The sequence below is a fragment of the Folsomia candida genome, unplaced genomic scaffold (genome assembly GCF_002217175.1).
Source record: "Folsomia candida strain VU population unplaced genomic scaffold, ASM221717v1 Fcan01_Sc029, whole genome shotgun sequence".
NCBI lineage: Eukaryota > Metazoa > Arthropoda > Collembola > Entomobryomorpha > Isotomidae > Folsomia > Folsomia candida.
Genome location: NW_019091221.1, coordinates 337,271 through 388,310, shown reverse-complemented (window position 1 = coordinate 388,310; position 51,040 = coordinate 337,271). Strand labels below are relative to the sequence as shown.

General features: G+C 37.9%; 6 protein-coding genes and 1 long non-coding RNA gene across 7 annotated transcripts in view; 4 read left to right on the top strand and 3 right to left on the bottom strand.

The window, feature by feature from the left end:
* Positions 1-296: 296 nt before the first annotated feature.
* On the top strand, positions 297-1,371 carry LOC110860127. Its single transcript, XM_022109191.2, has 2 exons — positions 297-441; positions 742-1,371. Exons 1-2 carry the CDS (start codon positions 436-438, stop codon positions 1,279-1,281), a joined length of 546 nt encoding a protein of 181 aa, XP_021964883.1. The 5' UTR covers positions 297-435; the 3' UTR covers positions 1,282-1,371.
* Positions 1,372-1,746: 375 nt separating this feature from the next.
* On the top strand, positions 1,747-5,204 carry LOC110860138. The gene is made up of 3 exons (XM_022109200.2): positions 1,747-4,092; positions 4,613-4,786; positions 4,885-5,204. The coding sequence occupies exons 1-3, from the start codon at positions 3,631-3,633 to the stop codon at positions 4,942-4,944; spliced, it is 696 nt and encodes a 231-aa protein (XP_021964892.1). The 5' UTR covers positions 1,747-3,630; the 3' UTR covers positions 4,945-5,204.
* Positions 5,205-5,636: 432 nt separating this feature from the next.
* On the bottom strand, positions 5,637-10,844 carry LOC118439035. Its single transcript, XM_035860050.1, has 2 exons — positions 10,720-10,844; positions 5,637-10,651 (listed from the first exon to the last, which is right to left on the bottom strand). Exon 2 carries the CDS (start codon positions 8,362-8,364, stop codon positions 6,544-6,546), a length of 1,821 nt encoding a protein of 606 aa, XP_035715943.1. The 5' UTR covers positions 8,365-10,651; positions 10,720-10,844; the 3' UTR covers positions 5,637-6,543.
* Positions 10,845-12,818: 1,974 nt separating this feature from the next.
* Positions 12,819-15,263, top strand: LOC118439023. Its single transcript, XR_004837196.1, has 3 exons — positions 12,819-13,011; positions 14,889-15,088; positions 15,187-15,263. It is a non-coding gene; the product is annotated as an uncharacterized LOC118439023 (long non-coding RNA).
* Positions 15,264-30,917: 15,654 nt separating this feature from the next.
* Positions 30,918-35,953, top strand: LOC110860113 (oxygen-dependent choline dehydrogenase). The gene is made up of 8 exons (XM_022109176.2): positions 30,918-31,175; positions 31,472-31,653; positions 32,237-32,438; positions 32,506-32,631; positions 32,723-32,847; positions 33,138-33,308; positions 33,831-34,281; positions 34,843-35,953. The coding sequence occupies exons 1-8, from the start codon at positions 31,025-31,027 to the stop codon at positions 35,295-35,297; spliced, it is 1,863 nt and encodes a 620-aa protein (XP_021964868.1). The 5' UTR covers positions 30,918-31,024; the 3' UTR covers positions 35,298-35,953.
* A 4,271-nt stretch (positions 35,954-40,224) lies between these two features.
* Positions 40,225-44,050, bottom strand: LOC118438970 (zinc finger protein 69-like). The gene is made up of 5 exons (XM_035859951.1): positions 43,955-44,050; positions 43,639-43,887; positions 42,946-43,107; positions 41,919-42,150; positions 40,225-40,281 (listed from the first exon to the last, which is right to left on the bottom strand). The coding sequence occupies exons 2-5, from the start codon at positions 43,767-43,769 to the stop codon at positions 40,225-40,227; spliced, it is 582 nt and encodes a 193-aa protein (XP_035715844.1). The 5' UTR covers positions 43,770-43,887; positions 43,955-44,050.
* A 6,254-nt stretch (positions 44,051-50,304) lies between these two features.
* LOC118438963 overlaps positions 50,305-51,040 on the bottom strand; it is a 3,077-nt gene continuing 2,341 nt past the window's right edge. Inside the window, exons 6-7 of the mRNA XM_035859941.1 lie at positions 50,747-50,794; positions 50,305-50,653 (exon numbers count right to left, since the gene is read on the bottom strand). Coding sequence (XP_035715834.1) covers positions 50,647-50,653; positions 50,747-50,794 — 55 coding nt within the window. The 3' untranslated portion in view covers positions 50,305-50,646. The remainder of the gene's footprint in view (positions 50,654-50,746; positions 50,795-51,040) is intronic.

Here is a 51,040-nt window from a genome sequence, read left to right as displayed (position 1 = left end):
CAAGCCATACTCACCGAAGCCAATTGAAACCCATGTCGTCTCATCAGCTTTGACTCATCTGACTGCAAATTCGTATAAATTCACATGAAGTGCAACGTTATTGTACGAATTTTTCCATAAGTGAAGTATGTGTAAAGTGAATTAATTTCTGGTCGGTAAATTTCGCTTTATGACAAAGCTCCAGCAGCCTTAATCACTCTATGTATTTTTTGATAAAAACGTTGTGCGCAGATAAGTATATTACTTGGTACTCACGTAGATACATACGGTCGACACTAACTTTAGGAATTTGCTGACGTAGACTATGCAAAGTCCAGGTGATAATTATTTACAGCTCTGTTATAAAAACCGGTGGGGACGGACGAATATTCATTTAGTCTTCGTTGTCTACCGCAACCTTTAAACATATCCAATTTCTCTAGAAAATATCCAAACATGCCGGTAATTTAAGATATATACAGGGTGGATAAAATTTTACGCTACAATGAAAAATTTTTCGATGGGAAAAGTGCCTAAATTTCCATTAGTTACCGAAATTTCGTCTCTGAACTGAAATTCAACATTTTAAGAATTCTGTCATCAGTTTTGATAATGATTATAAAAATCTCAATCCCAAATCTTGATTTAGGGACTTTTCCCATTGAAAAATTAATTATTGTAGCGTGACATTTAAACCACCCTGTAGGTTAAAATTTTGTCGAACATTTTAAGCTAATCCATCCGTTTTTGTTTTCTTTCTAGGGTTGCAACTGTATCGGATTTTGCAATAGTTCCTCCTGTTTTTGCCAGAACAACCACAGATATTGCAACTCTACGTGTAGATGCTGCAGCGGAACCAGAACGACCTGCAAAAATGGGGGGGTCGCGGCACCAAAAAAGGTCCCGGGTGAAAATCGTGTGTCGAATCGGGTGCAAAAAGAAATCTCGTCCTCCTCGGAGGATGAACGGGAATACAGCCCAGAAGAGAAAGCAGAGGGGATGAAAATGGCAAAAAACTTTATTGGGGGGATTGGAGGTGGACTCTCCGGAATGATGGCGGGTTTAAGTACTGGATTCGCAATGGGCGAATCTCCCAGTTCAGGCAAGAGTTCTTCTACTCGAAAGGAAAAATTAGAGAAAAGCAATTCGGCCACGAGTTGTTGCGACTGTGACACGTGTCATCCTGCGAAATGTGTTTGTATCAGTTCGGGGCTACAATGCGAGGCGTCATGTGATTCTGTGCAATGTGGGAAATTGAGAAAGAAACAGAAAGAACTGTTTCGGGAATTTTTTAATATATAGTTTTACATTTGGAGGTCAGGCGGGCTTGCGGAAAATTAATAAATTGCATGCTTAAATATATAAGAAATAAACCGTTGCAAACGAAATGTAGCAATAGGGTGAAACCACATGAGATAACTTTTTATAAGAGAAATATTTTACGTAAATACCATCCCCACGGTCATCGTACGTCAAAACCATGTCGATTTTTGAAATCCCCGCCCCAAAATACGTCTAGAACGTTTGAAAAGACAAAATTCGACATTTTTTGTCCGTCTACACGGTCACACGGTCATCGCACGTCAAAACCATGTCGATTTTTGAAATCCCCGCCCCAAAATACGTCTAGAACGTTTGAAAAGACAAAATTCGACATTTTTTGTCCGTCTACACGGTCACACGGTCATCGCACGTCAAAACCATGTCGATTTTTGAAATCCCCGCCCAAAAATACGTCTAAAACGGTCGAAACCACAAATTTCGACATTTTCGACATTTTTTGTCGTCTACACGGTCACACGGTCATCGCACGTCAAAACCATGTCGATTTTTGAAATCCCCGCCCCAAAATACGTCTAAACGGTCGAAACAAAAAATTCGACACCTTTGAACGTTGGCGTCGTCGCCGTGGCGACGTGACCTTACGACCTACAATGCCCATCTTCGAACTTGTCCGTACTTTTAAAATTAGAAACACGATGGCGAAAACCGCATATCGAATTTCGAATCCGTTCAATAGTTAGAGCGCGAACGGACAGACAGACGGACGGACGGACAGACGGACAAGGCACATCCATAATAGGGTTTCACCCTATAATAATTATATGTAATCAAATAGTCATTTTATAAGGTATTTGGCATAATCAACTTGGATGAGTGTACTTGTGAATAGCATCAAGATGCATAAATAAAGTAATTATACTCACAGATATACGATTACTTGTGCATCCCAGCAGAGCAGAAGTGCTTGCAAAAGAGCCCACCAACATTTTAAGTAATTGGGAAAACTGCATAACTTATTACTTAAGTTTTTACATACATATATATCTCTCCGAAATCATTGTCGATAGTAATATGATCGAACGACACATCTGCGTTTAATTCTCTAATAGCCAAGTTAGTATCTAGTCAAATTATGTTCGTCATGGCACAACTGTGAACTATGTATGTACGTACGTGCAAATTTAGGCAATGTATCTTACATTATGTTTGGATATATATATGTATGTAGATGTTGCCATGATGACATGGTACATGTGTAAGCGAGATATTGGTGATAGATACGTACATGCATAAGTACTGTGTTAAGGCTTCGTGGTGCTGCTGAGTTGTTGAATCCCATCAAAACCCAGATCCAATTCATAAGTACGCCATATCTTGCATTAGATCTCACACAAACTCAGGCAATCTTTTAGTTACAGCGAGAATGAAAAACATTAACATAAAATTTTAGATATGCACGCATGCTTGTACTTAATATACAATTACTAGTGTAGAAGCCCGTCAATCGACGTGCAAAATAGGCCCGTCGATAAACCCGTTACCCAAACATTACTGAAGTTAGCCCCTCTTGCTCTCTGCAGAGTGTAGAGAGGAAAGGAGAGCTCCATAAATACTGCAGCAGTTGTGACTCTACAAAGGCTGTTACTCATGCAAAAAATTCATGTAACGTCAGGAATGTTTGATACATGATTTTTTGTTTTATTTCCCGTCGGTTACAAAACGTCTAATCATTACCCAAAAATAGTGCACCGTCAAATCGTCACTCCGTGAGTGACGATTTGTCTCCAGATTATTTATAGTGTGTAGCAAAAAGAGAATGGACTTCTGTGCATACTTATGTAGTAACACGGGAAAGGTTACAGTTTCATGAATTTAGTCATTTGGAGGTAATAATCACCTTGTTTAATCTGTGCTTCTGCGGTCAATGTTTATCATGATGTCAAACTACTACCTGTTTACATACGGATGATGAACACGTGCCTGGCTGCATTTACATTTATGTATAGTAGGCAGAGTAGTTTGTAACTGCAGTTTCTCTACTCGTTTGACGTCATTGGAGTGTGTATTCTTGTTCGTAAATAAGTAGTTGCATACTGAGAAGATACATAGTTAGACAGACATACAAACTCGCGTACACACATTATGCATATGTATGTAGACCGGTACTTTTACATACATTTGACTCCATTGAACCTGAATTGCTTACGTGAGTTGGCCCCCGTTTTATTTGCATGAAATTCTGCCTTTTAACCGGATATAAAACGATGCAAGTCTTCATTTCATTTTGATCAAGGCTACAAATCCATTTTGTGCACAGTTAAAGAATCTTAGTCGATTTTTTTAAATTTCTTTAAATATTTTGTTACCATGAAAACAATAATTTCAATTCTTTCCGTAACCTTCATCCTGCGGGATCATTTGTCTTCTTCGACCTTTGTCAATCCCGACGTTTTTCTCAACTCTCGACTCACAAAGGGTTTATGGGTGTCTGGGAAGGATTCTCACTTTTCCCACGGGCTTCTCGAAGGCGGCTGGGTGTGGGGCAGGTCTGGGAAATTGCAAGTGACGCACGTCTGTCGGGCCAAGTCGGGCGGGAGTTTGGACGATGTGAGCATCACCCCGGGAGAATTGGTGAATGGGACGTGTTATATTTCGAGAAATCCGAAATGGGCGACAGGGACGGGGGTGAGTGCGTTCAAGGAAGGGTATGAAGTTCTGCTGAAGGCGGGGGATGTGGATTTTGACTGGGTAGAATTTGACAAGGATGAAGGCACAGTGGCTCATGGGGCACTTACCGGGGGCATTGGGTCACATTATGAGCCCGTCTTGGTAAGTTCGCGGTCCCAAAGCGGGGCAGAATTTAGTTACACAATTGTCTTGTTTATTTTTAATTTCGTACCCAGTGGGCTTGGGAACGTCCATATATTACGTCATAATTTTAGTGGGTGGGTGGTTTAGGTGTCCCTATCTTTCCCATGTTAAAATTTCATATCCCTTAATGTATACGTTGGGTGGGTTGAAGCTAAAATCGAGGATTTTTAGTTACGTAATATTTGGATGGTCCCCTTGTTTTTAGTTGGAGAATGTGTTAGGGAAATATGTAGATGGGGCAAAATATAGTTAGGAAATATTATTGGGAAGTAAATATTTTGCGATATTATAACAAGAATATTATTGTGGCAAAATATTGGAAGAAAATAATTGGGAAAATGGAGCGTAAAATGATAACGATAATCCGAACTTTATAAATTTTTCAGAAATGTGTTCAGATAGTTAAGAATTTTATGGTTACAAGAAAATATTTAAAACATGAACAATTAAATATCAAGGTTAATTTATTTTATTTTAGGTTTGTCGCAAGTACTTTAACAATACGGGGGGAATCGTTCCCAAAACGATGGCAGTCTTGGGAAACTTTTCCCCGAAAGAAGGAAAGTGTTTTTACGAAATGGAAGTCAGAGCGGATTTTCTAAAATGGGATGTTAGTTTTGCAACGGAAAAATTTGAGCTGCTTGTGTTGAAGGTATGTGAAATTGAAGGAATTGATGGAATTTTAATAATTCTGAAGTCAAAGAGCATAAAAAACTGACAATTGTTTGTTCAACTATTTTTGTATTTCAGCCCAGAGGAAAGCAACAATGTGCTGATGAATCAAGCAGTAAACGATCCAAAAGTTCGTAGTTGAACCACTTATTTATTTATATCAAGTTATCAAATTAGCTTAGTTTATTTACACATTTTTAATGTAAGCCTGAAGGTAAAACTTGTATGTAATTTATTGCAATTAATTACATAATTAATAATAATAATAATGTGTTCTTATTGCCTTTCGAGGCCTTGTGCCCATAAAGCACAAATTTTACATAATGTGATTTATAGATTACTTAATTAAAGTAATTAATAAATTAAGTACGTATGAACCTAAGTACGTATGAACGTAACAACTGCGTATCCATTTCTCCAACAGAGTCAGACTTACATAAATATGTACATACGCAATGAGGTTTCGGTATAAATAGCAACCCGGGCATCGCTTAATTAATCAGTAAACTACTTAACCGAATAAATAAAAACTTGTCATCATGTTGCTTCGACTATTTTCCTTCGTGTCCAGCTTCTACTTTGTGGTCGCCTTTCTGCAGGAGGTGACATTCTACACGGAATATGACTTTGGAGGGAATGCTTTTCGCCTCCGAAGTAAAAACCTACTCCAAGCAACTTTGCGGGGCCTTTTAAGATGGCATTAATGCCATCTTGGTAGTTAATGGCAACACATTTGGGTGGAAATGACACCCACCGGCCAACCACTTGACCGATCATGCCCATCTCCGAACTCATCCTTACTTATTACCCGAAGATGAAGCATGCAAAATTTCAACTCGATAGGTTTGGTTTAAAGAGAGTTATCGTGCGCACAGACGGACGCACAGACGGACAGACAGACATCTTGGTAAATCTATAAGGCCATCTTAAAAGGCCTAAAAACCGGATCTAACGGAACACCAGTTTTTCTTGAGAGATGTAAAATCTTCAAGGAAAGTAAGCATTACATATTTAACAGCATGAATGTTTTTTCGAGGAAACTGTTGATTTGTTATTAAAAATATGTACATCATTAGACATAAATTCATAGAAACCTATTTGAGATGGAGACATTAAATTATGTAAATATATTTATATACATAATTTAATGTCTCTATTTCTTAGAGAGATGAAACTCTACAATGTTAGAAATTATTTACATAGTCTCCAAAATAAATGATCTCCAATTTCGAGACCAGTCAGGAGCCGAATTCACTATGCGATTCCAACATAGTCATTTTGGTTAGGATAAGCTTAAAACAAAATCATATTTTTTTAATTTTTGGTGGAATTTCTCTGAGGTGGAAAGCGAACGAATTCTTGCCAAGGTACATTTTTTTAAATTCTAACTTAGCATTCTTATGTAAGAAGTCATATCACTTCTATCCTTCTATTAACAAGCGTTTTCTACACTTATTTATGATAATGTGGTTTACAATAAACCAATCTGGTATAACATTTTACGAAATGTGAATACTTTTTTCACTAAAGTTTAAATTGATACATACATTAATTATATAGTGCCATATCTTCAACGTCCTTTTGAATTTTTACATCCCTGCATTTTGTATATAATCCAGTTATTTACTGTTTGCAAAAATTGGAAACGTTGTTCACGTATTTTTGGTTCATACCACAAACTACGGAATTAGAAGAAAAGTGCGTACATATGCACCTAAATAAGTAAATCCAATTCAGTTAGCAAGAAACACTTTCTTCATTAATTCCAGTATTGCAATGGGAAAGGAAAGAAAAGTTGATGTTTATAACCCTGCGCCCTTCACGAATTTGAATCGTCACCACTGACCACAACATACCAGCAGTTCGTTTACATTTGCAAGCTACAAGTTTAAAGGGCTGATTGCTCAAAATTTCTCGAACGAACGCTAGCACAGCGACAGCTAATATCCCTCCACACAACCCGAGCACTCCGACCAATGCAGACAGCGGGACTTGCTTCGCCTCTTCAAACACGACTTCTTTCTTTGCCCCAAAAAATCTCGTAGCAATCACTTTTCGAGGCAGCACTTTATCCGATCCAGCTTTGACGTTTCCAATCAAAATGTCTAAAACGTCTAAGTCATGCCACCACTGATACAACCCAGATTGCGCTAACTGACCACAACTTTCAAATATGAAAGAAGTCATGCAACCTCGAGTAACAAATATGGGCGAATTAAAAAAAAATATTGGCGATTCTGTGTGCTTAACAATATACGGGTCTCTCTTTGCCCCAACACCAACCAATACTTCGTCTAATTCGAAATCCACATTGGTAATTGCGAATGTATCCTTAACTCGCTTAAAGGCGCCATCTTCAAATTCAACCTTATTTCCTTCAGAAATATTAAGCCCAATCTCAAACATGTAATAGGCAAAGATGAAATTTATCCTGGATTTGAGATTTGTCAAAGTTCTAAATAACTTTCTAGACTGATTCATCTCACCAATTACGTCGTCATCCATGATGAACCTTAAGAGAGTGGTTGGCTTGCGAGTACCCGCCTCAATTCTGCTAGTCGTAATAATTTGAATTTCTGAATCGACAACATATTCCAGGGTTGACGGGACACCAAGTGGGGTATGGGCGATTAGAGAGGAAAACATTGACCCTTGATAAAACACAGTCCCCAAGAGAAAAAAGGACAAGAGGCAAATTATAATTAACATTGGAAAATGCGGTACTGCTTTCAAAATGGCTGAAGTCCCATGGTATTGGGCGGATAGAGATGACAGAATCCACCGCCATGATTGAATGAAAAACGTTATTCCCTTCTTAAATGAACCACCATCCTTCAATGAGACTGTGGTCAGAAGGACTGCCAAGAGGGTTAACGATATCCCCGATGCTGCCCAGGTATAGCCGTCTAGAGGCATCACGAGAGCCCTTAATCCTTCCAAGTGACGATTTCCGAAGGAGACTGTTGCCATTTTAAATTCTTCTCTATGCCCACAATGCGGCACCCAGGAATATATTGCGTATACAGGATACAAAAATCCCTGCTCTATTGCAGCCTTGGTCACAGCAGCGTTATAATTGATAACATCGTTAAAAACGCTTGCATTTGTTTCCCCAGTTGAAAGGATACAGGTAAAGTTGAGCTTCCTCTCAAGCACTGAATGGGTACAGATTCCACGCCCAGAAAATATTTTGCCTCCACGTCGAATCCCGCTACATGTGTGTACTCCTGGATCAAACTTGGTCGCAATACTTGATTCAAGCGATAACCCTTTTACGTCGGAATTGTACCTTTTCCATGACGACTCAAGTACTGTAGGGTGATCGTTTAGTATTGATGGTTTAAGTTCAACTAAAGAATTTGGACCGTAAGGAAGACAGACTACAAATCGTTGGAGTAATTCATCACCATTCCGACTACCATGGAGTACAAACATTTTAGACGTTGACACTGCCAGTGGAACAACATTAAACATTCTGTGGTTCATCACACTTAAAATGTGAAATATATGGTTTGGATTTTCCCCACAGTAACTTAATCGCTCCCGGGTATCCAGCATGTTTTCTTTTTCAAAATCCGTTTCCAATTTATGCAGAAATATGAAATACAGTTGGGTAACAGAATGTCCAAAATATTTGGAGAAGATGTACTCATTTAGTTGACAAGACTCGTAATACTGATTTCCTGTGCTGCTCTCATTTGCCGCAAGACCTTGGGAAAGTTTTGGCTACGCAATAGAAATTTGAATAGCCCTTGTTCCCAAACTGGTTCACGGGTCGGTGTGAAGTCGCTTATTAAGTGGAGGATTGACCTCGCCGGGATTAGAGTTTCAATATCTTGAATAGTAAAATCGAGGAGCATAGGAATGGCTCTAATTATCAGTAGGAAAGTACAAAAATAAAAATGATGTATCATTTTAGCTTGCTGAAAAATTTGTGCAAGTGGAAAAAGTAGAAATCGTGGAGCTGGTTGGTATCAAGATATATGAATATGTTCTTAATAATCGTACAATTATTACCATTTTGTGATTACATGTTCAACTTTTCCGTCATTTTAACAATTTTTTTTACCGAGATATAAAAAAACTTATTACAAGGTGGTAATGTCGGCTACCTCGGTATAATAACCATCATCACGAACTGTATTTACTATACATAACAAGCAGATTCGTCGTCACAGCGAGGCCATAGAGTAACGCAGGTCGCAGTCTTGCAAATAATTATTACAAACAAATAGCTATTACCTTTGGTATCTAATAGCAGTTATTCTCGGATTATATATTTATAGTGCAATTTTAACCGTATCCGTAACCTGTCCCGCTCTTGTCGCTCGAGTCCCAAGGTTATTTTGTCCATATTTAATTCGTATGATGACAATCCAAAATCTCCCAGCTTAATTGGCAAAGAATAAGTTTCCGGACCCACTGAGAAGAAAATGTTATCTGGCTTGATGTCCATGTGTAGAAGTCCACGATAATGTATGTGGTTAACTACCGATACCAAGTCATTGATAATGGAAAGCTGTGTATCATAGTTGTCAGGCCTATCTTCATCTTCTAGCCACTCCCTTAAAGATGGTCCGCAAAGTTCCATTTGAATCATAGGTATCTCCAGGCCGCCAAGGAATTGTCGATTTTGCAGATAAAGCGTAACCCTTTCAGACTGTAGTGACAGGAATTGAGCTCGGGAGAGAAATACGTCCTTATAATGGTGCACTTTAACTAGATTTTCGTGTTGGTCAACTTTATGCAAATTGGCAAATTCGGAGAAGGATTCGCTAGTAGAGAGACATGAGTCATCTTCCCGGTCCATGCCAAATCTCAGGAGAAATTTTATGGCGCATGGTATTTTCTTATTATTATCGTAGGCTGACATTACTGTGCTATAAGCTCCCTCGCCCAACATTCTCCCCAGGGTAATATTGCTCAACCCTTTGTCACCTACCGCTGAATGACTAAGGCAAGGAAGCATGGCGGAATCACGACACCGAAACCGAGTCGTCGAGATATTCTTGGTTCTTTTCTTTAGGTCGTAATGAGTCACCCCATAAATTACTTCTTTCGCGTTGGCAAACAATGGATGGCTATCCAGCTCCATGTATACGGGATTTGGTAGAATGTCTCTAGTAGGGTCATTGAATGGAGACAATCGTACAAATATTTCCATGAGAACTATTTGTTGCATTACTTGACCAAGTGCAAATATGTCTCCTGCAAGGGTTGACGGATTGCGGCCATGCTTCAGTTGTGGTGACAAATATTCGATGTCGGGCGAATAAATGTAACCAAGACGGACAATGGGGGGGACTGGGTTTTATCACTTAGCAAAATATTTTGAGGACTTATACTTCCATGGATGACGTGATGTGAATGAAGGTAGGATAATCCTTCGAGTAGGCTGTTGCAAATTTCCAGTTGAACGGAGTAAATTGTATTTGGTAGGGTGGACGTGACGTATTGTTCGCTGTGATTGAATAACCAATTACGTAAGTTTTTTTTAAGTGGCTCCGTTAAAATTTTTGTTACAAAGCACTTGTCTTTCTGTAGTGATGTAACCAATTCTTGTATCAATGTTTCTGGTTAGTAAGCGTCGTATTTCTTGTAGGTTCATATATCCCAATTCCTCGAAATGTTTAATTTCAATTACATTTCCGTGAGAAAATCCCGTTTGTTTCAAGGCCCAGAGTTTATGGTAATAATCGAATGCTAATTTTCCTAATTGTGTGGTTGACTTGGATACTACTTGACGTTCGAGTCTGAGAAGAAATTCAACCCCGGGGGACGGTTTTTCAAGATGATAGGAGTACACTGATCTTAACATCGGGGTGGATAGAAAGGTGAAGAGTTTCTGAAATTAGACAAAGAAATTCAACTCACAAATTCACTTTTAACAATGATTATTTGTGAAACTCATACTTGTAAAATTGGACAAATTTATTGGTCTTTAAGAAAGTATATTGAATGTTGTCAAGTAATAAAGCACCAGAATGATACTAAATTTAAAACTAAACTTATCTCGTAATTCAACCACTGAAAATAAGTATATACTTAATATGATTGTGCACAGAAGAGTATGTATTACTCATCCGAACAAATTTAGTAACGTATTCGTTCCAACAGGACAGGAAGTGATAACTAGGTTTACATATCTTATCAGGAGAATGTAACAATTCATAACGCTGACTGAATCTGACTCATTAAAGTAAAACAAGTCTGAAATCATTGCACCACGTTTCAATTGCCAAACGCATATTTACAATTCAATTCTAACTAACTCCTGCTTATTGAGCTACATGGCACTCACATATATTTTTTTCATAAGTGAATACATATGTCACTGCAGGATGCATAAGGTTCCAGTTAAATGTTATGCAGTTTGCAATGAATAATTAACTAACCGTGGAAAATGTAGTGACGTGTTTTGGTATTTTCATGGTCTAGAAGAGAGAAGAGAGGTATGAATACAATCTCATTTACATAATAATATTAGAGAAAGGCCGAAATGATGTGAAATTACACGTGCACAAATAAAAATATTGTTTTGAGTATTACTGCCATTGAAAGTTATTACTTACCGGTTGAGATCTTCATATGTATGTATGATTTTGGCAGTTTTAATGATAACTCAAATTAGTAATTTATTTAATTAGTAATTAATTTTCGATGCAGTAAATTTAATTTTAATGACCCGAAATATAATGCATTGCTGTCAGATGTTTGACAAATTCAGTAAAGAAATAATGCAGCATGGAACGAAGCCTTTTGCATATATTTTCATTCTCATGAGACTAGTTTATTCGATGGAGTATACACACATACAGATGATTACGCAAGTATTTACTTTTATACATATTAACTATGCACACAAATGCATTCGGTTGACGTATGTGTGTTACAAAAGAGTTTGCTTTGCCAGTTTTTTTTTGTATATTATCGGTCAAAGTAAGAAAAATGTGGAAGAAGTTCCGTCGAAATTTGTGAGACGCTTATTTAATCATCATCAGGTGGCAACCAAATTTTTCGTTTTGTCTCAAACACACCCAAATTTGCTTTACACTTGACTGGAAATAATTTTAAAAATTATTTTGGACTAGAATTTGGCCGCTGCCTTGATTTCTGACCCAAGGTTTTCAATATTTTGAATTTAGCAAAATCATTGCATTTGCCCTATAGAGCGTCCATAAATCACGTGATCGATTAGAGGGGGGGAGGGGGTCTGAAATTTGTCACCAATTATCACGGGGGGGGGGGGGGTAGATGGTCAGATGTCACGTGACATGAGTATAGTTTTTAGCCCGAACCAGGGCTTATGTAATTGTCATGTCCGTCCGTCTGTCCGTCTGTCTTTCGATAACTCTCGAACGAGTTGACCGATTTGGACCAAATTTGGTACAAACATGTATCTGGGCAATGCAACGACCGAGTTCGAAGATGGGTTCGATCAGAAAAGTTTTGGACGGGTGGGGGTCATATAAGTGGGTGGGGTATTATGCACCAAAATTTCAAAATTGTGATAGAGAGCTGAAATTTGGCATGGAGCGTGCTAATAGCTCCTAAGGAAAGAATATGAAGTGAAATTAGAAAATTTTTCAACCGGAGGGACCCGAGGGGGTGACCCATACCGATTTTTTCAAAATCATCCAATCGAGCTGAAATTTGGCATTGACCCAGTAAACATTTCTCTAAGGTTCGGTCAACGAATTCTCTACGATCTTGTTCGAAATCTAACCGATCTCGAATTCTTCAGTGACTCTTAGTGATTTCTGTATTCCGAGAAATCTGTAAGATTCTCACAGAATTCGCTACAATCATTCGGTAACAAATTGTGAACGATTTTTTCTACAAATTCTGTGAGATTTCGTAGAGAAATTGAGACAAATATTGGACTTGCCAAAATCACTACAAATTTTCACCGAATTCGTTGAGTCCTAGAGATACTAAAGCCTGCGCCTTGTGCTAAATTTAAGAGAGCAACGAGGTGATTGAAATCACGCCAGTTAGTCCACAACCACAGCCATGAGCAGGCTGGGTGTCTTTTTCCTCTCGAATCGACAGAAAAGAAGACTTACTAAAAATCTTGGTGACGACAAAATTTTTACAGACAATTCAAGTAAATTATTAAAAGTAGTAGAAGGAGTAAGTTCATCATCAGCCAACATTTCATCAGCCGCTGGAAGTTCATCTCAAATTATTAGTGACACAGTAACCGTAAGTGAACTTTGTGATGTCACACCCCCAACTTTTCCCCTTGAATTTGAAAGCAACAACGTGATAGATTGTGATTTGGCAGATAGTCTATGTGATTTTGATTATGAACTAGATGACAACGTATAAATTAGACTCATCGGAGTCTGATCAAGAATATTTTAATTCTTCAGATTTCGAAATTGACTTTAAGTATAAATTGCAAAAGTGGAGTTTAGATAATAATATTAGTCACTCAGCGACGTCAGACCTGTTAAAATTACTTAAAACTCATTCATGTCTATCGTACCTTCCATCTGACGCTAGGACGTTACTTCATACCCCTACCAAAACTGTATTGCGAGAAGTGCTACCCGGTAATTATTGCCATTTTGGACTAGAAGTCGGAATTCAGAGGATTTTAGTGAGGAGAAAATGGGAAGGGAAAGTATGTGTGCAAATAAATATTGATGGACTCCCAATTTCCACAAGCGATAAGAAAGAGTGGTGGCCAATTCTTGCTCATATTAGGGGAACGTCGACATCGAACATTATTGTGGTTGGAATATACAAAGGGAAAACTAAGCCTATAAATTTAAATAATTATATTGGTGAATTTGTAGAAGAAGCTTTACGTTTATATAGGGATGGTGTTGATTTAAATACTGTGAAATTTCCGTTTGAAATAGAAGCGTTTGTTTGTGATGCGCCGGCCAGGGCATTTGTGTGTCAAATAAAAAATCATACGGGCTACTATGGATGTGGAAAGTGCACCTTAAAGGGAAAGTATGTAGAAAATAGAGTTGTGTTTATCAAAACCGACGCGAGTGTAAGAACAGATCAAAGTTTTAGAGATAAATTACATCCAAAACATCATAATGGTGATAGTGCAGTGGAGAAATTGCCAATCGACATCATCAAATCATTTCCTTATGAGTATATGCATCTTGTGTGTCTGGGAGTTACTAAAAAACTGATTAAATTGTGGACAGTTGGAAAAATTAGGGTGTTTAGGCTGGCTCCCCGAGTAGCTGCAAAGATTTCTAAAAAATTAGTCAAATTAGGTTCTTGTTTACCATTGGAATTTAACCGAAAGCAACGGCCACTTGAAGAAATAGATCGCTGGAAGGCTACGGAACTCAGAACATTCCTACTATACACTGGTTCAATTGCACTGAAGAAATATTTGCCAGAAAATCACTATCAACTATTTATGAGCCTCTCGGTAGCAATTAATATATTAGTAAATCCTAAAATTCAAGACGAGTTGTTATCATATGCTGACTCCCTACTGCGGTATTTTGTGGACCAGTTTAAAAAAATTTATGGACGAGTTAACATGTCATATAATATTCATGGTTTAATTCATCTCGCGGATGATGTGAGAGCATTTGGATCATTAGACAAATTCAGTGCCTTCAAGTTTGAGAACAAATTGGGTCAGATAAAAAAATTAATTCGGAAACCATCTTCGTCACTAGTGCAGGTTCATCACCGCTTGGCTGAACAAAATTTGCTAGACTTGACGATGAAAAGTTAAAAAATCACGAATACCCGGTTTTTTCCCGATCCGCAGCTGACGGGAGTTACAAACTTGCAGAATTTGAAACCTACTCTCTTAAGTGCGATATAAAAGACGGCATAGTATTTTTGAATTCTCTACAAATTGCTATCATAACTTCTATTTGTTCGGACAAGAAATCTTTTATATGTAGGAAGTTTGGTTCAATTAGAAAAAATTTTACTTGTCCATGTGATTCAACACTTCTCTCGGTTTACGAAGTTAATTTGGAGTCTTTACAAGAAGCGACAACCCTTTCATTTACTGAAATAAAACACAAGTGTGTTTGTTTATCTGAAACTGAATTAAAATTTGTCATCTTTCCATTACTTCACACCAGGTGAGAGATGGACGAGTTTTGTGTTGTGAAGTTTCCGGATGAAAGTGATGCTGTGGCGGTAGTCTGGAAGGGATGGATTCTTGGTGACAAGTGCTATTGGCCAAAATTTTCGAAATACATTACGAAGTTGGTAAAAAATAAAACTGAGGTGGATGTCGAATCTTGGGAGCCTTGTAAAGTAAAGTTAATACATTCGTTTCGTAAGTCAAATAATATTTCTTTTCAAATATATCTTAACTTCACACTCTGTTATTAATAATAAATATTTGTGTCTCTAATATCTGCATACTTCTTTCAGCAACGTATAAGGAGGCTCGAGCTCATCTTAAGCGTGCCGAGTATACATCAGATATTGGTGGAGGCGACAAATCCGAAAGACTGGGAAGGTCCGGACAGGAGGCAGCCGTCCCTCCCACTCTACCACCCTTCCCGATCATGCCTGATAGCCAGCGAGCAGATGAAGAAGCCTATTCGTCGTCAACCAATTTAAGTGCTGCACAAGTAGTTCCTGAGCAGATTTCCTCTATTGGCTTGCCGACTGACGACATTGTTGAAGTGTTTTTCATCGAGAAAGAAGATAAAGCGATTCAAACTGATTCAAACTGAAGTAACAAAGAGTAAGTACTGTCAAATTTAAGTTTTGAAGTACAAATTTTATTCGTAGTTCGTTAAACAATTGGTATTGTTTCACCTTCAGTTATGAGACTTTTGCATTCCATTAAATTGGAACTTCAAGGACACGGACAGGCGTTACGCACCATTCTGGGAAGGGAGTTGTCCAACGGGAGCCCTGCTGTAGTCGCTACGTTATCAGACGAGCTCAACGACTTGGGTTTCCCATTAACGAGAATGGAAGGCATAATTGATTTGGATGATCGTGTCAAGAAGTCAAAAGTAGCGAAATCGGACTTGGTATGTAAAAATACATTTGAAAATGAGAATTTAATTCTGTCTACCAATATTAACCGGGTTGAACAATTTTAGGCCATTATTATGGCAACTTGTAAGGGAACGGACGTCAACACCGTGGTATTACAAATCATGTCGAAGCTTATTGCAGATGATCTCATGGCACAGTTCAGCTTAAAAGGAAAGCGCAAGAAGCGGTGTTTTAACGCGTTGGTCAATTTTCGAGAAGCTATTAATGGTAACATACTCCATTTAAAATTTCATGTTATTCTATGGAGTAAAACCTGCAGTTTTTTTTTAATTTCGAATTTATTCCTCAGATGCAGTTCAGGCCCATCCAAACACTGGTCCAAATGTCGGCATCGACGAGATTGACGTGGCAATAGCAGATTCGCTCAAAAAGGCTTCAGATCGTGAATATCAAAGAAAGAAGTGAGCTTGCATAAATGATTAAATCCAATTTTTAATTATTTTTTATTAACTCGCATTACATATTTCTCTAATTACAGAAAGGGTGTGCCAACGGTGAACTTGGGACAAGCTGTTTGAGTAAAATAAAATAATGAAGTTATTCTATGTTAGCTACGCAAAATTGTACTATAATTTGAATTATTGCAATTTATGTGGTTGAACTAAATAAAACGTTTCTACCAAATTATTGCTGAAATCTACTTAATTTTTCACGAATTCACGGAGAATTCTTTAGTTAGTACACCAAATTAGTGAAGAATTCGCTGAGATTTCTCAACGATTTCGCCGAGTTTTCTCCTTTTCTAATCGTAGAGAATCTCCGAGAATTAGCCTCGATTCGGCGGTCACATCTCAGCGATATCTCAGAGAATTCACGCAGAATCTTCACGAATTTGTTAACGATTATAGCCAAAATTTTGCCCAAATTAACAAAGAATCTCTAGGGAAATGTTTTCTGGGGAACGTGCTGATGGCTCCTAATGGAAGAATATGAAGTGAAATTGATAAAATTTTTGTATAGAGGGACCCTAAGGGGTGACCCATACCGAATTTTAGAAATGGTCGTAAAAAGCTGAAATTCGGCACGGTGATCACTAATGGCTTGGTATGAAATAATATGAAGTCAAAAATGAACAAAAAGTAACCAGAGGGGCACTAGGGGTGACCCATACCGATTTCCATAGAATTTAGGAGGATTGAATTTCTAAATTTTAAGAAACCTATAAGAATAGTAGCAAAATAGTAGCACATGAACATAATTTTATAGAAAATTCTGACAAACGTGAGTTTACTAAACATTCCTGGTTCGGGCTAAGCAAAGCTGTACTGATAGGTTTTTAACTTTTGTCTATGCCAATAAATGTCATGAGAGTTATATATAAACTCTATTGGCATACCTTACGCACGTTATATAAATTTCATTTTCATTTTGCATATTTAGAAACTTGCTTCGACTTAAATTCTTATGTCTGACTGGCGTACTAAATAGTTATTTACACATGTGTGTAATGTAGCTCTAATTTGATTAATGATTTAAAAAATATTGTTATTCCGGACAACATGATTTAATTTGAGCATCATCTCCTGTCACGTGACCGGTGGGGGGGGGGGCTAGCGAAATTATCACCATCGGTCACCAAGGGGGGGGAGGGGGTCAAAATTGTCCAAAAATCGATCACGTGATTTATGGACGCTCCCCCATTAGTCGTTAGTTTTCCGTCGTTAGTAATATGGAATTTTTATTAGCGTTTTATGACAGCGGATAAGTTCCAACGATTAAGCGGATTTATCTCTTAGTTATTTCAATTTTTATAAACAGCACGAAGTTTTGTTGATTATATGGAATTTTGTTAATTACGCGCCGGCTTGTTAAATATTAACAATCACGCCTTATATAAATTACTTATCCAGGAAACGTTCAATCTATGACGAACGTAAAAATTAAAAATTGCTTGTTTCATGTCATTACTACGGATATTTATTTCAGTTTCTTCGCATATATTAATTATTAGGTTTGGAAGCTTTAAATGAGTTTTACTAACATGCTGGTTTCGTCAAACATGCCAAAACTGATTCACTGTTTTTTTACTTTTATAAAATCACATAGATTTCGAGTCTTTTCTGATTACTTAATATATTTTTATAAAATTTTAACCATTTTTAATAAAAACTCATGCCGGTTTCAGGCATAGACTTGAACATCTTACTTCGTATTTGAGAGTCTTACATATGTATAAAATATACCACTTTGTAAAGCCTGATGCAAGATTATTAAAACGGGTGGCCACTTCAAAATTATTCCAATAAACAAATCTTTCCATTAATTTGAAGTGTTTCATTTAATTCAAAAACTATTAAGCATTATGCATTAAGTTAAAAATGAATGATGAAAAAAATGTTGATCCATTATTCATTCAGACAATTTGAATAGAGATATTCGCTCAATCTTCATTTATTCAAAAATCGGAACAAAATATTCATCCTATATTCATTCAAATTTTGAATATTGAATGAATAATTTATTGATTCATCATTAAATGAATGAATGTGAACATGTATGAATACATATGTTAATTATTAAATACGGAAGCTTAAAACGAGTTTTAGTAACATGCTGGTTTCGTCAAACACGCCAAAACTAATGCAAACCTTTAAAAAGTTATCTTCCCATAAACTTGTCGACATCATACTGCTCGCTCTCATATTTAGCGGCACATCCTTGCACGAAGGACTTTACCACTCGGCAAAAAGTCGGTGTCCCCGTCCTTAGCGCGGAGGTTGAGAAACAAGTCTCCGGTGAAATTTTCGTTAAAGAAGCCAGTCCAACTCGATCTTCCCGTTAAAACCATATAATCAGGACGAAACCCAAAATTATTCACACTTAAGGAAGTAAAAGTCGATTCGATCCCACCCACCGCACTGGCTGAGGACCCGCTATAAATTGAGATGGAAGGTGTAGTAGTGTCCAAGGGTCCAAGATATTTCAGAGACAGGGTCGATGGAAGTGTTCCGTTTACGCAGAGTAGTTCCCCAGTTAAAGAAGAATCATAGAATGACTCCGATACAAGGTAATTTGTTTCATTGAAACCACGCCAACTAGAGAAATATACAATTTAGTGGTGTACTTTCTTCTTGGAAATGGACTATTTTTTGTTATCAAAACTTCAGAGAGCAGGGTATGCAACCCCGAGTTTTCGGGGTATTGGTCTTTAGAGGGTTTTGATGGGTTCTGGGGTAGAAAATTTGAAATATACCCACGGGAACACGGGGTAGTCGAGGTCTTCAAATTTAAAAAATTGCACAATATATTAAAACAACATGTTACTGATAATTTTGTAAATTAATTAGAGCTAACAAGGGACACTCACGACCTGTCGTTTGAGTCCAGGGTGGCCACCATGTTTTTTAGAATCTACTTGGACCCCAGATGAACGATTCTTTCATATTTCCATGTAGAACTCATATTTGGCGTCGTGCCGTGGCGCCAAACTTAAAAATTTGCATTTTCGACCAATTTCAAACCCCCATAACTTTTGCAATTTATGTCGGATTTTCAAAATTTTATATTTAAAATGATCACAAAAGTCTAAATTTAAAAAAATAAATAAATAAAAAATTTCTAATTTTTGAAATATTTTTAGAATTTTTTCGACGAACCCCCATTTCTAAGAAAATTACGAAATTTGGCGAAAAGTTAAAAGCGATAATTTTGGAAAAAATTTCATGGGATAAGAAAGTTGAACTGCTTGTGATGATTTTTGCCAAAAATTTTGAAATTCCGTCCAGGATTTCAAAACTTATGGCGGCTTTAAAATTATTTAAAGTTAAATTTGGCGACTGCAGAGCCACGGCACGACGCCAAATATGAGTTTTACACGGAAATATGAAAGAATCCTTCATCTGGGGTCCTAGTAGATTCTAAAAAACATGGTGGCCACCCTGGACTCAAACGACAGGTCGTGAGTGTCCCTTGTAAGTTTGCACTAATAAACTGTGTTACCAAATAGTTGAAATAGTACATGTATTATGTTTTGATAACATAATACATGAGGTACTGACTCAGTTTGACCCAAAACCCCGAGTACCCGAAATACCCCGACTAACCGCAAAACTCAGGTAAAACCTATGGGTATGGGTTGCCAATTGAAAATCCCCGGGGTTTTTCTCACCCTGCTTGAGAGCGTTAAACTAAAATTGTCGATGTCTTGAAATCAATCCAGTTCTGTTTAAAGAATCCTTACAATCCCTTGAGACACCATGATTTTACGTCCCTCAGTAATGGCGAGTAATACGTGAGATCTGGCTCTTTGCTTCGGAATCGAAATGCATTCCCACCTTGGTCAACTTCCGTGTAGAATGTCACCTCCTGGATGAAACCGAGAGAGAGGGCGATGCAGGTCGCAAAGAGAATTAAGCGGAGCAACATTGTGACAAAAATTGGACAGAAGAGTGCGCGATATGATGGGCTTTGCTAGGATCGATGGTACTCGAAATCTTGTAATCTTGCTGTCATGGAGAATTTTACACGGTTTTACCAGTATGTTGTGCTGGTAATGATGCAATGCTTCTGACGCACGCGAATCTAGGGTTCGCTATCCCGGGTTTTTGTGGGTTTTGGAGGTATTAAGTTTCCGGAAAAATTCTAATGCTTAATGAGGTTTTTGAAGGTTTTTGTCGGGTTTTGTGGGTTTTTGCGGGTTTTTTGTAAGATTTTGGGGCAAATTGAAATGAAACTCTTTAAACTACAACTTGAATTAAGGAGAATTTTATTTTCGGATTTAGCATGAAAGTTTGAGCATGTTATGAGCGACTTCAATTTCCAGGTATTGAATTAGTTTTATTCTAATATATAACGTTAGGAATTTGGTCTCAACCCCGGCCATAATCTACAAACACCAACAAAAACCCAAAAACACACAAAAATCCCAAAAACCACGGAAAACCCCACGTTGTAGGAAGATATCTTCTAGAAAAATCCCGGATTTTTTCGAACCCTGCGTTAATCCATCATTTATGTTACAAGGTTTATATTTATATGTATGTATGATTTGTTTTTAAATGTAGTCGTTGAGGATTGATAAACAAATTTAATTGATTTATGTATAACAAGGTAATTTATTATCAGTTGTCTCCAACCTTATGTGTAATTCATTCGCATATTATCACCCAACAGTGATTGAGCTGCTACATAATAGATAATTTATTTACGGGTGAAAATGTGGGATAGGTTGTTGAAAACTTGGGGGATTGAGGATGTAGTAGAAATATTAAATTTTGGTAACATAATTCACGCACAGATTGCAAATTTTGGAGCCCAAATTTATTAAGATGGGTCAACCATTTCTGCATTGCACGTGATAAATGTTACTTCGTAGGAAAAATTTGTGTTCTCAAATTAAAGATGCACCCTACGTAATACAATGCGGTTTTGTTAAAGAGCATCCACTAAGGTTTTTGACTGACGCAATAAAATGCTCAGAACTTTTTACACAGTTAATGTAATTTCAAAAAAATTGCACATGTTTATTACCAAAGGGTCTGGATTGCCATACAGTTCAAATTTTAATGATTCAATTCTGCTGTCTGCTACAGATTGCATTGTCTTCTTGCGATTTCGCGTCAAATTCCGCCCATAGACTGCACCTACTTTCGAGCTGATTTTCTTCCATCTGTTCTTAAATTTTCGTAAGGTGTCTGGCGTTTCTGAAAGCTTAGAATATTTGAAGTTAGTCAGCGCTCAGAATTTCTCAATTGGTCGGAGTTGAGGAAAATGTGGTGGGTTTCCATTTTTTGGCACAAATTCAATTTTTTTCAGATGTCGGTACTCCGTGACCTTTTAGGCGTCATGGGAAGTTGCGAGATCAGGCCAAAGCAAAACTTCATTTCGTTATGATCCTTGGTAATAAACGATTCCAATCCCCCTTTAATTCATGATTTAAGATAAACCCCCTGGGGCCACTCTCAGAGCCCCGCTTAAACCAAAAAAAATAGTCTTAAACATAATCTGATTTTTTCCCGTCCCAGAAAAAAGTTTAAACTTTTTCCATTGTTAAAATCCGCTTAAAATCTAATCTGATCCGAAATTGAGCCGGGGCACTGGACACGGATTGAAATGGTGTCCAGAGAAAAACTTACGACCAAAACTAAGCCAAAAATGCTGCGACTGCTATTTAGTAGTCGTAAGTCCAAATCTCTCTCTTTCTCTCACCTGTTAGTTCGCAAGTAAACACGTACCACTTTCAGTTTTACTAGTAATTTATTTTTTCTAATGTTGGTTGCGTATGTGTATAAATTGCAAGTTAATTATCTCCGAGTGACGAACAAGTGCTTAATCCTTGAGTCTCCACCGGGCCTTGACTTGCAAATTATTGCAGTCGTGACTCCTTTGTATGGCGGTGCCTTTATTTATACCCGGTGCAATTAGAAGAAAAGATATATAAAACAAGACAAACATTTGAGAAATTAAGTGAAAGTGAAATAAGGGAACATTGTGGAGTGCCAGCTTGGGGTGCAAGAGACCTTATCGAACTTTATGATCAGCTTGAAGGACAAATAAGTACCGCCGTCCCAGTCGATACAAAAGTCTTAGTGTTTCTTAGCCAATTAAGGTCAGGGTCGTTTCAGAGAATTGTGGGAGGGGTTTGTGGTGTGTCGCGATCAACAGTGAGTCGGATTATTGAGGAATGCGCTAATTTCACATTAAACAGTTTCGCCAAAACATCTATTAATTTTCCAACTTCAGTCGCTGGTATAAATAAGATAAAACAGGATTACTACGAAGTAGCTCATCTACCTAATATTGTTGGGGTTGTGGACGGTACGCATGTCCCAATAATTGCCCCCCCCCGTTCACGAGCCAGTGTTTGTTAATCGGAAACAATATCATTCAATTAACTGCCAAGTAGTGACAAGTAGAGACTACCAAATATTAGACGTAGTTGCAAAGTGGCCGGGGAGTACACACGACTCATTTATTTGGAGAAATAGTAGTGTCAAAGATAGATTATATAGCGGTGAATTTGGTAACGCATATTTTTTAGGTTAGTAAATTGATGGATTGGTCTTGACTCGTATAACCGTCGTGACCCAATCCTTTTTATTTTTAGCTGATAGCGGCTACGCTGCCGAATCAAAGCTTTTGGTGCCTTTTAGAGATACCACAACTGTACCACAACAACAACAATTTAATAGAGCACTGAAAAAAACAAGGAGTGGGGTTGAAAGAACAATCGGTAATTGGAAGTGTAGATTCCGGTCTATGGACAAGTAAGTTGAGTTATAACCAACTATAGTTGAGTTAGAACCAATTAAATTTTATTTTATTTTTGTAAGTTTTGTTTATTGTGATTTGTTTACTAGGACTGGTGGCTACAGCTGTTACCGTCCCTCAAAAGTTTGCAAATTAATAGTAAGCAGCGTCGCCTTGCACAATATATGCGTCACTCATCAAATTCCAATTCTTGAGGAGGACGAGTATTATCGAGACTTTGCTATAATTCCTAATCTACAAGATCACCCACAAGTTCCACCGCCACAGGGCCCATTCAATTCTACTGCTGCAACAACAAGAGACGAAATCGCAGCTTCTTTGCAAAGGTAAATATTCGAGTCGCAACCATTTTATAAATTATTGTATGACCGCAATTTATGAGTTAAGGCCGTTTTTACCTAGATGAGCCATGTAGTTCCAGAAAAAACAGGGCGACGACCAAATTTCTCGGAAGATGAGCTCGTTGCGCTTGCTACAGCCGTGAAGGATAGAGACAATATTATTACTGGACAATTTAAAGGTGCTAAAATCTCAAAAACCACTAAGAACAAGGCATGGGCGGAAGTGACGGTTGCAGTAAATGCTGTTGGAGGCAAAAGTCGAACTTTGTCGGAGATACAGACCAAGCATAAAAATCTAAGAACTTCTACAAAAAAGATCGAATCGGAAAACAAAAGAGAAATTCTTAAAACTGGAGGCGGGAAATCTACTTTGAAATCGCTGTCGGAGAGTCAGCTTATTATACTCGAAATGCTGCCAAGCACTTTGCTAAATGGCATTCCCGGTGGAATTGATCTACACGACCCTTCTTTCATATTGCCGACAGGTTAGACATAGTGGTCTTGACTCTAAATTTGGCCTTGACTCACTATATTTTTGTTTCTAGTTCCTGAGCCAACTTCTCGAGATGAGGACAGTATGGATTTACTTCACGAATATGAGACACACGACGTACCTCAATCATTGGTCACACAAGAACAGCCCACTGGACCAGACTTGGTACTTGCGGCAGCAGCTGTCGCAGATGGCTCATTACTCAAAGGCACCCCCAGGTTCCACCATTAATTTCGAAACTCCAAAAAGATAGCATCGGAGGTTGGAAGTGTCACCCACTGAACAGCTATTACGAGAGCAGGTTGGTTTAATGAAAAAACAAGTTGACATTATGTCAAGTATTAAAGAATTAATGATGGAACGAAATCGAATCGAACAAGAGAAGTTGAAGCTCAAGAAACGTAAGTTAGCCGATAATTTATCTGTGCTTATGAGTAACGACTAGATTTATCTAAGTCAATGCCATGTTTAAGTTCATGTTGTTTCGAAGAATTAACTAAGGAAAGGTTGTAACTCAAATACGTATGGTTGTAACACTTTATCCACTGTTTAATATGTTTAATAAATTACAATTTATTTATGATATTCTAATACATTTTCTCGCAATACTCACACTGACACCCGACTCTAAACTCATTACTTGGCTTACAATACCGTTTTTGCAATTTATCCATATTCTTTAATTTGATGGCATCACTAAAATCTACCTCCCCCATGTTATGCCTCACACCAACCAATCCAGACTTTTCTTTTAATGGGATATATCCTTCCAGAAAAATTCTCATTGTGCAAATGGCGTCGGTAACTGCATTATGTGGCTTTTGAAACTGACAGTCTTCCTTGAAGTGATAGAAATATATGTCACGGAGGCTCATTGGCTGGGTTTCATCTGATACATCGGGATTGGGTCGCCGATAATAACATTGGACATCAAAGAGTTCACCACAGTCGTCACGTTCTATGTCCATACATGATAAGTCCCCTTGCCCAGCTACCGTAATAACTAATTTCTTATCGATAACTTTCTTCACTTTACTCTTAACTGTCATCCACTCAGGTGCTTTCTCTAAGGAGTATCTGGTGATGCCACTAACTGCCGAGTCCTTTTTCCCATCGAGGAACGTACCGGGACGATGGTAAACATCACTTTCGAAGATGGTCCCGTAATTGCAATCAACGATGCCGATTTTCCCGGGCTTTACACGAGCCACGCCCTTGACACTACGTAAATTAACTTTTTCGACATCCAGTGCCACCACCTCGCTCTTCGGAAACGTAGTCCACCAAGCCTTCTCACCCCCAGGCCTTAACTCACATTGTGGCTGGGACTCTAGGGGTGAGGCCTGTCCCAGCTTGGACTTTTTATAATCCTCCCACGTCTGTCCCACCCATTGCCGTTTCTTCGTACCACCATTCCTTGCTCGATGTCCAAGAAGATTTTTAAGGTGGTGAATCTCTTCAGAGTTTAGCGTCTGGGAGAATTTTTTTAGGAAGTCAAGCTTTTGAACCGACTCCCCATAGCTAGGCCAATTGAGAACAGCATCCTAACCAAATGAGTCGCCACCATTAATAATGAGTGAAGACCATTTAGAAAATAATTAAACTGACTCACCTGTTCAGCAATGAACGAGGGATTCATTTTAATGGATGGTATTAGTTGGATAACCGCAAAGTCACGAGATGGAACGTGGAGGCTGTCGAAACAAAAACACAAATTATTATGAGCGAGAGAGAGAGAGAGTTTATTAATTAATTACAATCGTTGTTGGATAACCGCAAAGTCACGAGATGGAACGTGGAGGCTGTCGAAACAAAAAAAACAAGTTATTATGGGCGAGAGAGAGAGAGAGAGTTTATTAATTAATTACAATCGTAGTTGGATATCCGCAAAGTCACGAGATGGAGGTGGAGGCTGTCGAAACAAAAACACAAATTATTATGGGCGAGAGAGAGAGAGAGAGTTTATTAATTAATTACAATCGTAGTTGGATATCCGCAAAGTCACGAGTTGGAGGTGGAGGCTGTCGAAACAAAAACACAAATTATTATGGGCGAGAGAGAGAGAGAGAGTTTATTAATTAATTACAATCGTAGTTGGATATCCGCAAAGTCACGAGATGGAGGTGGAGGCTGTCGAAACAAAAACACAAATTATTATGAGCGAGAGAGAGAGAGAGAGAGAGAGAAAGAGTTTATTAATTAATTACAATCGTTGTTGGATAACCGCAAAGTCACGAGATGTAACGTGGAGGCTGTCGAAACAAAAAAAAACAAATTATTATGGGCGAGAGAGAGAGAGAGAGTTTATTAATTAATTACAATCGTAGTTGGATATCCGCAAAGTCACGAGATGGAAGGTGGAGGCTGTCGAAACAAAAACACAAATTATTATGGGCGAGAGAGAGAGAGAGAGTTTATTAATTAATTACAATCGTAGTTGGATAACCGCAAAGTCACGAGATGGAACGTGGAGGCTGTCGAAACAAAAAAAAAAACAAATTATTATGGGCGAGAGAGAGAGAGAGAGTTTATTAATTAATTACAATCGTTGTTGGATAACCGCAAAGTCACGAGATGGAACGCGGAGGCTGTCGAAACAAAACACAAATTATTATGGGCGAGAGAGAGCGAGAAAAATTATAATTACTTACTGAGGATGAAAGGTGGCAAGAGATTTTTAGCAGTCCGGATATTTTATAATGGCCAATGAATTTTCACTGTAAATGAAGTAGGTAGGTAATATTCAGCGAGGAGAAAATGATTTTGGAGCTGGGGTCGGGCAGGATTTAGTCTCACGAAGAGTTGAGACTGGTTAAAACCTAAACCGGAGATGAGCCGATCCGAAAATAATCTGATCAGGGCTCTGGGAGGCTCCAAAAAACGGACTTAATCCGCGCTCAAATAAAGATTAGCTTAAGCCGATATCTAAGCCGGGGCTCTGGGAGTGGCCCCTGGTTTACAGTGCCCTCCAAAATGACGGAATCGGAAACATGACCAATTCTAGACATGCGTTGCCAAAGTCTTCTTTTTTTTGGGAATTGGTCTTTCTTCTGGACTTTGTCTTCATATTTTACTTCACAGGGGTTGGCACTATGGAAAAAATGCCTTCCTGGAAGATTTGAAGGGTCATCTGTGACGTAGGGCTCATCGTCCATGATGACCACTTTTCCCCAAATTTTCTTCAACTATTTCTTGCATCACATATGAATCATTGCATTTTGTATCGGTTTGTAATTTGGTGCTGTTTTTTTTCCCTGGCTACAATCCCTAGTTTATGGACTTTGATTTTGCTTAGATAGCTTTTTGAAATGTTGACCTTCCTTTCCGCTGCAGCCATTGTCGTTGAGGGACGATTTTTGAAGATTTTTTTTATGCAATTTTTGACTTGAGTTGGCATTTGAATGAGGTATGTATAGCTTCTTACTTGAAAAATTGCCAAGTGATTTTAGAATCATAGTTTGTTCGATTTTTGTGAAACTCAGTCACTCTTTTTTTCAACTCTTGCAATTCAACCCACGGTTTTCTAGTCTTAGCCATGACTCAATAATTGGTGACATATATCAATGGAAAGCTTATAACTTGGTCTATTCAAAAATAATTTTTTCGAAATTTAATTTCGCTGTATTCCCGCCTAGCGCGCCTTTTACGGGGCAGTCAAAAACCTTAGTGGATGCTCTTTATTTGGCTATGTAAGGATTAAATAAATTTTTCAAAGTTTATGGCAATCATATCTCATCATCGGCCAGGCTAACTTAAACCAATTCATCTTTCGTTTAATCATATATGTTTAAATACGCATCGCGATAATGACATAATACAGTAATATGATGCATTACTTGAGATTAAACTGCTACTTTACATAGCTTGACTAACTACGCTTTTCAGTCTAGCCATCAAATTAATTTATGCAAATGACCAGGCTTGATTTATATATACTTTCAATTCATATGTAATTCACCCTTTTTTAAATCATATAAAAAACATTCATTTGTACTCTCAATTGACGTGTGAATACTAATAATAAATTGCGAGCTTGATGAAACCAAAGTAAAAAATATGGCTTTGCAAAAATTGCAGGAGCACGATTTCTTTTACATGATATGTATGATACAATGCAGGAATAAGCACTTTTTGCCATTTTTTTAGGTACGATCCATAATATTTACACATGTATCATATTTACATAAGTGCACATTTTTACCTGGATTGGAAGCATTCCGTGAGACGACCCACACACATATGAGTATTTATAACATACAAAACTGCGATAAAAAAGGTCTAATGACAATTCATTCAATTCAATTCCATCACTAAAATAACACCAATGGGTTGAAAATACATATTGACGTCAAATAAATTCATGTAATTTACTCCCAAGCTATGCATGCATCCCTAGATAAATGGTAAAATCTTAGCAATTATGACAATGAAATCTGAATATAAAAGAAACACTCTTTGCCATTCAACTAGTCATTCTTAAATATTCAGTTTGCCAGCCAGATTTCAATCGGTATTTAGATAAACACCAGGATGAAATCCTATATCGCTGCTGCCTTTCTTGGTTTCCTCGTAGTGGAAATATTCGCGGAAGAACGCTATCAATCATCAATCATCTTCTGCCGAATTTCTTAGTGATAATTCCCCTACGGATGAAATTAATTCATCCGTGGTGGGTAACTCGGATGGTGCTTCAGGTATTTACACAACTGATGCGTGTAAATATAATATTATTATGTAATATTATAGGGTGGTTTAAGTGTAAGGTTACAATGAAAAATTTTTCAATGGTATAAATTCTTAAATTTCCAGTAGTTACGGATATGGGATTGAGATTTTTATTCATTTTTTTCTAAGCTTATGGAACACTGATGACAAAATTCTTAAAATATTGAATTTCAGAGGCAAAATTTCGATAACTAATGGAGATTTGCTAATTTTTCCCACTAAAAAATTTTCTATTGTAATCTCGCATTTAAACCACCCTGTATATTCTACAATGATGGTATTCATTATTTCTTCGTATCCAAAGTATCTTAAAATATTCAGGAAAAAACAAGGTAGTAAAAATCGTGTGCGTAGTAACGGGATTTTCGATAACAAAATTTTACGACATCTCGTAAGTTATTTTACGGTACGAAGAATACTAAAGTTACGAGGAAATTATGAATACCTGAATACCCTCAATATATATACATATTTGCTCCTAACATTAGTAGCTAATAATTTCCGTCTTTAGATTTTTACAATTCTACTGATACAATTTCAGTTCGCAACAAGCGGCAATACGGGTACGGAAAGGGAGGAAATTGGACACCTCGATGCTGCAATTATGGATATAATTTCTCCCCAGGCTGCCAATACAACGGTTTTTGGAATGCAAATAATAATCCTTACTGTCGTGGTTATGGTAGAGGTAAGAGATTTATATAACAGATGAATTATTATTAATTTAATTATAACTAATTTTTCGTTGTTTCCTGGTGCAGATCGAGGCGGCTACGGTGGATATAACCGAGGGTACAACCGTGGTGGTTACAACAGTGGTGGTTACAACAGCGGAGACGATGATTACGTACAATGTACCTATGCTGGTCAAGCCAATTGTTATGGAAATCAAATCTGAGATGTTAGCATTACCGAGGCCAGGAATGTCTCAACAAAGTGAATTATGACACTAGCGTAAATTGTGTAGTACTTTGAAACCAATAAAAAGACAATCGAAAAAATGTGCTCCTTATCTTTTGTTAAATTTCATATTTTTTTTCATATTTTTCATATTTTTCATAACTTTCACTATTGCAAAATTTTTGCTTCATGGCGAATACATTCCAAACAAAAAAAAATATGTATATATGTATATGATAGTGAGGCAAAATTATATTTGTATTTGAGGAAATTTAGACTTGTATTTTAGGCAAAATACATGTACATATTTTTGGTTAGGTTACGTATTTCTCGTATTACGTATTTCGTGAGAAATATCTACGTATGCATCCATTGGATTGTATGTGTTACGTCGAGGAGATAAATATGAGCGATGAGCGACCTGCTTGACACTACTCTCAATCTCACACACACACACACATACATGCATACAAGGCAAAGTATGTATGTACCTGAAACAACAGCACTTTGTTCAGGAAAAGTATGAAAGTTACACTAGGAAAAGATGCATATATGTATGTACCTAGTTTTCGACGGTCAATTCTCGGAAAGACCGAAATAACTGAAACTCGGATCAGATAGGCTGCGGTCCTTTAGCGTCCTTTAGCGTCCGACCGGCCGTATATAAACGGTCACGGTCCACCACCACCACAAATCCAAAACTCTATGTTCTAAAGCAAACGCTGTTATGCACAAGTATTTTTATGAATGTCTCACGTGTCCTCAAATGAGAAGGGAAGGAGATCTGAAATACGTATCAAATTACCTCTAAATTAGCAATAAATATAAAATATTAATTTTCCCCCTAATAATAATAAATATTGCATGCACAAAATAAGTGCATGTAATATGCAAGACGTAAATAAATGAATAATCGTTACATTGTACATAATAATTATTAACCGTTTCGTTACCAATTTTATTGTTTACGTAAAACACACCAATAATAGTTGAAATAATACAAATGCATCCACCACATTCCTCACGAACCTAAACAGATTACTTGATTTATGACCGAATTATGTACACTATTTCTTTCAGTCATCACTAATAATATGATGACTAGTAATATGATGACGATATTATCGACATCGTGAACGAGTGTCAAAATCAAAGGTCGATCGACCACGTATTTAGCTGACCAGGCAGACAAAAGACATAACCGTGTGCTCACATTTGCAATATAAAGTTAATTAATGATTATGTTTTTTGTGATTGAAGTGTCACTGATTAAATCAACACACAAGTTTTTGACATGTTCAATTTGAGATAAGTTTATAAATTAGATTAGTTCAATAGTGCCACGTACATATTTATGTCAAATGATTATTCTTAACATACGTGTACTGAGCAGCATATTTAAGCTGAGCTGCACTCATTAAACGTTCCAGTTTCACTTTCAGTTCATCACTCGACACTTTACAGAACAACGTCGCTAAAATCTACCCGTATTTAATTTTGTTTCAAGGCGTTCACATTTTTTGCAAGGATGGAGATTGCTTCATTCCTTCTAGGAAGTGTGGCACTTATGATACAACTATTTGCAAAACAGTCGGAAATCGCAGATATTGCAAAAACTACGGTAGAACTGGAAAATGACTCGAGTTTACCTCTCCCCAAAACTTACGACTTTATAATTGGTAAGGGATTTTATGCAGAAATTTGGCTGGGTTTTATGCAGAGAATTGGCTAGATTTTATGCAGAATAATTTATACCGAAACAATTTGTGTACAAAATATGCAGAATTATGCATAATTGTGCTAAATCTTTATGCATAATATTTCTTGTCAGAAGTTTTATGCAAAATAGTTCATACTTCTTCTGTACAAACCATTTGTCCGGCCATTTATGTAGAATTATGTCAAATTCGACACGATTTTCACCCAGGATAAGTCTTTTTAGTATTTTAATTTCTGGTTGTTTTTTCTCCAACAGTCGGAGCAGGAACCGCGGGTTGTTTACTGGCGGGCAGATTATCAGAAAAATTCTCCGTCCTACTTTTGGAGGCTGGTGGATCTCCCCCACCAGCAGCGGCGGTCCCATTTTTCTCTGGAACTGTCGGCAGCGATCCAGACATTAATTATTTTTTTAAGACGGTGGACATGACGTATGGAGGGGTAATAAACCCTTGGAACCAAATGTAGCAAAGGGGTGAAAACACATGGAATTGTCTTTGTGGCACCCCCACAACATCTTTCAGAACTTCCCCATCATTGCCAACATAGTCTCATTTTGCCCCGTTGCGACACCCCCACCCGCGTAGTTCAAACGCACACGACAATATCTTTCAATCGACACCCGACATGACAAAAGTCATTTTCTCGACATTCGACACCTCCCACACGGTCATAGAGTCGTCGCACGTCGAGATGATGGTCATTTCTGAAATCCTCGTCTAACCATATGTCTAAAGGGTGGCAACAAAAAATTCCACACCTCTGACCGTTGGCGTCATGACCGTGGCGCCGTGACCTTACGACCTACAATGCCAATCTTCGAACTCAGCCGTACTTCAAAAATTAGAAACACGTTGGCGAAAACTCCATGTCCAAATTTGAATCCGTTGTAAAGTTTTCGTGGATACATACAGACGGACGGACAGACAGATGGACAAGACATTTCCATAAAGGGGTTTTCACCCCTTAATAATGCATATGATCGAGGTTTCTACATAGTTTCCAAGCATTTTTTAAATTTAAGGTCGCGACTGTTCACACCGGGAAAATGCTGGGAGGGTCGGGATCTCACAATGATTTGGTGCACAATCGTGGCAGTCCGAAAGATTATGATAACGTTGCCCGTCTCCTAAACGACAGCAGCTGGGAGTATGAAAATGTTGTGGAATTTTTCAAAAAAACTGAAACATGGCAGGGAACACAGCATGGAGAGGAAGATTTGTCGAGTTAGTGAATGAATTTAGAAATATGTTATAAGCAAAAATGAATGCATCAAATAAAAAATTTATTTAGGATACTACGGAACGGATGGACCAATTGTAGTTCAATCGGTGGAATTTCCTATTCTTCCAATTTGGTTTGACGCTGGAAGGGAATTGGGATTTAAGATTGGCGATCCAAACGGATATCAAACTGAAAGTGAGTACTTAATACAGAAATTTTGCAAAAAGTCAATGGTATAAAATTTTTTGCATAATTTCAAAACTATTTTATGCAAATTTTCTTTCAGGTTTTCAAGCATCCAACACACCAACACGTAACGGGCAGCGGAGCAGCACCTACGCCGAATTTGTGAAGCCGTACGAAAATACGAGAGAAAATTTAACCGTAGTCCGATATGCGAACGTTTCTGAGGTGATAATTTCATTTTTTACCATAATAAGTTTTCGACTGCACTCTAAGAAACCTGGTGATAACGATCACCGCGCGGTGGTCATATGTGACTCTACCGGAATGGTGACAGCTGTAACCACCGTACGGTGACAACTGCACCACCGCACAGTGACTGATCATCACTAAGCTGGTGATGGGCATCTACCCTCCGGTGGTCTTCTGCCACCTGCCGGTAGAGTCACATATGACCACCGCGCTGGTGATAAAATTTCTTAGAGTGTGGAAACTTATTTTTTGTCAAAATGTATCAGGTTTTACTGAACGCTAACAATGAAGCCTACGGCGTTGCATACACCCGTCACGGACATCCTCAAATAAGTTATGCATCCAAAGAAGTCATCGTGAGCGCTGGGGTTTTTTCGACACCGTTACTTCTCATGAAATCTGGAATCGGACCAGTGGAAACTTTAGAGGCTGCAGAGGTATGTATAAAAATTGTCATTCAGGCGTCCATCAATTGGAATGTTTTGTAAACAGGCGGCACAATCAATGTCACTGTAGCCATTTATTGTTAAGGACACTCAAAATCTGATTCCAAAAGTAAGCAATGTAAAATTTTGGGATGGACTTGAAATTCGAAATTTAAGCATTTAATGAGCTTAAAAATGTATGTCTGTTATTTTTTATATCGCTGTGACCTTTGTTTGGACACTATGTGACCTGACTTGAACTTGAACTCAAACCACTTGAAACTCAAAATTTTATTTGTGGTCACATGGTGTCCAAAAAAGGTCACGGCGATACACAATAACATGTTTACATAGACATACATTTTTAGGCTCAATAAATGCATAAATTTCAAGTCGATCGCACAATTTGACATTGTTAACTATTGGAATCGGGTTTTGAGTGTCCCTAAAAATTTAAATAGCTTTAGTGGCATTGATTGTTCTGCCTGTTTGTAAATTTGAATGCATATAAGCAAAGTGTTGAAATTTTTCCAGATTCCTGTAAAGGTTCCGCTACCCGCTCTTGGTGAAAACTTGTCGGAACACCCGGCCCTCTGGCTTGGACCGTGGTATCCGGAATCTGATAATATTTCCCTGTTTCATCAAGTCATGCATCCAGACGCCACAGAAGCTTATGTTGCACAATATCTGCGTGGCGATGGACCTCTCGCTTATTTGGGGGAAGGTCCACAAATGTTTAAAGTAACATCAAGGGCGCGACCAGATTGGCCCAACCTCTCGGTCACAATCCATTTGCAACCAATTAGAGACCCTGCCGATCGCCCAACAGTGTTCTTTTACGTTGTCCTGGGCAGACCACAGAGTAAAGGAAGGGTTACTATGAATTCTACCGCGTACAAGGCAGGGATACGAGACGATGTGCAGTTAGCAGAGATCGATTTCAATTTTTTGAGCCACCCGGACGATGCGGAGGATTTATTGGAAGGTACATAAAATTTAGGTTGGATACAGTATGTAGCATAGTCAATGTTACGATGGCATAATTCTTATATCGATTAGGACAGGTTTGAGGTCTAAAATAACCAACGCGGAGAAAATTCGAAAACTGGAATATATTTACGTTTGCGTATTAAGACGGTCAGTATGCAAACGTATATTTCAGTACGAGGTGACGATTTTAAACCTCAAATCAAAAAATTCATGCTGGCGTCACCAAAATCGTACACGGTCCAACCAAAACTCACTTTCCTTCTAAACGCTTGTCGCATCCGACAAAAAACGTTAGAAAGTTAAAAAAACATCCACAAAGTTTTTTTTCTACGCATCGAATTTGTTCAAAAAAATAATCGTGACCTTTGACCTGTCTGCGACATACAAAATCTACGACGAGGAAATTGTCTGTATATACTTTTGAGATTTTTGAACGGAGTTTAAAATTTTAAAAATAACGAGACCATGTCGATATAAAAATTCTGTCATCGTAGCATTAAATATGTTACATACTGTATTACAAAAAACAATTACTTAACATTTCAATATATTACAGGAGTTCAACTTGTCTTTAACATTACGGCAACGGAAGCTTTCCAAACAAATTTCAAACTAACGTATGGTCAATCACCAAGTCCAGGTTGTTTGGATTTCCCATCTGATGAATATTGGAGATGTCATATCCATAATGAGATCAAGACTTGGATTCATATGGTTGGATCGGCAAGTTTAGGTCCAGATTCGGGAGATGCAACCACTTCCGTGCTCGATACGAGGTTTAGAGTTCGTGGGGTGAAGGCTCTTCGAGTCGTGGATGCCTCGGTTTATCCAGAAGTACCAAATGGAAATCTGAACGCTCCAGTAATGTTGGCAGCAGAGAAGGCGGCAGCAATTATTCTGGAGGATTGGGACGCGTCTGGTCCACCACCCGGGGATAATGGTGGAGGGTTCACGGGACCAAATTTGCTCAAGACGATCATTCTAACAGCGTTTGTGATGTTTTATTTGTAAATATTGGATCTAGTGTTTAAAACACTTTATTTAATTGGAATATTAAAAAAAATTAGAACCAAATGCTGCATGAATATTATAATTGTCTTATATCTCATTTAATTCACATATATCGTTCATATAAATTTACAAATATAAATTTAAATACACTTATAAATTTTATGCAACAATCACATCCCTAATACAGCGGTGTAACTTTACAATCTCATAGGATTGGAATTTGGTGAAATCATGTAAATAAAATTTTGAAATATATAACTATATTTAGATTATAAAATGTAACTCAAATTTTTATAATTTATACTTAATTAATATAACTAAGGAAGAGGGACACACTGGGTGCGAGTCACACAATTAGTTGTTCGTTGTCCTCCTAATTTTATTTGGGCGGTCTAAGAACTCTAAGTAATAAAATTGAGGTTTCGGTGTTTTTCTTAAATTTAGTGCGGTACTGTCAGTGTTTAAAGTGTTATTAAGTGGGTTCTATGGCTGGTAAATAGTGGTATTTGCCACACGAAAATAAGATGGTAGGAAATGGTCTATACCCATTTGGAAGATTTTGAGACAATTTTTCCATTTAAAAGATTAACATAATTAAATTAGTTATTATGTATAAAACCAAACAGTTCGGAAAAATTAAGAAAAATATTTAACAACCATAAATTACGAGTACATAGTGAATAAAGAATTTGCCAATGTTAGGTACTACATACATAAATAAGCGTCACAAGTAATATTTCTTACTGATTTCTAATGCTTTATACCAGTTATCCTTTTTATATCTACATATGTACATATATACATATGGATGTAACATTTTTCGTTCCATGCAATTATAAAATTTACCGGTACCGCTAATCTTGCAAGATCTTGCTTACACATCAATGATCAACCGTGTCACATGAAACCAAACAAATCAGCTCTACCGATTAGAAAAATCAAGCACCGATAAGATTGTATTCATAAGCCAACAATTATCCAAACAGGAGACCATTGAACCTTTATCCGTCAATCATTTATTTGATTCAATACCAAATATCAAACCCAGCTATCTCTTCGTCCACATTGAATTTCCTATTGTTCCAGAATATTATTCAAATTACGCGGAAGCAACATTCCCAACAATTCTGGTTTTCTTCAATATTATTCATCCCTCAATTACAGCAATTCCCTGTATTGCATGCTATGATAACAGGAAGGTATACAAACTGTCCAATACCCTATCCTTATCCGACATCTGGGATGCCTGGGACTCCACAAATTTAATAGACCTCAAAGGTGGGCTCGTAAAAACTGGAAGGGCGTCACTAAACCCTTCGGCTATTTGTGGGTTCACTCTTTCCCAATTACATATAGATGATAGCCGCCACACGTGCATATTACACCATTTGGGGAGAAAATATAATTTTACATTTAAAAGGCAAGGGGATGAATCGGTTTTTAACCAAAGTAGAAAAGACTTCATGGGATTTATCGGCATTGGGTGGTCGATGTCGACACAAGTTATTATAGAGTATCCACACATAGAAATTTATAATATAGATTCACGTGCAATTCACTTTGTCGTCGTAACAAGATTTCCAAACGCTCTGCGCAGCATTTGGGGTTTCTTTACTCCGTTTGATAGTTCTGCCTGGTGGTCGATTCTGTTCACCTGTGTCGGCATAAGCTTGGTTTTACAGTTTGAGGTGAATTGCTTGAGCAGGCGATTTAGTGGTGCTAGAGCTTTGAAAGATTTTGTTATCGTTCAGGCCCTCCTGTTTGGACAACCTATTGATGGCGAAATTATCAGGAATATTAAAAACAAGCAGGTCCAACGCCTCCTATGGGGAATTTGGTTGTTTGTTTGCTTTATTCTAATGGAGAATCTGTACAAGGGAAGAGTGTATTCCGATTTGACGGTTTTGTATCCCCCAAAGGTTCCGAAAACTTTTGACGAGCTTGTTGCCGCTAACATGACAATACTTACTACTTCCCAAGGTCATTATACTCTCCCAGGAATGAAGGACATACGTACAATATCGATGATAAAGGAGTTCGTAATTCCGGAAGTGTTAGATAAGAATTTTGGAGGAAGCTTCGGCAGATTTGTGACCGAGATAAACTCTAGAATAGTCTATATTCACGGGGGCATGGACGATATTTCTGTGGTGAAAAATATTTCGAAGTTCTTAAAAATTGGGCGGAATCAGACTGAGACGAAGGAAGATTTTGCCATCATGGACTTTACAACGATTTGGAAATGAATTCAGAATCGCTAAATATTTTTGGCAAGCGTTTAGTAATTCAAGGAGATCCGGATATGTCAGTACAGTTCAGTTTTCTAACTTATAGCCTGAGAAATTTCATTTGTTGCAAGATTCATAAGGCTCTACGACATTTAACACAGGCGGGTATTTGGAATGGGTATATAGACCTTTTTCTGGCACAATACAAGCTTACGTTTATGAAGAAGTTCGGTAGACAAATATACTCCAAATATGCATTCAAACTGAATTCGGATATTAGGACGGCAAAAATATTTCATGGACGTAGTTCTCGAGAAGATGGTGATGAAAACTCGTTGGGTGCATTATGGATCGTTTTGCCGTGGTGTTCCGTCGTAGTTTCAATGGCGACAGTAGTCTTGGTTTGGGAGTTTGCCTCGATTTGTAAGGGTGTGAATTTAACGGGTTTTAGATTGGGTTTTATGCATTTACGTGTTTCGGCCATCCAACACATCAACACGTAACGGGCAGCGGAGTAGCACCTACGCGGAATTTGTGAAGCCATACGAAAATACTAGAGAAAATTTAACCGTGGTCCGATACGCGAACGTTTCTGAGGTGATAATTTCATTTTTTGCCATTATAAATTTTCGACAAGAAGATGGAAGCCTTGTTTTTGTCAAAATCAGGTTTTACTGAATGCTAACAATGAAGCGTACGGAGTGACATACACGCGTCATGGAGACCCTCAGATACATAAGTTAAGAATCCAAAGAAGTTATCGTGAGCGCTGGGGTGTTCTCAACACCATTACTTCTCGTGAAATCTGGAATCGGACAAATTAAAACTTTGAAGGTTTATTGAGCTTAAAAATAGATGAACTTAACCTGCAGGGAAGGCGGCAGCAATTTTCCTGGAGGATTGGGACACCACGTGCACATCAGAAAATAATCGTGGAGGTTTCACAGGACCAAATTTGCTCAAGACAATCATGCTAACAGCGTTTGTGATGTTTTACTTTTAAAGATTGGAATATTTTTAAAAAAAAGTTAGACCCAAATGCTGTCTGAATATTATAATTGTCCCATATCTCACTTAATTCATGAATATCGTCCATAAACAAAATCACAAGTTTTACTGGAAATTTAAATCCGCTTATAAATTTAACGCAACAATCATATCCCTAACCCGGCGGTGTTACTTTACAATCTAATAGGATTGAGATTGGGTGGCATCATGTAAATGAAATTATGAACTGTAACACTATATTTAGATTACAAAATGTAACTCAAATTTTTATAATCTATAATATTACTTAAATGTAGATAATTAAGACACTTTGGTTGCGGCTCACACATTTGGTTGTGCGTTGTCCTAATTTTATTTAGTCGGTTTAAGAACATTATAAGTAACAAAATATTAATCAAATTGAAAATCGATATTGTAATTTCGAAAAGTCCGTCCCGTGTAATTTTCCGTGATATTCCTGCATTCTGATTGGCTGTTCGCTATTTTGTAACTTTTGTCCATCCGCAACGAATGACGAGGAACATTTTTACTTTTTTTGTTCTCAGGAGGGGAGCTTGCGAGGTTGATAATAACAGATCTTGATGCCGTTTGGATATGTGGTAGGGTCCCATGAGTGAAGTAAAACCCTGAAGTGGTTTGACTCCATGGCCCCATTTGCGCCCGCCACACCCACTCAAAAATGCCCAAAAAACGCTTTCACTCCAGTTTTCACTCACTCAAATCCACGCCAAAAATCCAATTTTACTCGGATTTTGAAATTTCTTTCACCATTACACTCCCAGATAGTTGCTTTCTTCAATCCAATATCAAACTCAATTTTGCTGATGACTATTTCGCAGGCATAATTTGCGTTGTTGATTACTACAACAATCCTCATTCCGAATTGCAATTTTTAAAAATACTAAAAATTTCGAAAAAATTGAGTTTGATATTGGATTGCAGAAAGCAACTATCTGGGAGTGTAATGGTGAAAGAAATTTCAAAATCCGAGTAAAATTGGATTTTTGGCGTGGATTTGAATGAGTGAAAACTGGAGTGAAAGCGTTTTTTGGACATTTTTGAGTGGGTGTGGCGGGCGCAAATGGGGCCATGGAGTCAAACCACTTCAGGGTTTTAGTTCACTCATGGGACCCTACCACATATCCAAAGGGCATCAAGATCTGTTATTATCGACCTCGCAAGCTCCCCTCCTCAGTAAACTTCCGCTAATGCACTTTCCTTTTCGCCACAAACTCTTGTCTGCACTCTAAGAAACCCGGTAACTAAGTTATTACCAGGCGGAGTATCTATGTATGTAACTCTACCGCATGGCAATTTATTTATTGAGTGTTACCAAACCGGTAATAACCCTGGTCGCAAAATTTGAAAATATTACCACTTGGTAAGTAATTTTCTACCACTCAATAATAAATTGATTACCATGCGGTAGAGTCGCATAGATACTCCGCCTGGTAATAACTTAGTTACCGGTTTCCTAGAGTGTGGCTTCTTCATCATTACAGCACACAGTGGTCCGATGATGCTTAAAATGGAATGGGGAACGAAACTTCTTGCCACACTTTATACAATGATGCGGGTACCATTCACCCCTTCCGGGTGAGAGAGTTTATGCTTGTGTAAAGCTTCTTGAGTTGTTGACTTGTGGGCACAAAGGTCGTGGGTTTTATGTAGTTTTAGGTGGTGAGAGATTCTCAGGAGGTGGCTGCGAAATGTGGCACCACAGAATAGCAAGAAACGGAATTTTCAGTCTGTGAAAGAATAATAAAATTTTAATGTACAGGGTGGTTAAAATGTCACCCTACAATGGTAAATTTTTGGATTGGAAAAATTTGTAAATTGCCATTAGTTACCGAATTTTGTCTCTAAAATTCAATTCAATTAATTAATTTATTAAATTTATTATTTATTTATTTATTTATTTATATTTATTTATTTAAATTTATTAATTAAAATTCAAGAATTTCTTCATCAGTTTCTCATCAGTTTTGATAATAATTATAAAAATCTCAATCCAAAATCTTGTAACTAATGGAGATTCAGAGGTTTTTCCTATTGACAAATTTTCCATTCTAGCGTGACATTTAAACCACCCTGTACATCAATATGATAGGTGACAAATCACGAGTGTAACACTGACTCAGTATATTCACGACCTGTCAATCCATGGTTAACACATTTATGTAACGAAGTATTAAATAAGATAATTGAATTTCCGTGGTCAAATCATTTCTTGCCCGGGTGAAAATCGTATGTCGAATCTGGCATAATTCTACACAAGTGGCGGAACAATGGTTTGTGCAGAAAAAGTATGAACGATTTTGCATAAAACTTCTGACAGGTATATTCTGCAGAAAGGTTTAGCACAATTATGCATAATTGTGTAAATTTTATGGACAAATTCTTTCGGCATAAATTTTTCTGCATAAAGTCCAGCCAAATTTCTGAATAAAATCCCATAAATTTTTCACCCAGGAGCCCATTAGTTACTAAATTTGTTTTGGGTGCCGGGATTGATGAAACGAGTTGGTACATAATCCCTACTCGTTTACCACATCAAGATATAGCTTCAATATTTAAAAGAAATTTCTTACAATTTTTTCTGATGTGCATTCCTCAAGATGATGGATCCACTCATCGTCCGTCTTAAACTGTATCTCGGAGCAGCCGTACGGGCATGAGGTTTTACCCTGGAAATGGACGACCTCCACATGTTTAAGTACTTACCCTTTCGTGGTCATGGGTTTTTCACAAACGTCGCAAAACCAGGATTTTTTTCTCTTTGTGTTCGACTCACAAGGGACACTCACGACCTGTCGTTTGAGTCCAGGGTACCCACTATGTTTTTCAGAATCTACTAGGACTCCAGATGAAGGATCCATTCATATTTCCGTGTAAAACTCATATTTGGCGCCATGGCGTGGCGCCAAACTTAAAAATTTGCATTTTCGACCAATTTCAAACCACCATAACTTTTGCAGTTTATGTCGGATTTTTAAAATTTTATGCTTAAAATGATCAGAAAAGTCGAAATTTTAGAGAAAAAAATAAAAATAAAAAAATTTTAATTTTTGAGATATTTTTAGCATTTTTTCGACGAACCCGAAATTTCGAAATTTTGCGAAAAGTTAAAAGCGATAATTTTGGAAAAAATTTCATAGAATACGAAAGTTGAACTGCTTGTCATGATTTTTGCCAAAAATTTTGAAAATCCGTCCAGGATTTCAAAAGTTACGGCGGTTTTAAAATGAAAAACCATCAAATTTGGCGAATTTGGCGCCACGCCATGGCGCCAAATATGAGTTTTACACGGAAATATGAATGAATCCTTCATCTGGGGTCCTAGTAGATTCTAAAAAACATAGTGGGTACCCTGGACTCAAACGACAGGTCGTGAGTGTCCCTTGTCAGCCGCCTTTAAATTCTTAGAACCTTCTGGAAGACACTTTTTGTTATGACATTTTAACGTCCTGGCCAATTTGAATTCTTTAAGACAAATATCACATTTGAAGCGAATTCCTTTGTGGGCTGAACTAATGTGCAGTTTTCTAGAGAGATTTCTTGAGAAGCGTTTAGCACACTGCGTGCACGAGTAGGGTTTCTCGTCAAGTGGAATGAATCTGGAAGATTGTGTGCAAATATTTACATTAGGTTACACTTCGAAAATTATTCGTAAACTAGTAGTTAAGCCCGTCGCAAGTCATACCATGGTACTAAACAATAAATCATAAGAGTAAGTACAAGCTGACGTTTGTACTATGCATTAATGATCAGGAAAGTCAGTTAGGAACCAATTTACCAAGGGAGCCGAACCTTGAGTGGGAGAAACTTAATCAGACAGTTACGCTTACCCCACACTCAAAGTAATTATTACTACGCGGAATGCATGTACTACTTTACCGTGGAAGGTTTAACTGTTTCAAAATAGAAAGATGAGTATTTTGAAATCCAGCATACGGGTAGAATTTTCCTAATTAACGCTCTATGTATATTTGAATGATTTTTCCAAATTAATATTTCGTGAAACCACCATGAGCCAACAATAAACTCAAATATTTTTCTCTTCATGCCATTAGTGAGATTACGTAGGGTCTCAATTTAGCCTAAGCACATGAATATCAATTTCATGTTTGTAGCATATGAGCGTTTTTGATAGGAGATCTGATGGTAGTAATCTTAGAATCAATTTTTCATCGTAAGGTTCACCCATTTTCTTAATTCAGGTTATGAAAAATTAACCTGAATGAGATTGAACCTCTATTACTTGACATTTTAAAAAATAACTTAACAAAAAAAATACTTTTTGGGTTCGTCTATCCGATTCTGGCAGTAGAATTGAATTCTATTGGCCCGCCTTTGAGAGGGGCAGTGTGAAACATTTGTACAGCTTTTTAATTCACCCTGTAAATACGTACCTAGGCGGTCCTTTCGGTTGGTCATGCGACTTCCGATGGTCTTGCAAGCCCTTCACGGAACAGCACCGGTGTCCACACTTTTCACAAGTAAAGATCCTCTTGTGCGTCTGGAAGCTGGACGTAGTGACGAAATTTTTGTCACACTTGTCACACTGCCATTCCCTGTTAAAGTTGAGAAATTATTTGAGTTTGCAATAAATACATCCAGAAATATTTTATAAAATCAGAAGGGGAAATCCATAAGTCATGTCACGCAAGAAGACAGCCTAAAGCAGAGTTTTTTAATTAGCTACATTTCTAATTAATTGGCAATTGATAATTAGAAAGAAAATATCTTGTCTAATTAATTGGTAATTAGTAATTAAACCCAGGTTGCTAATGAAGCAAATTGATTACAACGTTGACCTTGACCAATTAATTTGTGATTTTCAGTGATTCTTTAATTATTTAATTGGTCATTCAAATTAGCTTCGGTAGTACTAGTTAACGTTAATTAGTAATTAATAATTAGTTCAAACATGCTACGTAATTAGGTTGACTAATTAATTAGCAAGCCCTGGGCTAAAAGTCCAATAATATATTTAAGGCATAATCAAACATCTTAAAGGGTGATTCAGAAAACGGGAATTTCCGCCTGACATAATCTATGCACGCCCCGAAACCGAAGACATGTACAGGAAACCGATTACTTACATTTTCTCGTCAGGCTCCTTCAACGCATTATCAGCGACATTTCTGGCATGCTTTTTACTCCGGAGATGTCCCCTATAATTTCGTCTAGCACGGAAAACTTCGTCACAAGGCTGACATGTTATCTTCACCATCCTTTTACCATGTATCTTAGGATGACGTAGTTTTCTGTGTTGGACAAGTTCCGGGAAACTGAGCTGGTTGTCGTCGCACAAGTCACAGACAAAAGTGATCTGGCCATCGTCGTCCTCTCTAAATTAAGGAACAAATAAGCTTGGTAGAGCATATACATACATACATTCTAACAAGGGACACTCACGACCTGTCGTTTGAGTCCAGGGTACCCACTACGGTTTATAGAATATACTATGGTAGAGGCATTTTAATTAAGCACAATTTAGATTATATCTTGCTGAGAGGCTTATTGGCCGACCTTGTAATGCTTAACAACATTGGAAATTGAAACTTGGATAACTTTATGAATTGTTGACCGATTTTCAAAATTTCGACTGTTTTGGAAAGCCCAGGTCAATTGGCGAAATATAGATTTCCAGATTTTTTAAATTCGACCACACCCTCTCGAAATTAAGGTCACAAGGTCAAAACTGCATAAAATACAATTAATGCATACAGCGGAATTTGAAAGCGCAAAAATCGAGTTGCATGTCGAAAAAATTCCTCGACCCACTGGACACTCTGTACAAGGGGTCGCATGCCCCACCCACAGTGGGTGTGGCCACAGGCGTCTTTTCGATTTCAATGAAACCATGTCATGTGATATATCATTTTTCTCAGGACGATGAGGACGTTACGACTGAACACTTGAAATTCACGAACCACACCCCCAGTGGGCGTGGTCCCCGGCGACTTCTAGATTTTAACGAACCCACGTCATGTGACATATCATTCTTCTCAGGACGATGAGTACATTACGACTGAATACTTAAAATTTACAAACCACACCCCCATGGGGTGTGGTTCTCAGAAATTTTTAGATTTCAATGAACCCACGTCATGGTACATATCATTCTTCTCAGGACGATGAGTACATTACGACTGAATACTTAAAAATTACAAACCACACCCCCATGGGGTGTGGTTCTCAGAAATTTTTAGATTTCAATGAAACCATGTCATGTGATATATCATTTTTCTCAGGACGATGAGTACATTACGACCGAATACTTAAAATTTACGAAACACACCCCCAGTGGGTGTGGTTCTCAGAAATTTTTAGATTTCAATGAACCCACGTCATGGTACATGTCATTCTTCTCAGGACGATGAGTACATTACGACTGAATACTGAAAATTTACAAACCACACCCCCAGGGGGTGTGGTCCTCGGCGAATTCTAGATTTTAACGAACCCACGTCATATGACATATCATTCTTCTCAGCTCGATGAGGACATTACGATTGAATACTTAAAATTCACGAACCACGCCCCCAGTGGGTGTGGTCGTTGGCGAATTTTATATTTTAAGGAAACCATGTCATGTGATATATCATTCTTCTCAGCCCGATGAGTAGACTTCGACTGACTAACTAAAATTTAAAACCGCACCCCAAGTGGGTATGGTTTCACCAATCTAGTGGTATGTTAGCTCTCAATCTGTGTTAACCTGTGTTAACGTCTGCATACGCGGAAAACCAAACCTCAATTTTACTCATCGGCCTCTAGAAAACTAGAGGGTGGTCCCAGACCCTATAAAGTATGCATCTTCTTAATCCTCCCGCCGAAACTTTTCCAACGATACCCCACTTATAGGGTTATGTGAGACTTGGCCTGATGAACTTTTTCGTTTGTGCGAAAAATTTGTTGACCTTGGAAGAATTCAAAAATCCTTATACAAGTCATTCAGATCAGTTTTTATTAAATATGAAGAAAATCTATCGGGGATCGTTGAAATGCGACCTATTTAAAAAATGGTGATGGATGAGCCAACTATGTAACCTGACCTCATGTCATTTTGAGGTCAAGGGGTACGGGTAGGGCTTAGCGCTTCAGGGTGAACCAAAAGCGTACCCTGGGGATTGTCCAAGCGAAGTTTGACCGCTGTGGGCCTACTGGTTGCTTCACAATCGAGGGAGAAAGTTAATCAGTTTTTTAGAAAAAGGTAGTGCTTCCACCTATGCCATTACGTACACGGAGGAGGACGTGGAAATTTTAAAAACTGTCTAAATCGAATAGTTCGGACCCGTTGAGCACGTTTTTGAGCTAAAACAGCAGAAAATAAAATACGACCTTTTTTACCGGCCATAGCTAATGGAAATCGTCAGTATTTAAATTGTTGCCTATACTCTAAGTAAAAATAATTAATATTCACTTAAGGTTAATCACAATAGAGGACTACACAACAATTGGGCAAAATTCATAACAGTTCGGCTAAAATTATCTCCAGCTAAATAAATTTTGTACGACGGTTAAATTTGATGGGTGAATAAATTTGAAGGGATGTTTGAATAAAGTTTGCCTAATAGTTATGCCACACTTCATTTTGCTAAACCTTTAGTAAAATTATTTAGATTGCATAAGCGCCGTTGACAATAGTTTTGTTAGATTGTGTACTGCACTAAGCCCAGTAATTTACTGGCAGTAAAGGATCAAAGCATAGTTAGGATAAAGTGGCAATGGAAAAAACACGGATGAAAAATACGATCAAAAATGTCAGTCAAAATTTCCTCATCGGGCTGAGAAGTATGATATATCACGACATGGTTTCCTTAAAATCGAAAAGTCGCAGATAACCACACCCACTGGGGGCGTGGTTCATAAATTTTAACTATTCAATCGTAATGTCCTCATCGAGCTGAGAACAATGATATGTCACATGACGTGGGTTCGTAAAAATCTAGAATTCGCCGATTACCACACCCCCTGGGGGTGTGGTTTGTAAATTTTAACCATTTAATCTGTGAAAGTGGCACATGTCGCTTTGGCGACTTGTCCATAATTCGTGACAAAGGCATATGTCATCCCAAAAATCAGGTTCATAACCCGTGACGATGACATAAAGAACGTCCGGGAATGAATGGGAATGCGCGCTCTAGCGAGTATATTGACAAATCAATAAACCCGCGAACTATAATAATTTAAATTTCTGAAAGCCCACTTCATTAGGGTCAATTTGGTATATCACTCTTAAATTTCAAAAATGGATAAGGGTAGAAGAAGCTTGTTTGAAAGGGAGCTGTTAGCAAAACGAGTGATGGAGTTCTACAACACGACAGCCAACCGAGACTCCAAGGTGACCTGGAACTTTTTTAAGCAGGAAGGAATTCCAAGTTCAAATGTGTATTCCTACATAAAAAAGTTCAAGGATTCCGAAAATGTGCAATTCAAGAAGCCAGCTGGTCGTCCGGCGAAGCTAGCGACCACTCGAGTGAAAAATAGAATTGAAAAAATTTTCAAAACCAAGCCATCAACGTCAGTAGCTGTAGCTGCCAGGAAAGTCAAAATTTCCAAAAGCTACCTGGGGGAAATTAAGGTCCATAAATTAGGAATCAAAGCAAGGACCAAAAAACCTGCACCAAATTACAAGCCCGTACAAGAAAGTCGGATCAAGGATTGCTGTCAAAAATTGTTGAAGAAAATGCGTGGAAAAGTAGTGATCCTGGATGACGAAACGTATGTTCCGGTTGACCCTTCAAATCTTCCAGGGCGTCATTTTTTTCATAGCTCGGATCCCTCTGAAGTGGCTTATGAAGAAAAAGTACGAAAAAAAGACAAATTTCCAAAGAAATATTGCATTTGGCAATGCATCTCCAGTCACGGACATGTATCAGACCCGGTAGTTCTCGAAGGGAATATCAATCAAGATATTGATCTGAAAAATTGCGTCAAGGCTGGATTGGAAGCATTTATTAATAGGTTTCACAAAAATGATAAAGTTTTGTTTTGGCCTGACCTCGCCACTTGTCACTATGCAAAGAAAGTGACCGAGTACCTCAGAAAGAAAAATATTGATTTCGTACCAAAAGATATCAACCCACCTAATGTACCCCAACTCCGCCCAATCGAAAAATTCTGGGCACGTTCTAAGTCAGTATACTCCCGGCTTCAAGATGTGCCTGACACCTTTCGAAAATTCAAAGGACGATGGAAGAAAATCACCTCGGAAGTGGCAAAAACTTCGGGAAAAAATTTAATGAAAAATCTTCGCAAGAAAATCGAACTAGTCGCCAACGGGGGTGTGGCGGCCTTAGCTATTAATTAAATTATGTAGGTACGTATTTGGTATTATACATATGCAAAAAGTTTAAAATTCCGATAACTCATTGTGATTTTATGACCACATTTTCAGACCATTCCCATTCATTCCCGGACGTTCTTTATGTTGCCACAGAAAACCTTATCTTAATTCGTGACGTAGACGTTTGTCGCTCTCAGGCAAATTCGCCATAATTCGTGACGTCGACATTTGTTTTTAGCCCGAACCAAGGCTTATGTAATTGTCATGTCCGTCCGTCCGTCTGTCTGTCTTTCGGTAACTCTGGAACGAGTTGGCCGATTGACTTGAAATTTTTACGAGATGCATATTGGACAAAGTTAGGAACCGAATTCGAAGATGGACAAAATCGGTCCACTGGTTGACCCGTAGGGGTCGTCTGGGTGGGTGGGGTATTATGCACCAAAATTTCGAAATTTTCGTAGAAAGCTGAAATTTGGTGCAGAGGTAGTAAATGGGTCCTAAAGGAAGAATATGAACTCAAATTGGTAAAATTTTCATATGGAAGGGTCCTATTGGGTAACCCATACTGATTTTTCAAAATCATCATATCATGCTGAAATTTGGCATTTAGTTTTCTTATGGCTCTTAATGGAAGAGTATACATTGGAATCTGAAAAATTTTCATCTGGAAGGACCCTAGGCTATGGGGTGACCCCACCAAGTTTCAGGAATTAACATGGAAAGCTGAAATTAAAACCAGAGATACTTACTGCCTTCTCATGAAATAATTTAGGAAGTTAAATATGAACAAAAATTGGCCAGAGGGACACTAGGCGGTGGTCCACACCGATTTCTAAAAATTTATATAATCAGCCAAAATTTAGTATGGAGTCAAAACATAACGTATCTCATGATAAAAATCTATTCAATTCCACGTCATATTCTTTCATTGCAGCAAATCATTATCAACTTTCATACAAATTTTGAATTTTCGTCACCCTTGACCCCCACCGGCCAACCACTTGACCGATCGAACCAGTCTTCGAACCCGAGTTGTGTATTTGGATGGTTTATATGTGTGGAAAATTTCAAGTCGATATAAAAAGAGTTAACGTGGGACCACAGAACTATACTATTATATCGCGTGGGACAGACGGACAACACTGGTACACAAGCCCTGGGTCGGGCAAAAATTAAAAATTTTGCGAAAAAAGTTGTCACGGAGTACAATATTTGACTGGCATTTTTGGTTACGAATAATGATCCCTTAGAAATAAAGCTCCCTCACGAATTAAGGTAACTCTACTGTCGCCTGGTGACACGAATTATGGACATCGTAACTTTTACTTGTCCTCTTAAAATGGTTAAGTATTCAGTCGTAACGTCCTCATCGTCCTGAGAAAAATGATATATCACATGACATGGTTTCATTGAAATCGAATAATTTCTGAGAACCACACCCCCTGGGGGTGTGGTTTGTAAATTTTAAGTATTCAGTCGTAATGTACTCATCGTCTTGAGAAAAGTGATATGTCACATGACGTGGGTTCGTTAAAATCTAGAAGTCGCCGGGGACCACGCCCACTGGGGGTGTGGTTGGTGAATTTTAAGTGTTCAGTCGTCACGTCCTCATCGTCCTGAGAAAAATGATATATCACATGACATGGTTTTATTGAAATCTAAAAATTTCTGAGAACCACACCCACTGGGGGTGTGGTTCGTAAATTTTAAGTATTGAGTCATAATGTCCTCATCAAGCTGAGAAGAATGATATGTCATATGACGTGGGTTCGTTAAAATCTAGAAGTCGCCCAGGACCACACCCACTGGGGGTGTGGTCTGTAAATTTTAAGTGTTCAGTCGTAACGTCCTCATCGTCCTGAGAAAAATGATATATTACATGACATGGTTTCATTGAAATCGAAAAGACGCCTGTGGCCACACCCACTGTGGGTGGGGCATGCGACCCCTTGTACAGAGTGTCCAGTGGGTCGAGGAATTTTTTCGACATGCAACTCGATTTTTGCGCTTTCAAATTCCGCTGTATGCATTAATTGTATTTTATGCAGTTTTGACCTAGTGACCTTAATTTCGAGGGGGTGTGGTCGAATTTAAAAAATCTGGAAATCTATATTTCGCCAATTGACCTGGGCTTTCCAAAACAGTCGAAATTTTGAAAATCGGTCAATAATTCATAAAGTTATCCAAGTTTCAATTTCCAATGTTGTTAAGCATTATAAGGTCGGCCAATAAGCCTTTCAGCAAGAATTGTGCTTAATTTTGATTCCTCTACCAAGAACTTTATGGGGTCTGGCCCCAGACCCCATAAAGTATATATATTCTGAATCCTCCCGCCAAGACCTTTCCAATGGTACCTCACTTATGGGGTTACGTGAGACTTGGTTTATTGACCTTTTCCGTTATTGCGCAAAATTTGTTGACCTTGGAAAAAATTGAAAATTTTTGAAGAATCTGAAAATACAATCCATTCAGATCAGTTTTTACTAAATATGAAGAAAATCTATTCAGGATTGATTGATTCAGAGCTATTTCAAGAATGGTGATGGATGAGTCAACTTTGTAAGTTGACCTCGGGTAATTTTCAGGTCATGGGGTAAGGGTAGGGCCTAGCGCTTCAGAAAGACCCTAAAGCATGTCCTGGGGATTGTCCATTGGGCTGTGGGCCTACTGGTTGCTTCACAATGAAGGGAGAAACTTGACAAGTTTTGTCGAAAAACGTAGTGCTTTAACCCATGCCATTACACATAGGGGGTCATGGAAATTTTAAAAACTGACTAAATCGAGTTGTTCAATCCCGGTGAACATGTTTTTGAGCTCAAACACTGGAAAATAAAATAACATGTTTTTTACCGGCGATAGCTCATGGAAATCGTCGAAAGCAATTAATGAACGAAAAATTTACCATATTGACTTACGTTTTCCTCGCAATTTTTGCGTGACGAAATTTGTGGACGTCCCCTAACCTAAAAAGAAGTAAGGAGTTACGAGTTAATTTACAAAAGTAGGTAAATACACTCTTACAAATTGGGGTATGATTATCATTAGAAAATAAAAATATACCCCTGAATATACCGTTTGCATGGTTACAAAAATTTGGCATTGACTTGTTACCAATATACATTCGCTACCAGTGGTAATACATTTCAACAACTCGGGCGACAAATTTACAACCATGTGCGTACAGTCATATGTAAATATCGCAAGTATGC

Coding starts and splice junctions, on each gene's coding strand:
- LOC110860138 (XM_022109200.2), top strand. CDS start 3,631: ATGAAAACAATAATTTCAATTCTTTCCGTAACCTTCATCCTGCGGGAT. Junction 4,093..4,612: donor CACATTATGAGCCCGTCTTG/GTAAGTTCGCGG, acceptor ATTTTATTTTAG/GTTTGTCGCAAGTACTTTAA. Junction 4,787..4,884: donor TTGAGCTGCTTGTGTTGAAG/GTATGTGAAATT, acceptor TTTGTATTTCAG/CCCAGAGGAAAGCAACAATG.
- LOC118439035 (XM_035860050.1), bottom strand. CDS start 8,364: ATGCTGGATACCCGGGAGCGATTAAGTTACTGTGGGGAAAATCCAAAC.
- LOC110860113 (XM_022109176.2), top strand. CDS start 31,025: ATGGAGATTGCTTCATTCCTTCTAGGAAGTGTGGCACTTATGATACAA. Junction 32,439..32,505: donor TGGAGAGGAAGATTTGTCGA/GTTAGTGAATGA, acceptor AAATTTATTTAG/GATACTACGGAACGGATGGA. Junction 33,309..33,830: donor AAACTTTAGAGGCTGCAGAG/GTATGTATAAAA, acceptor AAATTTTTCCAG/ATTCCTGTAAAGGTTCCGCT.
- LOC118438970 (XM_035859951.1), bottom strand. CDS start 43,769: ATGGTGAAGATAACATGTCAGCCTTGTGACGAAGTTTTCCGTGCTAGA. Junction 42,151..42,945: donor CAACCGAAAGGACCGCCTAG/GTACGTATTTAC, acceptor ACAATCTTCCAG/ATTCATTCCACTTGACGAGA. Junction 40,282..41,918: donor ACAAGGGACACTCACGACCT/GTCGTTTGAGTC, acceptor ATTCTTTCACAG/ACTGAAAATTCCGTTTCTTG.